Below are 71,552 nucleotides of genomic sequence, written 5' to 3'. Positions count from 1 at the left end.
AGAAGTAGGGGGGCTTCCCCTGAGCCTGGGAACCCTGCAAGAGATTTTCCATTGAATTTTTACGTTGACACCATTTTGGAAAAAAGGAAGATGCTTCCTTGAATTCTCTCAGATTCTAAGCTGTTGTGTATGTGTGTGTGTGTGTGTGTTCAGATACAGCTGTCTTGAGAAATAACTGAAGAGAGGTTGAGTGAGATTTTTAAGATGAGCCTATATGAGCATCCAGGGCATCGTAGAAAATTCTATTTTTAAGAAGCCCTCCCTTAAAGTATATGTTTTGTATCACACTCATCTTTGTTTCGAAGCAAAACATTTCTGTACTTTCCTAGTGGTCCTAAAGTGAAGGAAACAACATGGGGCAATGGAAAGAGAAGGGGCTGAGGGTCATGATCTGACATTAAGCAGCAGCTCTGTGACCTTGGAGAAATCCCATGTATCCTTTCAGCCTCATTTCCTGGTAAAAGGAGGAGGCTGGGCCAGGTTATTTCTGGTGTAGAATTCTCAGTCCATAAACTCAGTCCTCTGCAAAACCCCAACTGGCTGTGAACAAGATTTCTATCCAACGCACAGCTCCCCTCCCAACTCAACAGTCAAATGTTGCCTGAGGAAGTCTTCTAATTGTACTCAGTTCTGTTGTAGGCATTTCAGATGCATAGAAAATGGACTCAGAGAAAAAGACAGTGGCTTGTTGAAGACCACCCAAGTTCAGAACAGTTCTGTTTCTTCCCATATCAAGTCCTAGCCGACACTCCCTCTTGACGCCAGCTCAGTCCATGCATGTAAACGGGAGATGGACTTGGCCCAGACAGCCCTGCCTGGGGAGTGGCATGCAAAGCTTCTGGCTCCTGAGATCTTGACATGTGATGACCTGAGGAACAAGACTGTTGTGTGCCATGAGCTGATTCCAACTCATAGCGACCCCATATGACAGAGCAGAACCACCCCACAGGGTTTTTCTAGGCTGTAATCTTTACAGGAGCAGATTGCCAGGTCTTTTCATCCATGGAGCTGCTGGTGGATTTGAATCACCAACCTTTCTGTAAGCAGCCAAGGGCTTAACCACTGCGTCACCAGTAACAAGGCTACACGTCTACAAACCGTAGGTGCTGCCTGATGCTGCCTCCCTTCAGGGAAGACTAGAGGAGTGTCTGGCAACCTGAGAAAGCAGCTAAGAGGGGCAGGATGTAGCATCCAGCCCATTGCAGAGGCCCTTGACATTCCTCCCAGGCTGCCCACCCCTCTCTGCACTCTTTGAGGAGCCGGAAACACGAAGCCTCTTGAATCCTCTAGGAGAGCAAGGTGATTTAAGTCACATATTTCTGTGACATGAATGTCCAAACAGGAAGCCAAAGGGAATTGACTTTTCATTTTTTGTTTTTGTTTTTTTTTTAAGGGAGCATGTGGCTAGGAATAGACAAATCCAACCATCACTGATAGAATTCTAAACGTTTGCAGCCTAAGAAACCTACCATGCGTTGAGGTAACCTGATACAAAACACCCTTCACTGTTTAGAAATAAAGATTTCTGGACTGCTTGTGGAATGTAAGCCTGTGTTTAGAAGTCAATGCAGGGCCTTAGCTGACACTTCCATACCTGGCAAGAGCTGCTGATGTGAACCAGGTGGCCTGCTTCAAGCAGAATTCAATTACCCAGATGGCAACTGTTTCTTAATTCAAAACTTTAACAGCGCTTCCCCTCCTCCCCCCATTATGATAAATGAGAGGGGAAAGAGAATAGAATGAGTCTGAGCACTACTGGTTTATGAGATTAGAGACAGGAGAGGGAAATGAGCGCCTGGCCTCCGCCAGCACCCTGCAGCTCCAGCCCGCAGCCTGAGCCTGCAGCATACTGCTGGTCTGAGTGACTCGGTTGCTTATTCCCAGAACAGGAGGGAAGGTCCTGAAACTCAGCCTCCTTTTGGGTCTGTTCTTAGGAAGCTGCAATAACTCTCCCTAACTAATTAGCGATTACATTAGCAGACTGTATCTCTTTTTGTATATTGAAACAAAAAGGAAAAATAAGAAAAGGTTTGAAAGGTTGCAAATTACATTTGAAGATAATGCTTTCTTTCCCCTGGGGAAGTTGTGCTGCCTCAGCCCCTGCAGTCCAGATCACAGATATTCAGGCTTCTTATTCTGCAGGTGGAAATATCTAGGCTGGGCTGAAGTGCGATAATCTTAGTGGGCTTATTTCCCTGGTCCTCACCTGGGGTTTGTAGGTCCCTGGGTGGCTTAAATGGTTTGCACTTGAGTACTAACATAGACGTCGGCAGTTTGAACCCACCCGGTGATGTCACAGAAGAAAGGCCTGGAAGTCTGCTTCTGTCAAAATCGTTGTTGCTGTTAGGTGCCCTGAGTCGATTCCAACTCATAGAGACCCCATGCGACAGAGTAGAACTGCCCTATAGGGTTTTCTGGGCTCTAATCTTTTCAGGAGCAAATTGTCAGGACTGTCTCCCATGGAATCACTGGTAGGCTTGAACTGCCAACCTTTCATTTAGATTACAGCCAAGAAAACCCTATGGAGCAGCTCTGCTCTGAAACACATGGGGTTGCCATGAGTTGGAATTGACTTGATGGCAGTGGCTTTAGTTTTTCACCTGGGGTTTGGTAATAACCAGAGCAGCTTGGACAGGTAGAGTGTTGACTGGGCTTTCCTCACTCACCTCCATGCACTCAGCTAGCCCTGTGTCAGTAGATGAGACTTTGTTGGATAAAGGAGGTTGGTGGGGGAAGAGGAATGCCAGTAATAAAGCAGATTCTGTTCTCACTCCCTTCTCCTCTAGACAAATTTTGGTGGCTGCCTCGATCCCTCCTTGGGCCTTGTCTCTCTCCCAGGCTGAGCAAGAATTTCTCCTTACACTTTTTGGACAGTTACTTTGTGACAAGCAATATTCTGGCGCTTCAAAATACATTATGTTAATTGATCCTTATATATCCCCTTGATGCAATTACTAATAAAATATAGAAAATGCTTCCTGTGGGAAGTAAAAAATTGTTGCTTGAAGGAGTTATTTGTTTGGTACCCTGTTAACTGATCACTATCATCACTATCAGCCCTCACTACTACCTCCATACCACCACCACCCCCCACCCCCACCTCCAGCACCACCCCCACCCCCACCTTCTCCACCACCTCCTCCAACACCACCTCCATCATCACCTCCACCACCACCACCTCCCACCCCCACCTCCAGCACCACCACGTCCACCATCACCTCCACCACCACTGCCTCCACCATCAACTCCACCACCAGCGCCTCTACCACCTCCTCCACCACCACGACCTCTCCCACCACCTCTACAACCACCACCACCTCCGTCGTCACCTCCACCACCACCACCTCCACTACCACCACCACCTCCACCACCACCACCTCCACAGCCACCACCACCACCTCCATCATCACCTCCACCACTACCTCCATCATCACCTCCTCCACCACCACCACTACCACCTCCATCATCACCTCCACCACCACCTCCATCATCACCTCCACCACCACCTCCTCCACCACTACCACCTCCATTATCACCTCTACCACCACCACCTCCATCATCACCTCCTCCACCACCACTACCACCTCCATCATCACCTCCACCAAGACCTCCATCATCACCTCCACCACCACCTCCTCTACCACCACCACCTTCATCACTTCTACCACCAACACCACCACCACCTCCACCTCCACCACCACCACCATTCCACCACCACCACTTCCACCTCCACCACCACCACCATTCCACCACCACCACTTCCACCTCCACCACCACCACCATTCCACCACCACCTCCACCACCACTACCTCTACAACCTCCTCCACCACCACCACCTCCACCACCACCACTACCACCTCCATTATCACCTCCACCACCACCACCTCCATTATCACCTCCACCACCACCACCTCCTCCACTACCACCACCTCCTCCACTACCACCACCTCCATTATCACCTCCACCACCACCGCCTCCATCACCACCACCTCCACCACTACTAACTCTATCATCACCTCTGCCACCACCACTTCCACCACCATCACCTCTGCCATCATCACCTCTACCACCATCACTGCCAAAACCGAGAAAACCCATTGCCATCGAGTCAATTCTGGCTCAGAGTAACCCTTTAGAATGGTAGAACTTCCTCCATAGGGTTTCGAAGACTGTCTTCTTTATGGAAGCAGACTGCCACGTCTTTCTCCCATGGAGCAGCTGGTGGGTTTGAACTGCCAACCTTCTGGTTAACAGCCAAATGCTTAGCCACTGTGCCACCAGGGCTCCTACCACCTCCACTTTTTTTTTTTTTTCTAGTGCCATCGAGTCCAGGTGCCAAATGCCAAACTGACAAGTGCTTGTCAAAAAGCAAGGAGCTAAGATTTGTTGGTGCAGGGCCAACTTTTGTTTTCACTATCTGGACAATTGAAGCTAAACTATTCATTTAACTTGGCCTCTTCCTCCTTTATCTTATATAGTCTCAGTCTTTGTATGTGAGATTGGGAGACAGGTGGCTTAACATTTCTTTAGTCAGTGGAATTGCATCAAGAACTGGTCTCTAAGAGAAGTAGAGCCAAGAAAGTCTTTTGTCTATTAGAGATTTGATTCAGCAAAAAGCATGGGGAAAACTGAATAAAATATCCAAGCCTTCTCAGCAAACTGAACTACCTTTCAGGGCAGGGAGTTGTATGTCAACAAATTCTTAAAATTATGCCCAAATTCCAGTTCTTTTTAATCATATCCATCCATGTGAAATTCTCTTTTTGAGGTAAGCTGAGAATTAAGGCATGCTACATGTATTTGCATAAAAATGAAGAAAATTAGTATGCTATCTTAAGGACATACGGGGAACCACAGATGTTTTGGGGTTTTGAATTCAATAATATGATCAGAGGAGCTTTGATAAACGGACTGCCCGTGAAGGCTTATTTCAGGGCTCTGGCGCTGCCACCGAAATCTTTCCAAAGCACAAATCAGATCATGTCACTCCCTGGCTCCAAACCCTGCAGTGTGTCCCTATGGCCTACAGGATTAAGTCCAAGCCCTTAAAATGGCATCCAAGTCCGCCACAATCTGGACCCCGTTCACCAATTCAAGCTCTTCTCCTGCTGTTCTCCCTCTCACAACCCACACTCTGGCCCTTTTAAACCAGGACTTCAACCTTTTGTTTCCAGTTTGAACCCCTGCTGAGAATTTTCCTTTCCACCCCAGATATACTGAGTCAGAATCTACATTGTAACAAATCCCCAGGTGATTCTTACATCTAACTTCCTGGGAACTTGTTAGAAATGTAAATTCTCAGCAGGGGTTCAAACACAAAAGAAGGGTTACTCAAATCGGAAATGACAGGTTTCTGTGTTTTAAACTACTGGCCAGTCCTCCAACAGGCTGTTTGTTCTTGTTCTGAAGATTTTGCCCATGCTGATTCTTTTGTTTGTACCACCCCTCTGTACCCCCACACACATACTCACACAAACATGCCGCCCCACTTGATGAACTCACCCATCTTTCAAGATCCACCCAGGTAAGCCTCTCCAGGTCTACAGGCAGAGCTGCCCACTTCTTTATTCGTGCCCCCACGATGCTCTGCATAGAAGTAACATTTCTTACCGTTACTAATGTCTCTTTGCATATGTGTCTTTCACACCAGATAGTGAGCTTTTTCAGGGTAGAGAATGTGCCTTGTCATAAGTATATACTGGCACCAAGCACTGTGCTAGGCTCAGAGTAGAAGCCCAATAGTGGTTATTCTGCTTTTTGCATGAACTAAAAAGTGTATCAGAGTTAGGGGTTGGAGAGGGCTCTTTATGCGATGAGAAGAAAGACAGGGAACCTTTTTGAGGTCCTTATCTGTAAGAGCGCGCATGTGGAGGTCACCCATCAACCAAAATGGCAGCCTCCAGAGTAAAACCCAGCTGTTAAAAAATGAATTGAGTTGGTTACTATTTTTGTCCCTGACCTACTTTGGGGGTACTTTCTACTGCTACTACAAAAACATCCAGACTTTTGCAAATGAACCAAACCACTTTTTAATGGTTTTGTATTCTCTCCTCTTAACGTGACTGTTAACTCTACTGAAAGGAAAATCTCTCCGGTCCCTGAAGCTCAGTGCTAGTGCAGGGGCATCTGTATTCTTAACATGTATTGTTCTTAGTAAGACTGACTTCCACAGAGCTTTCTCAATTGTTTTTCCCTGGAAGATTTTAAGTCCAAGAATAGTAAATCTATCCATCCCAATGATGGCATTTATTTCCTTAGTGCTCAGGGCTGTACTCCCTGAGAACAGGAAGGGTTAGACAACAGTTACCTCCTGCAGCCTCTTCTCTGTGTTGTGCTGGCCCGCACTGGGTCATAAGCGCTCCTGAAGCCATGCCTGCTGTCTGGATGCAGGTAGGACTCTGGCATTATAATATTTTTCCATCCAAACCCCATCTTGCTTGCCACCTGATTTTTTGATTGTGATGGCCCAGTAGTTGTTGATTTGTAGAAAATAAACAGTAGAAATCATTTATTTAAGGGTTAAGCTGGCATATCCAAAATATTTTAGTGACTGATTGCAGAGATGGGAAGCCAATAATAACACAGTCATCCATTTGTTGACATTTATTTGATTCACATGATTTTCTAAAAGTTTGAAGTTAATTCAGATATCAATGACCAACGCAGAAGTTTATCAACAAAGATAAAATCTTCAATTTCTGATTGGGTGTGTTTTCCAAGGGTGAGTTCTTAAATGCCAGGATACTGTAACATTTATCAGTGTTTTGATTTGGGGTTGAGGGTAATAGAAGCTGGGGTGGGGAGAGAGCGCTAGAAGAGAAGACAGAACCCTGGTTCTTAATTTCAGGATTCAATGTGAAAATACATGGGAAACAACAAAAGAATCCTTTATTGTTGTCTTGTTTACAAAGATTGCTATTAAAAAGAGGAAATTATTTAAGTGGCAGTTGTGTTAGAGGGATGCTGAGTAAAAGGCCAAAGAGAAACTACTTGATTATGCTGTGGGTAATAACAGCCTATGACAGGCACCAAGTAAAATGCTGACTTTTTCAGATTTCCAGAGGCAAAATTTGCAGTCCCTGCCAGGCCTTTCTTCCGAGGCATCTCTGGGTGGACTCCAACCTCCAACTTTTTAGTCAGCATCTGAGTCTGTTAGCCATTTGTACCACCCAGGGATTCCTCAACAATTATTGTTGTTAGGTACAGTCGAGTTGATTTTTGACTCCCAGCAACCCCACGTGCCACAGAAAAACCACCTCGTAGGGTTTTCTAGGCTGTAATCTTTACCGATTGTCAGGTCTTTCTCCTGCAGAGCCGCTGGGTGGGTTTAAACCAACAACATTTTGGTTCGCAGCTCAGCGCTTAACCACTGCACAACGATCATTAACAAGACAAAATGGGCTTAGAAGAATATTACCTCAAACCAAACCAAACCTGTTGCCGTCAAGTCGATTCTGACTTACGACAACCCTACAGGGCACAGTAGAACTGCCCCACAGGGTTTATAAGGAGGGGCTGGTGGATGCGAACTGTCGACCTTTCGGTTAGCAGCAGAGCTCTTAACCACTACGCCCCCAGGGCTCCAGAAGAATATCAGAGAGCTTTAAAAGGAATTAAGAGATGAGTGGAAAATTGGGCTTGGGAGGAAAAGTTATCGGAGTCTGAATTAGTTAGCCCAAGAAAACAAAGACATGCTGTGTTCACACTTTCTTTATTCCAGTGTGATCTGGTAGAGGATTAAAGGGCTGGGAGGCAGAAGAACAAGGTTCGAGGCTGCATCTGACACTGCACAAATTTCATGCCCAGACCTCAGCTTTTCCATCTGTTTTTTTAAAAACATAATATTCAGGTATACTAGTTTTATTAAGAGTTGTTAGGAAATTCAAAAGAAACAAGGGGTACGAAAGTGTTTTAGAGCAAAACAAATTTTAATCCTGTTATCAGCTGACGGATTTCTGATGGTCAGTGATGTGTCTGGAACTGCGCTTTTTAAGCAGGAGGTAGTATATCTGCTGCTGGACAGGATTTAAAAAAAAAAAGGGCTTACCATGGCTGGACAGACATCAGCTAGGAAGAACTTCAGGGTGGTGAGCTGGCTTTCATTCAGAGAGAGCAGCAGCAAAGTACTTCCTGGGGAATAGATAACAGACAAAGATACACGCTTAATCAAGACCCAATTATTTTCTCCTTTCAATTTTTTGTTGCTATCATGCGTTTTCACTAATGGATGGCATGCTGATTAAAAGAACAATTCAGATTTTTATGGATTTTCATACTTATCTGGGATCACATATGTCCATGGGACCCTGGATGTCGAGTCAATGATAAAATCTTTTTTTTTAATAAGTATTTTATTTCTTGAAAATTGGTAAAACATGAAGGCACCTGGCAGTGACTGCACATACATTTTATTCTAGTCTCCTTCTTCTTAGCTTTTTTATTATTTTTCATCAAACTTTTCAAAACATGGTACGATGCATTCTTCCTTACTGCAAAAGCAGTACTTACAGCCCAAATAAATAAAGCCAAGGGATTTTTTTTTTTTTTTTTACCTGAGGAAGATTACTACTACACTGTATTCTTCATTACTGCAAAAGAAATACTGGTAGACCAAATAAATAAAACTAAAGGAATTTGTATCTGAAAATTCATTATAACAAAAGCAGTACTAAGAGCTAAGGAGCAGAATCAGCAGTCCTGAATACTGCCCAACTACTCACAGTGGTGCATTCCACCTGCTACACGTGGAGGCTATGACTGGGCCCTAAGATTGAATGCAGGGTAAGAATAACTTACAGGTATTCGAGTCTCTTGAAAAGTACCACTGCAATGCATTACGGCTTATTGCAAAAGGCATTATTTACTGTTCGGAAGCTAGAAAAACAGGGAGCCAGTGACACCTGGCAACAGCGAATGGCATAGGGAGAAAAGAGCTACTATGACTGAATGAAGACTGGGAATAGCTTATTCTTGCAATAAGTACGTTCTCACGAGAACATAGTAACTGGCAAACATAGTGAGGAGGCTTATCTCACAGAAATGAAGGCAAACCTGTCACAAGTTTAGAAAATTCACACATCCAAGAGACATCACCTAAGACAATGCTCAATCTACACGAAAATGAGCCTCCAATTTAGGGTTTTTGAGTTTCATACATTTCAAAAGGCTCCCGCCTTGAGGCTAAATGGGTTAAAATCCAGCTACCCCCTTCCCAAAGAACTCTATTATCCCAAAGAACTCTAGAGGCATCAAAAGTGGTTGGGATATCGTGTGTCCCAGGAGCCAAGAAAGAGTTAAAACTGTTTCCATGCTAACTCTAGTGCAAAAATAGGCCAAAAAAGTTTTCAGTCTTTCATATCCCTAAGCTCATTGATCTCTCAAAGGTTTGTTTCCTACGGAAAATGCTAACTTGGTGTAGGCTCCAACTCAGATTCTAAAGCTCTTAATTGCGATGGTGTGTTTATTCAACTCAGCAAGTACTTACTCCAAGTACTAGCATTCTTGGCTCAAAATACTGATTTGCATGATATTTTTCATACATCTGCTGACTGTTCACAATGACTGGGCCAACCCATAGTTCTGATCAAATCCTCCTAGAAGCCATCCACTCTTGGCAGCCTTAGGGGGTCTGTAAATGCTGAGTCTCTGGGCCAATCAGTTTAATTGTGCCCCAAGCTAGGAGCTTAAAAAAAGGGGTGATTTTTTTTTTTTTCTTTTTAAGAAAACAAGCAAATAGAATAGAGAGGAAAAACTTGTGCCATCCTCTTCTGGAAGCCCTGAAATCCCCTGCCAACCATTCCCTGGACCTCAGTTTATTCGTCATAAAATGAGGAGAGTGTTTGCTCTCTAAGGTTCCACTCAAACGTTTTTCCTTCGATGAGGGAAGAAATCTCTTCCAAGAAAAGGACTTTTTCCTCTTTGGTCACCTATGTTCCAAGGTGCCTCTCTTGCACTGGAGACTTCTGCATCTCAGTCCTGGCCATGCCTTCTCTTTTTCTTAATAATTCCACAGAATTATACAGAGGCTCCATCTTTCAAGCAGGCAGGGATTCTTTCCATTACTCTTTTTGCAACTCCTGCTTCTTTCTCATATTTTTACCCTTCACCTCACAAAATTAGTGCTCAACTCCTGGCAATAATCTCTACCCATGAAAACACTCCTGAAGACTTCCCAGAAGTGCCTAAGCCATGGTATTTGGGTGCAGTGTTTAGAGAAAGACCCAACTTCGGAGGAGCAATAGTGAGGCCCTTTCTGACATTCCAAAGTGTTTCTTTTGGTAGGGCTGAAATGGAAAATGGCATTATCAAGCACCCTGAAAATGGAATGGGATTCACCTCCACAGTGGGATCAGGTGGGTCAGAAGGGGCCACTGGAAGGGCACTTCTATAAGGTAGATGGCTCTCTACCTTAACACACTTCAGACTCATGAAGGGTGGGAATAAGGACAGGTCTTCTTGGTTATTAAAGAGGAGTGGCATGTGGAAACCTGTGTTTCGGAGGACGGCAACGTTGAAGACCATCATTATTCTCCCACCAGACCTTCCTTTATGCTCTTGTCAGAGACCACACTTTAGAAGTAGGAAGAAAGTTCCTGTTTTGAAATTGTGAGGCCAGTCTCCCCTGATCACTAGCTGAGTGGCTTTGTGAGAAGGTTGCTGATTGTTTCCCGCTTTGTAAAATGAAGTGCAAGCCCTTTACCTTGCAAACTTTGAGACGCCAAGGAGACTGCACATGTAAACATGCTCTGTGGAGACTAAGGTAAAACACAGATTTTAGTTAATGCTTCTTATATTAAAAAAAAAAAAATTTTTTTTTCTTATACTATTATGCCCTTTCCTCACCTTGGGACACGGCTAGAACTTCGGGGTCCTCCTGGAAGGAACGTCAGCAACTGTCAGCTGCCAAATAAACAGCTCCAGAGACAAAGAGAAATGCCTTGCTCTCTCAGGGTTATATCCTTGAACGAATTGAATTGACAATTTTACTTTGAAGGGAAAAAATGGAGATCAGTTGGCAGGAGAAATCCACATGGTTTAGACTTTTGCTTTATACTTTCATTGTTGCTATTGTTACTGTGGAAACCCTGGTGGCATAGTGGTTAAGTGCTATGGCTGCTAACCAAAAGGTCTGCAGTTAGAAGCCACCAGGTGCTTCCTGGAACCCCTATGGGGCAGTTCTACTCTGTCCTACAGGGTCGCTATGAATTGACTCGACAGCGACGGGATCGTTAGTGCAGTTTTCACATTCTGACCAGGGCCCAAGGAATAATTAATCCTAAGCAAGCGAACAGATCATTTAGCAATCAAGAATCTCTTCCTACAAGTCAGCAGTAACGGGGGCTGTGAAATAACAAAACCAAACAAACAAACCTGTTGTTGAGTCGATTTCAACTCGTGGTGACCCCGTGTGTTACAGAGTACAGCAGCTTCATAGGGTTGTCTTGGCTGTAATCTTCATGGAAGCAGATCACCAGGCCTTTCTTCTGTGGCACTTCTGGGTGTTTTGAACCACCAACCTTTAGGTTAGAAGCAGGGCTTCAAACAGGTTTATTTCAGTTCAACCCCCTGCTGAGAATTTGCTTTTCCACCCAGATATACTGAATCGGAATCTACATTTTAATAAGGTCCCCAGGTGATTCTTATAAAGTTCTTATGTATATGTAAGAATTACCTGGGGATCTTGTTGAAATGTAGATTCTGATTCAGTATAAACTGGGGTAAAATGCAAAGTATCTACAAGTGGGTTGAACTGGAATAAATCAGTTCAAAGCACTTTGTGCCACCCAGGGACCTTTAATGGGGGTTATAAAAAACCCACCCAGTGCCGTCTAGTCGATTCCGACTCATAGTCCCTACAGGACAGAGTAGAACTGCCCCATAGAGTTTCCAAGGAGCACCTGGTGGATTCGAACTGCTGACCCTTTAGTTAGTAGCCGTAGCACTTAACCACTATGCCACCAGGGTTTCCTATGGGTGGTATATAAAATAGGGCAGGTAAATGTTATATAAAATAGGGCAGGTAAATAAAGCATTTTCAGGAACTCTAAAGGCAGAGCCTTGATAACACTGGAAATACCTTCTGTTGAATGAACAGTGTTAGGACTCTGTTTTGAATTGGGGGCTCTTTTCCCTAGCAGTCATGATTTTGAATTCAATTCTGCTCTCCAAAGCCCGGACTGATTTAACCAAGCCTGTAGATTTTTTTTTTTTTTTTTGTAGATTACTGGAGGAGGTACCAGCCCTCAACAATGCATTCTTGGGCAAGAGGAAAAAGGTTCTTGTAAGAAAGAGTTTCTTCTAAAAAGGTTTGAGAATTACCCTAATGATCTAACTGATAATACAATTGCTAGTTTCTCCTCTTTTCCGTCCTTTCTTTCAAGTTTCACATCCTTCTTTGTTCATGTTAAATTATTACTTGAGGTTCATAGGGCTGACTTTAACTTGCTTAGGAAGTTAATATTTTCCTTGCTTCTCTTAGGAATTCTCAGAGACTTGGAGTGACTTTCTCCTGCGAATCTTGTGCTTTCCCAGAGTGTACTTCCTGAAAGCATTGTTATTAATAATAATTTTTCCTTAAATGTTGGAGAATTTTAGCCACTGCAGCCTCTGTTAAGAAGCAGAAGTTATAACGAAGAGAAGCCCTGCTGAGCAGCCGGCATGGGCTCTCTGAGCTATTCCTAGGCCCCTCAGGACACTCCAGCACAGGTCCTATCAGAGCACCCAACGCTGCGCTGGAGGAGGCGCTGCTGTGCCAGCTCGAGAGGCACCACGCAGGACCCCAAACATTTCCTTTTTGAGACAGCCTCTGTTGCTTTTTTCTGTTGCTTAAGAAACGCATTTCTTTGGGTTTCAAGCTTTCCACCCTAAAAATCCCCAAACTGTACTACCAGATTTCATTTGCACAGTAGCATGAACGGATTCATAGGGCACCCTTCAGATTGCCATGTGGAGACATGGATGGAAAGCAGGTGTGAGTGCGTGTGTGTGGAGGCGGTAGCAGGCAAGACGTGCTCGGGACCTCTGGTCAGGCCAGCGCAGACCACCTATTCGCCCTGGAACTGAGCGAGAGGTGGATAAAGGGGACCACGGGCCAGAGGAGGCAGCCAGGAGGGCACCAGGAGGCTGGGGAGGCCATGCGAAGGTGGGCGCCGGGGACCGAACTCCGGAGGCAGGCGGAGTCCTTCAGGCAGGCAGCGGCTGCAGTCACACCCTAGACCCCCGGTGTGTCCTTTAGGCCCTGAGGAGCTCCCCGACGCTCTGGAAAAGCCACTCCTCGCAAGGTTTCTGTCCTTGTCTCCAGAGATTCGGGGAGCCCAGTTCCAAGAACATCTTCGCACCACTGCGGACCTTGAGTATCCTGCAACGCAGGCTGGTCACGCAGGGCAGAGGGAGGAGGGGCGCGGGGGCGCCATGGCCTCCGAGTCCCGGCAGCCCAGTCAGTCTGCGCGCCCTGCACCCGCGCTACCGCGGCCTCCCGGGACGTGGCCACCTGCGCCCCGGGCCGGGCGCCCTGCTCCCAGGGGCCGGGACTGGCCGCAGCGGGCACGGCCCGGGCCGGGGACTGGGGCTTGGGGCGGGGGCGGAGCCAGGCCCGGGGCCGGTGTCAGGTTGCTCCGGTAACGGTGACGTGTCGCGGCGTGGGCGGGGCCAGCAAGCAGGTTCATATTTTAGGAAGTGGAGGCGGCGGCGCGGGCCGAGTTGCAGCGGGGTCTGGGGCGCAGCGCAGCGGCGGGAGGAGGCGGACACGTGGCAGTAGCCCCGGCAGAGCAGCAGCGGCGGCGGCGGCGGCGGCGGCGGCATCAGTCCGGGCCCCCGGCCGCTCTCCCTCCCTCCCCGCGGCAGCCCTAGCTCCCTCCTCTCCGCTCTCCAGGCCCCGCTCGCTTGGCCGGGAGCTGCTGCTTTCTTTTCTCTTTGATTCTCAAGCGACAGGACCCGGCGCCGGGCACAGACCACCGCCACCATGGGGAAGGGGGTGAGTGTCCGGGCGCCCGGGGAGGGGACGCGGGGAGCCCCGGAGGGGAGAAGGAGGAAGACGAGGAAGTCAGGAGGGCGCCCGCGGCCAGGACTTGGCGGGGGAGGAGGAAGCAGCGCGGCGCGGAATGGGTTGGCAGAGCAGGGAGGCTTAAAAGACGACGCACTTTGGAAATGGAGGGAGCGCAGTGAGGGGGGCAGGGCGGGGAGGGAGCGCAGAGGGGCCGTGTGTGGACCCCGACAGGGGCTCCGCGGCCCCGGAGAGGGGCTGCAGGCCACTGAGCTGGAGCGCATAGCGGGCCCGGGGCCCCGGCCGCTGGGCTTCCCGAGGAAGCCGCGGGGCCAGGAGGAGAGGAGCGAGCGGCAAACGGGCGGCCGGGGAAGGAGACTGCCGCCGGCGGCATCCCCGAGCCCTTATCCCCTCCCTCTGCCCGCCCTCACCTCCCATCTCTTCTCCTTCCTTTTTCCCTCCGCCCTCCCTGCCCAGAGGAAAGGCGCGCTCCTCCCCTTCCCCTGGGGCGCTCGGCCGCGCCGGTCGGGCCCCCTTCGGGGCTGCCGTTCCCGCCTCGGGCCGGGCGCCGGCGGGGCCCCCGAAGCGGGGGCAGCCGCGGGGTCGAGGTTCCTTCTCTTGGAGGCGCAGGGGTTTAGCCAGCCACCCGCAGAGGCATCCACCCTCCCCCAAAGAAAAAAACTGGCTTTCCCTTACTGCGGAGCCGGTCGAGCGGGCTGGTGCCAGAAAGGGTGTGTCTTCACCGCCCTAAAATGGCCTTTAAGGTATATTTTTGAGAGGTTTAATGAGGCACTTTCCATAAACACAGGATGCTTCCGGAACAACTGGAGTTGTCATCTGAAGCTTTGACAGTGGGGAGGGGCGTGTGGATTTTTTGGAGAGATGAGCCTCGGAGAACAGGCTGACCCACCATGGCCTCTGGGTACAATAAACCCAAAAGAGGACTGGAGGCTGCGGGAAGCCAGGGGCAGTTCCTCTGTACGTGATGGTGGGAATGCCCTTCTCCGTTTCCAGCGCCGACTAACCGAAGAGCCATCCCCAAAAGAAATGAGGGGTCTTGAGGGCAGGAGAGTGGCACGGAGCCCTGTGGGAATACCGTAACAACGCTTTCCTACAGTTGAATATCACGAGCCATGATATACCTGTAGCCACAGCAGAAGACTACTGGGGCACTAAAGGGGCCAACGTGTAGTTAAGAGAAAACTTACACACAAGATAACCCCCCCCCCCGAAGTATCAATTTATCAGATAAAGATGATCAGGTCATGAGAATACTGGTGGCACAGAATCCACGCTGTCATCTCTTGGGCTTAGTACAGTGCCTGGCACTCTATAGGTCTTATGAAGGTCGGTCCTTCAAGGTTCCTCTGTTGTAGATTGTGATGGAGGCAGAAAATGAGGGTGCATTCTTTGGGTGCTGTAATTGGATTTTGGAGGAGGCAGTGAAAAGGCTTGGACCTGATAGGGAGAAGCAGGAATGCACAACTTGTATTGCTTTTAAAAGCACAAGATGTTAAGGTCAGGTAGCTTTAGGGAAAAGACCTGAGTGTGGAGCCTCTCTGCTCCTCACAGTGGGAATCGGGTTAGTGGCCTGTGCCACACCATCAAGCCTTAGGTCAGTCCTGTAAACAGCTCTTTAAAGCTCTTCTCTCTCTCTCTCTCTCTCTCTCTTAACCTCTCAAAAAAAGCTTCATTTTTTACGAATCCGTAATTACTGATTGTGGGGGGACTGTAGAGATCATAGATACGTATGTGAGGCCTTGGAAGGTGAAGTGACTTGCTCAAGGTCAAATGACTGGTTAGTGACAGACCAGACATCCCTGATTGCTGAACAGCGGGTGTTCTCACAAACCTGAACATACATTTACTCCTTAACATTGCCTAATATGCGGGACTCTAAAGTTAGTCTTCAGATGAAAATGGGGTACTTGTGATATTGATTTAATGGGCCAGGGAGATGTTTGGGTAACTAAGTTGTGTCCATGTATCTGTCTCTTTCATAACCACACTCATGCACGGTACTGGTAAAGACAGCAAAACACCTGGGTCATAGTGGAGGTTCAACCCAGATTTAGTGGCTAGCAAACACTTAAAACTGAATTATGACTTGTTAACCTGCTATGTAGCTTGTCCAATGGGTTGTATTTAGTATTTGGGATACCTTTATACATTAAACAACTAAGTTGTGTTTGTGTGTGTGTCTGTCGGTCATGATTCTTTATGAAGTTGCCCCTTTTGTCCTCAGTGACTTATTGTGATAGTCCAAATGTTCAGAAGGATATTTTATGCTGAAATGTTGGGATTTTTCCACATGGGGATTAAAATGTGGGTGGAGTGGTGACTAAAGCTCTGCTGATAATTGGTTAACCAGGAAGCCTGTCCCAGCAGCTAATTTTTAAGGTCATTGTTAATGTTTTTTTCTCTTCCCACCTCAGTTTGGGGCCTAGATTTTGATGATATCTCAAATGATTTTTGTATCTCCTTAAAAATCTAGTCCCTAAGCTTTTGATAAGAAAATGAAAGAACAGCTCTTGCTGAATCATTCCTGGATGAAATAGGATTTTGTTGCCCCCCCCCTTTTTTTATTGGGTGTTTTTGCCAATGATTTGGCCTAAATCCTCAGTGAGGCCTACCACCCACAACTGTTTAGCTCACCAAAGGTACACACTATAACTGTTTAGAAATGCAAGAAACTTTCCGTTTTCTCAAGTTTACAAAAGGTGGGGGAGGGAGAAGTCACCAGATCTTTCATTGCAGGTCTTGATTCAGTGTGAACATTAACTGAGTTACCTAGAAAATAAATCTTAGCCTGTAGGTAGTGATGGGGGGAGGGAGCGGTGGCGTAAATGAGTTGATGACTCCAGGCAATAGGGTTGGGGGAGAAAAGCTTCAGGTGAAGGTTGTGCCAGGGATACACATGTCAGCAGAAATCGTGGTTGTATGGCAACATTATCAGCTGCCGTTTTGGAGCTCAACTTGAAAGTGTGACTAAATATCCCCTGGCTGCTGTAAAGCTAGTACTTTAGACTCAAGGCATTGTAAGGCAGAGTCCTAGGGTGGGTGGTTGCCCGGGGACTGGCCAAGAGCAAGTCGAATCTGACCCGGAAGAACTAGTGACTAGCACAGAGGGGTAAAGAATAGAGTTGGAGGTTACAACACACCCTTTGGCTGTTAATTGTTCAGTGTGTTAAAAGTGTAACAGTTCCCTGCCTCTCAGGTTCTTTTCGTGTTTTTTTTTTTTTTAGGAGGGTGTATCCCCTTTTGGTAACTTACTTTTGGTTAATTTATAGTGTTCTGTGCCAGTAAGTTTGTAACACTAGAGTGACTCACCTTTTGGTGGGAGGGTAGGAAAGGGGGAGGCCTGCATCATAAATATGAGTAAGATTGAGGGAGAGAGCTAAACTCAACAGGGGGAAAAAAAATTCCAGGGCTTTCAAAAATCCAGTAAACCGTTTATCCAGACTCCCGGAGTGTTATTCCTAAAATAAAAGGTGAGATTCAACATTATAAAGCATAATAGACTTGGCAACTATCCACACCCCACCCCAGAACTTTTGTAAATCATTCTTTTAGAATCCTGTTTTCCGATTATTTTAGCAACACATTAACAAGTAAGTAACTTTCCGTTAAACTAAGACTCTGTTTTTGAAGATACATTCAGATTCAAGGATGAGAGAGAAGCTTTAACTAAAGTAGTTTTTGAAGGCTTTTGAATGGAAAATAAAAATTTGTTTCTTCATTCAAAAACAAAAAGGAAACAAAACAAAAACCCCAAAGCTTCAGGTTCTCATCTAGCCCATGGATAGAATATTCACCCCGAAGATGAAATGCAGTAACTTATGTTCAGTTTAGACTGAGTACAACAGAAATACGAGTTGTTGCTATTGTGGGTGGGGCTTAGAAAGTAATTGGAACTAAAGAAAAGATGAGTCTTTATAAACCGTGAGTTTGCTGTTTCTCAGTTAGTCTTAAGCTCTTCCAAAACTAGACAGGTTTTTTTTTTTCCACCTGAAAACATATTAGGGACTGAAAATAATGAGAAATACTATTATTCTCCAAAGAAAAGCCATGTGAAAGTGTCAGTTGACATGGATGAGAGCTGTAATTTTTACTCAGCACACAGATTTGTTTGATTGCATCGTAGAGCTCATCTCCTTTCACTTTTCAAGTAGAGGACTTTATAATGATTGTTTTTACATTTTTGAAGTCTTTGCAAAAATCTTAAAAAAAATAAACGGGGTTTTTCAGCCTTACGTGATGGGAGGAGGCCTGGACAGTCAGGCTGTGGTGCCTCCTAGCTCCCCAGGGTTCTCTGCCAGCCAACAGGCCAGAAGAAGAAACATGAGTGTCAGATCAGATGGGCTCACAGTAATCAGAGTGGCTGTATTTGGACAGCAAAACACTGGGCAGAATGTTTCCCCGTCCCTGCCAGAGCTGTCCAGTTTTAGATGATGCTAAAAATATACGTCCACTAAATGATAATGGGAGGGAAAGAGAACTTCAGAATCCACTAACACCATTTTTATATGCTCTCCTTCATTTATGACTTCAGAATCCACTAACACCATTTTTATATGCTCTCCTTCATTTATGTATTTTTGGAAAAGGAGACGTAACCAAGCTGGGTTTGAACTTTCTCACGTTGCTATGAATTGAGTGGATGAGAGGAAGTGTGTTCTTTGGCTGAAGTCAGAGAGAGAATGTTCTTTGCATATGACTCACCTCATTAGCTGTGCTGAAATCTGTTGCCAGGAATCCACAAGAAATTCTTCACATTGATTTGAGTGATGTTTGGGATAGCAAATTCTGTCGGTGAGAAAAGAGGCCCACTACTGCCACTCCTGTTGGTGCAGTGGTTAAGTGCCGGGCTACTGACCCAGAGATTGGTGGTTTGAGCCTATCAACTGCTCCGCAGGAGAAAGATGTGGCATCCTGCTTCCATAAAGATTACAGCCTCGGAAACTATGGAGCAGTTCTACTCTGTCCTATAGAGTCACTATGAGTCGGAATCAACTCAACCCAATGGGTTTGGTTTTTTGTTTTACCATTTGGTTTCATTTGGATCCTGAGCCAATGTTTTTGGCCTATAGACCTCATTCCCTAGTTCCATTGTGCCTTTATATGAAATGGATCTGAACACTGTCTGCATCTTGTTCTTTTCCAACCCTGTTTAGTAACAACTCTTGAATATTTTCTGTTGTTGGTCCCAGAAAGTTGAATTTTGGTGGGCTGACTGTGCTTTATCTTTGTAACTTGTATTTTTTGGGGTCCCTATAAGCAATTTTAACTTGTGTGACTCAGCAGGCCTTGATGTTCATCTTTCCAGTTCGTTAACCATGGTGAAGGCGGGGCCCTGGTACGTCATTCGTCTTTCTTGTGTTTTCTCTTTTACCTTCCACATGATACTTCCATGGCATCATTTTGTTTTATTGTTTTTATTTGGTTTTGTTGGTTGGCTTTGTCTTTAGATCACATCCCATTTCTTTAGGGCCTTGTGCAGCCTGGCAGTTTCACTTCCCCACTCCAGGCTCCATTCAGAGCACCAATTGAGGAGTGATGAGACTTTTTGATTCATTTCCTCTGTAAGGGAGCCTATGCCAGTTATTACCCTGTTGTCTCTCAAGCTGACATGCTCTTTTAAGTAGTGCTAGTCAAGGAGCGGTCAGGCAAAATGAAAACGGGCTAGGGGACAGCAAGTGTTAAGAGCAATAGGCAGAAATTTTTACTTCTTCATAACTCAGGTATCTAATGTAAAGGTTGAGTTACCCCATTGAAAAAACTAAGTCCCCCCCTCCCCCCATAACTGGGAAAACAAACCACATTCTTAAGATGTCGTAAATCTAAAGTATATATTTTAGACGTCTTTGGATGATCCTGGGTGTGTACTAACTAGCTGGTGGGGTGGGCTGGCTGGCCCCTTGAGATGAGAAAGGGAGGTTAATTAAGCCTTGTTCGTTTTGAGATGAGGGAAACCTGCTGGCTAGAGCCGAGGCTGTTTTCTTTGTCCCCTGCTGGCTGATGGGCTGCAGCCCAAGTTTGGAGATACTGAACTGGGCTGACAAAGGGACCTACTGCTTGACCTTGCTAGATTATGTTCTCCAGCATGCTGCGTGTTTGGGTGAGGGAAGGCAGATGAAGGCATCGCGGTCCCTGGGCCACTTCTCTGCAGAGGAAAGCTCTTCCTTCACTGTCCCCAAATGCTGTTCCTATAGTGAAGGTCTCACTGCTAGGGGGGCTGGAGAGCAGCTGCAGTATTATGACAGTGTGTCCCCCTTCAACCTGGCCATCTTTTAGCCTCAGATCTCTGACTTAGTAATTTAGGAGCAAATGGAGGTGTAATGAACCTGGGCATCATCAATTCTTGACTTATATTTTCTTTGTCTTAATTCATGAGATAAAATAAATACCCAAAAGGAGGTGGGTTTTTTTTTTTTTTTAAAGTTTAAATTGTTCAGAGTAAGGTATGGCAGTAATTAGTGTTTGTTAAAACCAAGTTATAACAATAACCTTTGTAACATTTTGCAGAGTACCTCTATATACATAATTGTTTTTGATAATTATTTATTAGATGATTCAGGAAAATTGGAAAGCACTCCCACCTCCGTTTTTTTTTTTTTTGAAGGAAATAAGAATAATGGACCCATGTTGCACAGACTAGGCAGTGCCCTAGGCAACCAACAAGTTCAGAGGACATCCCCCATCCTCCCTGCTAAGGCCAAATTGAGTTCAGAAGTGACATTTCTACAACTCTCTTGGGAAACTTTGAAATGGGCTACATTCAAGGCCACTTTTACCTTTATTCTAGCTCTTGTTCCTAGTCAAAGGGTTTTGTTCGTTCGTAGGTTTTGAAGCAGTGTAGTTTGGTTTTCATATTTGGTGGCATTCTATCAGAATTCCTTCTCTAGGTTCTTTAACAGTTGTACCAAGCATAATTCTCATTTTATGAATGAGGAGGCTGAGGTAACTTGTTCAAGGTCATGTAGCTGGCATGCAGCACAGCTAGAATGACTTGGGGCTGACGTAAAAGCAGTGTCAACAGCCCCAGTCTAAAGAGAGTGGGAGTCTCAGCAGAGGTCTTATGGGCTTTTAGGTGCAGTGGGAATTTGAGACGGCGAAGAACTGAGCTTTCTGCTGGCCACGGAAAACGTTGTGCCGATGTGTGGGAACCTGCCAGAAAACCCATAATGTACAATTTAGAAAGCCCTCTGAGCTGCCCTCGTGGACATGAAGGCCGAAGTGGTGTTATTGGTGGTGGGGGTGGTTTGTGCAGATATGAGGTGGCATACTTCTGGATGGAAACTTCTCTCCTAAGACTTTATCCCACGTGTGTGTGTGTGTGTGTGTGTGTGTGTGTGTTTTAACTGCTTATTTTGAGATAATTTTCCATACCTGTCCTGTCCCTGTCCCGTCCTCCCTTTAAAACTGTTTAGTTACTGAAGAAGAAGGAGCATCTTGGCCCTAATAGGTCTTGGGGATGCCTCACCCATCGTGAGGACTTAGTATATATTTATGAGTGCGTGAACCTTGTTACATGTTTTGATCTTGGCACCTTTTGTCAAGGGTTTTCCTATCTCCTGGGCACCGTTTTGTCTACTGCCCAAATCACATGGTAGCAAAACTCATGCATCTTTGAGGGGATGGAGTCCTTGGGAGGTTGTGTCACACTGGGCAAGCTCCTGCCCCTTACTGTGACTTCTCTGTTTCTAAATTAGAATGGGAAGGAAAAAAAAAACCAACTTCATTTTTACAAGTGGCCCTTTTGAGAAGGGCATAACAGTACTTTGGACTTTGATAGTACCTTTTTCCAGTAGAGCACCATGGGAATTAATCATTCCCAGTCCTCTGTAGGAGCCCTGGGGGTGCAGTGGTTAAGAGCTCAGCTGCTCACCAAAAGGTCTAATCAAAATGTCAGTGGTTTGAATCCACCAGCTGCTCCTTGGAAACCCTATGGGAGTTTTGCTGTGTCCTCTAGGGTCACTAGGAGCCAGAATCGACTTGACAGCAACAAGGTTTGTTTTGCTTCTTAATCCTCTGTAGGGGCGGCAGACATGATGGGAAACTTCAAATTGAGAAAGTAGGAATGGAGCACTCCATCATGGCATGGTCACTTCAGTCATTGAGGAAATGCCCTTTTCCCTTGCGGTGACTTACTGTTTCTCCTAAATGCTTTTAAAAGAAATAATAGAAGAAAATGTTCTTAACCTGCTTTTATGTCTTACCTCTTTTTATCATTGTTCCCCTGTCCCACCTTCCAACCCTCCCAAACACACTCATTGATTGGTACTTCAGGACCTGATAATTGGTTCCTACCAGGATAAACTAGTACTATTCCTTTCTTGTGGGGAAAGGACTGAATTATATAAGCTGCCTGGTTGTTCTTCTAAACAGGTGTTGCCTAGTAAAAAATAAACAACTTTGAAGAAAAAGAAATTTCATGTGTTAATACTTCCCGGGTGTCTTTCACAAATGGCCTCGCTTGAAACTATGCCTTATATAGCAGGAATTGATGAAGAAGGCGAAGAGTTATTAGTAAATCTAGATCCCCAGATAACTTTGCTGTTGATAAGTGTGAAACTGTAGGCAAGGCATTTATTTTGTAGATGGGGATAAAACTTTGGAAGTTGTCCCGAGGCTGAACTGCTTCAGTAATTCTCTCTCTACTGAAGTGGAAAATATTGGAAGTAGGAGAATAATCAGAGCATACAGATGATGAGGCAGAGCGAGTTTAACTCTGATTTTCATATATTTAAATATATTTTCATGATAACTTGCTTAAGGGTTATTTATGAACAATATTTTAAAAATCAGTACCAACTGGCCACATAAGTGTTTTAGCGACCCTTAACCAATGTCTTTAAAATGATTTTTGAGTATTGTGTTTTCCTATTAAATATCTGAGGGAAATACCACCTTGTAGGAGCCCTGTCTTTTTCTTTTGCCTGTTTCTTTCAGTGTGTGTGGTTATTTTCCACCTTCAGTCTGGCACCAAGCACCCTATGCAAAGAGGCACTTATGAATGTGGTTGCTCCATAGTGGAGAGAATGTGAAGAATGCTGACTATCTTTAGACCTGCTTCATTCTTCACAGATAAGATAGAAACTAAAGAACTTCTGTCTTTGTCAGGGGAAGTTAGTCAAGTAACACTGCAAACATGACCACAGAAGTTGAACAATGTGAATAATAGAACTGTCTCTACTTGTGGGCAATACCAACTGATTTAGAACAAGATTTTTCTTTGGAATCTTGAAGGTGTTTTCAAATTCAAATGGGTATTGTATTTACTTGACAACCATATCAGCTATGACTGAAAACACACCTACTCTTTGCTTTAATTTTATTTTCATTTCAGCGCAATAGGATTTTAACTTGGACACAAGAATTCCTTATTTTTGCTTTAGTAGCTGGTAATATACTTCTGACTGAAAGTTGGACGTGGGTAAGGGTGAGCCAAGAGATGATGCATCCCAAGAGATACACAAAATAACAGTAATAGTGTCATATGGGTCACCCATTTTAAGAAAGTCACTAATATTTACTTTTTTTGCCATTCTTAAGTTGTCATTGTTGTGAGAGGCATCTCATTGGTGCAGTGGGGGTAGTCTGCTGAGGGGCCTCTCTGTGTCACCGAGCTTTGGAGCACCAAGTTCAGGCTTTGTGTCGATTGGCTCAGGCATTTTAAATGGGATGGGGGAGCGGGATGATCTAAATTTGAACTATAGAATCAACATTTTCTTTAAAAATTGTTCCAGTTTTCAAGAAGCGTAGGTGGACCCTGTGAATCGTGTGATAATGCAGATGCTGTTCCTACATCCTGCTTATGTCAAAACATTTTCAGTGACTTTCATTTTGGGAGTTTTATTTTTCAGGCTGCGGATTGGAGTGGAGGCTCTTTTTTGTCTTATTTAAGAAATTTTTAAATAACCATTTTAAATGGTTCCTTTTTTTTTTTTTTTTAAGCAGATGAAAAGGTCAGTGTTCTTCGATGTGCACTAAAGATGTTTAGCTTTGATACTTCCTGACTTTTTTGCAAACAAAATATAAATATTAGTACCATACTGTCCCCTAAGTTAATAACATAAAGATAGTTTCATTTTTCCCCGTGGAGGGGTTTGGACAGCACAACTCAGCTAGCCCAATGGAAGCGGCTCTGGCAGGGCCCATTCTGAGGCCTGTCATGACTTTCCCGCTGGTCCTAACGCCTTTGGGTAGAGATAATAGTATTCTTAGTAGATTGCTTTGTTTACTATGCAGTATAGGCACATACATTTCCGTGAATTATCCCAATGACTGTTCCAAAGGGTGGTTATCTGAAAAACTACCAAAATCCCTTGCTCCAAAATCTTTGGTTTTGAGATGCTGTTCATAATTTACAATCAAACCTTTCCCACATTCACCCGTAGGTTGGACGTGATAAATATGAACCCGCAGCCGTTTCAGAGCATGGCGACAAAAAGAAGGCCAAGAAAGAGAGGGACATGGATGAGCTGAAGAAAGAAGTTACTATGGTAAGTACTAGGTGGAAGGCAGCTTTTTGTTCTCCTCAAAAAATTTTGTTTTTTAAATTACATCTTCGAGGACAAGATATTTCCCCCTCTGTCCTTTAGTCAGGGACTTGCTTTATTTTAAAAGTAAAGAAATGATAGCAAGTAAGAGATGAAGATGTCGAGGTTGAAAATTTTCACCTTAAATTAGCTGCTAAGGGGTTGGAAAAATTATTCAGCAACTCTGGCCAGAACCAAAACCCACGGAAGGAACTGTGGTCAATATCATGGACTTTTGGTTTTCCCACTGTGTGGATTATGCTGAATATTGAGAACTTCTGACCTCTCCAGGCTGTGGAGGCTTCCACAGGCTTAACCTCTCTAGAATCTGTTTGATGTTCAAAGATGGCATATGAGGTTTTACTAGATTTCAGAGAGTGCCTGGGTTTCTCTGTAGTGATGAGACAGGTAATGATGGACTTCTGTCACATGGGTCAGCCATCCACAGGGTAAGACTCAATGGTGAAAAGTATACCAGCTTCTGCATGAAGAAAAACTTTCTGAGATTAATGCTGGTATTAATAGTATTAACGAGAGTATTGAATGATGTTGATACTTTCCTATCGTTTTTTATGCTGTACTGTTTAATTCTTCTCTTGTTTTTGTTTTCACTTAGGATGACCATAAACTTAGCCTTGATGAACTTCATCGCAAATATGGAACAGACTTGAGCCGAGTATGTTCTAAGTTGAAACTTCTTTTATAGACTCCTAACGTTCCCCTGCTTTCCCTATCACAGGAGGGCTCTAGGAAGGGGTGATGACAGGCACCATCTGAGTACCTACTGTGTGACAGGCACAGAGCTTCTGCTTTTACATGCTGCCATTTAATTTTCCCTGAACCTGATCGAAGTAGACATTGTTCTCCCCATTTTATAATAGGCCAGAGTGCATAAGTGCAGTTGCCAGAGTTTGAATTTGAATGGCTCCATGACCTTTTGTTTACAGTTCTCTTTATTTTTCTACATCTGTTAAATTGAGTTGAATATTTCAGTTAGTTGAATCATTTGAAGCATTCACATTTTTGCACTTTCCCTAGCTAGATCACTACAGTATGTCAGACGTTGATTATTCTGTCCTTTTTTTTTTTTTGAAGCTTGTTTTATACAAAACTCAGAGAACTTTTGATAAGGTAATGTGTGTCATATACACTTATATGAGGAATTTTGGTATTGAATCTGCTACAAACAATATAAAGGTCAGCAGTGGGAAGGGTTCGTTATTTCTACACACTCAGTAAAGCTTGAACACCAAGCTAATACCTAACTGTCGCGTAAGGCATCAAGGGGCTCTGAGAAGGCGGGCTGGCACGAGTACCCTGCAGTCCGAGAGGAGGCTCTGACTCTGCTAAGAACAAGCTAACAGTTGCTCACCGAGTGCCAGGCAGCCGCTGAGCACCTAGTGTGCACCACCTCCCTGGGCTTTCATTAGAATCCTGTGAAGTAGGTTCTCTGTGACCCTAAGCCAGTTATTCAAACGCTATGAGTCTTTTTCCTTACTTGTAATAAAATGGAGTTAAAATACCCAAAAAGAATTGTCATGAGAACTAAACAAGTTAAAGCTCCTAATGCAGTGTCTGGCATGTAGATTGTGCTCAAATGTTTCATGGGTGGTTTTTATTTTACCTGGGGATACCAATGAGAACTTGAAGCGGCAGAGGGCCCTAAATAATTCCTTCCCAAAAAACCCATTTGCCATTGAGTTGATTCCGACTCTTAGTAATCCTATAGGACAGAATAAAAAACTGCCCCATAAGGTTTCAAAGGAGCGGCTGGTGGATTCAAACTGCCGACCTCTTGGTTAGCAGCCAAACTCTTAACTACTACGCCACTCTCTTACTGCTTGATTTTTCTTCTCTCTTACCCTATACTCCATAGTTCACTCCAATGTTAAAAATTACACAAACAAAATACCTAGAAGCAAACCTTTTAAGTAAAAAATAAGTCAGGTTTTTGCCCCCCTAGACTTGGTATTTTAGTAGTACGAAAATAAGCATATTTTCACCTTTTAATAGGAGCCGTATTTTCTTCAACTGTCTGCTGTCAGTGACTTTTTTAATTTTATTTTTTGTTGTTGAGAATATACACAGCAAAAGCAAATCATAAACCAATTCAACAGTTCCTGCATGTACAGTTCAGTGACACTGATTACATTCTTCGAGTTGTGCAACCATTCTCACCCTCCTTTTCTGAGTTGTTCCTTCCCTGTTAACGTAAACTCACTGCCCCAAAGGTTCCTATCTAATCTTTCAAGTTCCTGTTGTCAGTTTGATCCCATATAAATAGATCTTAAAACACTGTCTGCGACTCTTGATTTTAAGGCTCATTAGCAAACAGCAAATAGCAGGGCATTAGTCCAGTGGACTTTTCTGGTGACTCCTTTTCACACTTGACAGGTTTACTGGGGGTTAGCTAAAACATGTACATCTGTGAGCCGTTCCTTACCAGATAAGTGTTCTAATTGCCATCTAAAGTATAAAGCTCTATACTTAAAACTTGGCTGTTAACCCAATAAGAGGTTGGATTCCTGCAGAGATTTTTTTTTTCTCCTTTGATGTTTGTAGATTTTTCCCCCCTCCCTGCCGGATTTGATACACGGAAAACTCAAAGGTCTTAATTTGAAATACTGAATCAGTGAGTTAAAATATATATCTTTTTGGTAACAATGCAATTTGGTATGGGTTGAAACGAAATTGGAACCAAATTTTTCTGTGTATTGACTTAAAAAAAAATTGATCTGTGTGGGTTCCTCAGAAAACTTGGCGTATCGTTTGCTTCAGCTATGTGGAGGGAATCACGAGAATTGTTCATGAGGAATTTGCCAGGTTTTTACCTTGGCTGTCTAGCCTGGGAAATTTTGTTTCCTCCCTGAATCACCATATTGCAGGTTTCTAGCTATCGGGTACATATATTAGATTGTAAGTGCTGGTGTGCGATGTGTCCTGTTAATATTTGTCTACTTCTCAGGGCTTAACAACTGCCCGAGCTGCAGAGATCCTGGCCCGAGACGGTCCCAATGCCCTCACACCCCCTCCCACTACTCCTGAATGGGTCAAGTTCTGTCGGCAGCTGTTTGGAGGATTCTCTATGTTACTGTGGATTGGAGCGATTCTTTGTTTCCTGGCTTATGGCATCCTAGCTGCCACGGAAGAGGAACTCGAAAACGATAATGTGAGTTATGTAATTCCTAACTTGGACTCTCAGGTACCCATGAGGCAGCCTCTCAGTCTTTGCCTCCCACTGGTTTTCGACGACCAGTAGTTACTTGATGGATATAGACACTGGGAAAGTGTCAGCAACTGTTGTCTTCAAGACATCTTATGTGTCTGCTTCTCCCTGTGGATGCTTTTCCAAGCTGGGTCTCTGCAAGTAGCTCTGCTCAGCTCCTGGCCCAAGTCCTGGTGCCACTCACTGGATGGCAGAGCACAGCTTTTAATGCTGGCATGTTGCTCTGTCCAGAGACATTTGGTAGCTATTCCAAAGTCACACATTGGTTGGAAAATATCTTTGTTTTAATAAAGCAGGAAAAATGGGTCTATCTAGAACATTTCCAAAATCAAATCAAATTAGTGACCAAGTGTCTGTGTTACCGACTCTATCTGTGACCCTCCTGTGTATGGTCTCTAGAAAGAGAAATGTGAAGACATGAGTTCTTTATTTCTGAAGACTCAATCGCTGTTAGAAATCTGCCTTTTATTCAGTTAAAATGAACTGCATGTCTCCCAGATCCTCACTAAGACCCACCCAGTCCTAACATGTCTGTTCCCTTCCAGCTTTATCTTGGTGTGGTGCTATCAGCTGTTGTCATCATAACTGGTTGTTTCTCTTACTATCAAGAAGCTAAAAGCTCCAAGATCATGGAGTCCTTCAAAAACATGGTTCCTCAGGTATTGGATGCTTTGTCCTTGCCCTGTGTGTTCACTTGACTGCCCCAAGAACATGAGTTAGTGTGGTGTTAAGGTTTTCCAAGTATGGAATGACTTTGACAGAGAGATGGGCGGGTGCCCCCCCCCCTTTTTTTTAACCCACCTCCAATTCAGACCTGTATTTCTTATAGCCCAGAAAATGAGAGCCTTCATTTTGAGTAAAAACTCTGAAAAGAGGGAGTACAAAATGAGAGGACTTGTCTGTTAGACCACCGGAGCGCCCGTTACACATGCTTTGTAAACTTGGATAGCTCAAAAGATGAACAGTGTCTTTGCTGTGGTACTTAGGGTGATAGATCAGTTTGTAGTTTGAGTTTCTGGTTTTGACACTACCTTCTCCCTGTTGGACTGTGTTTATCCTGTTTAATGGTGAAAATGGTTTTCCCCTTCCAAAGCAAGCCCTTGTGGTTCGAAACGGTGAGAAAATGAGCATCAATGCCGAAGACGTTGTCGTCGGGGATCTGGTGGAAGTGAAAGGAGGAGACCGAATCCCTGCTGATTTGAGAATCATATCTGCAAATGGCTGCAAAGTAGGTGATTGTAAACAGAACCTCTCATAGCTAGCTCTGCCAGTGGAGCTGAGCAGTGCAGTACTCCATGACGAGTCTGATGTATTCACACACTTCTCTCGTGGACAGGTGGATAACTCCTCACTCACTGGAGAGTCAGAACCCCAGACCAGGTCTCCGGATTTCACAAATGAAAACCCCCTGGAGACAAGGAACATTGCCTTTTTTTCAACCAACTGCGTGGAAGGTAGACCATTTTAAGGCAGAATTTAGCATGGTATGGTGTTAGCACTAAAAAAAAAAAAAAGGAGGAAAACCATAGACGTGATTTTTTTGTTTTATTGACTCCAATTCTGACAACTGCAGTGAAGCCCAGAGAGGTGGCGGTTTGCTTGCTGGCAGGAAAAACCCAGGAAGCCTGGTGGCTGGTTTTCCTCTTTCTCCACCTCCAGTGTGCCTCTGCTGTGGACAGTGCCAGTCTAGTTTGGGTATTGGAGCTGCTGTCCTCTGGTGGTGGATAGAAATCACTTTGCCAAAGCCTGAAGCTTGAAACAACAGTATATTCAACCAAAGAGCGAGCCCTAAAAAACGTGTATCTTTTTTTAAACCACGCCATGTAATTATGCATATTGTATGGCTTTTTTACAGTTAAATTTGTATTATTCTCCCTCATTTTTCAAAGGCACTGCACGTGGCATTGTTATATACACTGGGGACCGCACCGTGATGGGGCGTATTGCCACACTTGCTTCTGGACTAGAAGGAGGTCAGACTCCGATTGCTGCAGAAATTGAGCATTTTATCCACATCATCACGGGGGTGGCTGTGTTCCTGGGTGTGTCGTTCTTCATCCTGTCTCTCATCTTGGAATACACCTGGCTTGAGGCTGTCATTTTCCTCATCGGTATCATCGTAGCCAATGTGCCAGAAGGTTTGCTGGCCACTGTCACGGTAAGAGGCTTGGGGAAGGGTGATGGTCACCCTTACTCATACCAGCTTCTGTTAGTGTAGGACTCATCCACTACCCTCTTCTAAAGGGCTGCTGAGTTATGTTTTATTCCATATGTTTGTATATGATTTTTCTACGGAGCAACATGGTAACCATTGACACTCCCTGGGCAGTGAGAAATCCATAACATAATTTTATAGAGAGTGGTAACTCAGAAGTATATATTTTGTTTTTAAATTTGCAGAGTTAATTCATGATTCAGACCATTGTAATGGAGAAAGGAGAAGAGCTTGGGGGTGCAGTGGTGATAGGGAAACAGAATGTGGTAAATCCTGGCTATTTTTCTTAATATATTGCTTTTGGGGGGAAGAGTAAAGCCCCATGTACATATTACCATTATTATTTCCTCAGACTTTGGAGGAAAGTTGGAGAGAATTTAGACAGATTTCTTCCATAGGAGAGTATAGTGGGGGTTTGTATAGAATTCCAGTCTAGTTGAGTTTGAAGTAACATTGACCCTGACGTTTTTAGGTGTGTCTGACGCTTACTGCCAAACGCATGGCAAGGAAAAACTGCCTAGTGAAGAACTTAGAAGCAGTGGAGACCTTGGGGTCTACATCCACCATTTGTTCTGATAAAACTGGAACTCTCACTCAGAACCGGATGACAGTTGCCCACATGTGGTTTGACAATCAAATCCATGAAGCTGATACCACAGAGAATCAGAGTGGTAAGACCAGGGGCTGCCTCACACCTGAGCCTCACCTGCTCATTTGCCTTTTTTTGTTTGTTTGATTGATTTTTAAAGAAATGATAAATGATCATTTAAGCTTATGGCAATTTTTTTTGTTTTTTGATTTTTTAAAACTTGTATCATTTGGTAAGAAGTAAAGGGTATTTGTTTTAGATTTTTTTGTATGTCAGTAGAAAATTAATTTATCCTGTTAAAAGTGATTGAAAATTTCCCTAAATTTGAGTAGTTTTCAGTAATCTAAAAATGAGATATTTCAGATTTTTTTTTATGATTTATTTTTTTGTCATTGAGAATATACCTGGCAAAACATACACCAATTCAATAGTTTCTACATGTACAATTTGGTGACATTTATCATACATTCTTCAAGTTGTGCAGCCATTCTCACCGTCCTTTTTCTGAGTTGTTCCTCCCTCATTAACATAAATCACTGCCCCTTAAGGTTTCCTGTAATCCATTGAGTTGCTGTTGTCAGTTTGATCTCGTATGGATAGTTCTTCAAAAGAGTATAATGTACAAGGCAAACATTCCTTCCTAGTTAAGCTAAACTCTATTGTTTGGTTTTAAGAAGCCTTCAGGGGATGTTCTTGGTTTAAAGTTTAAAGATTATCTGAGGGCAGTAGTTCAAGGTCTTTTCAGATTTTTTATGGAACTTTAATAGGAGAACTGAGAGCATAGCATTCAAAGTGGAATACTGGCATTTAAAGTTTCATGGTTATTTTCCTATCTCTCTTTGTCTCCTCCCTCAGGTGTCTCATTTGACAAGTCTTCAATCACCTGGCTTGCCCTGTCCAGAATTGCAGGCCTTTGTAACCGGGCAGTGTTTCAGGCTAACCAGGAAAACATACCTATCCTTAAGGTATGCTCAGGAGTTCCTGTTAACTCTCAGGTTGCCTTTGGGAATGTGTAGATGTTGCACAAGAAGGGCCACCTGAGTGTTCTTTTTGAATAGCACATTACTTTTGTAATCTGTAAAACAACTGTTTGTTGTAGAAGGTTGGAACGGTCTTGTGTGATGCTTTACCTACGTTTCACTTAAGTTTGTTTTGTCTGTAGGTCCTAAAGTGCTTAACACCTTGGGGCCTGTATAGGTTGGATAAAAGAGGAGATACAGTAAAAACTGGCCAAAGTGGGAGAAGGGAGTGGGAGGCAGTCTTTACTGGTGAAAACCTAATTAAATAAAATCTGTAAGACAGCCAGCACTCCGGGGTGGTGCAAATGATTTACCACTCAACTACTAACTGAAAAGTTGGAGGTTTGAGTCCACCCAGAGGCACCTGGGAGAAAGGCCTGGTGATCTATTTCAGAAAAATCAGCCACCTAACCTTATAGAACACAGTTCCACTCTGACTCATATGGGATCACCATAAAGGGAATTGACAGCAACTAGGTTTTTTTGTTGTTTTTTTTAGTTGAACTTTAGGTGAAGGTTTACAGAGCAAACTAGTTTCTCATCAGTTAGTACACACATTGTTTTATGACATTGGTTAACAACCCTACGACATGTTAGCACTCCCCTCTCTCAACCCTGGGTTCCTTATTATCAGCTTTCCTGTTCTCTCCTTCCTCCTAGACCCTGCCCCAGGGCTGGTGCATCCCTTTAGTCTTGTTTTGTTCCATAGGCCTGTTCAATCTTTGGCTGAAGGGTGAACCTCAGGAGTGACCTAATTACTGAGCTGAAGGGGTGTCCGGGGGCCATACTCTAAGGGTTTCTCCAGTCTTTGTCAGGCCAGCAAGTCTGATCTTTCTTTTTCAATTAGAATTTTGTTCTACATTTTTCTCCACCTCTGTCCAGGACCCTCTATTGTGATCCCTGTCAGAGCAGTCAGTGGTGGTAACCAGGCACCATCTAGTTGTATTGGACTCAGTCTGATGGAGGCTGTGGTAGATGTGGTCCATTAGTCCTCTGGACTAGTCTTTCCCTTGTGTCTTTAGTTTTCTTCATTATTTCTTGCTCCCAAAGGGTTGAGACCAGTGGAGTATTCTAGATGGCCTCTCAAAGGCTTTTAAAACTCCAGATGCTGCTCACCGAAGTGGAATGTAGAACATTTTTTTTATAAACTGTGTTGTGCCAATTGAGCTAGATGTTCCTCGAGACCATGGTGCCCACACCTCTCAGCCCAATAATTCAGTCTCACAGGGAGTCTGAATGTGTCTTTGGAGCTACCATGACCTTACCTTGTGCAGGTTGTGCTGGCTTCCCCAGTATTGTATACTTCCCTACCCTTCACCAAAGTTACCACTTACCTATCATCTACTAAGTGTTTTTCCATCCCTACCCCTCCTTTGTAACCATCAAAGATTGTTTCTTTTTGTACATAAACCTTTTCATGAGCTTATACAGTAGCGGACTCATACAATATTTGCCCTTTTGTGATTGACTTATTTCACTCAGCATAATGCCCTCCAGATTCATTCGTGTTATGAGATGCTTCACAGATTCATTGTTGTTCTTTATCATTGTGTAGTACACCATTGTGTGTATGTACCACAGTTTGTTTATGCATTCATTTGTTGATGGGCATCTAGGTTGTTTCCATGTTTTTGCTCTTATGAACAATGCTGCGGCGAACATGGGTATGCTTATGTCTATTCGCGTGATGCCTCTTATTTCTCTAGGATGTATTCCTAGGGGTGGGATTGCTGGATCATATGGTATTTCTATTTCTAGCTTTCTAAGGAAGCACCATATCATTTTCCAAAATGCTTATATCATTTTGCATTCCTAACAGCAGTGCACAAGAGTTCTGATCTCCCCGCAGCCTCTCCAACATTTATTATTTTCTGTTTTATTGATTCATGCCAGTGATGCCAGGGTGAGATGGTATCTCTTTGTGGTTTTGATTGGCGTTACTCTGGCTAGAGATCAGGAGCATTTCCTCATGTATCTGTTGGCTGCTTGAATGTCTTCTTTGGTGCAGTGTCTGTTTATTTCCTTTGCCCATTTTTTAACAAGATTATTTGTCTTTTTTTTTTTTTTTTTGTAGAAATGTTGAATTTTCTTATAGATTTTAGAGGTTAGACCTTTGTCTGATTTGTAATAGCCAAAAATTTTTTCCCAGTCTGTAGGTTCTCTTTTTACTCTTTGGGTGAAGTCTTTTGATGAGCAGCAACCGGTTTTAGAAGAGAGCTGGTATTATTACCTAGCTGATAGAGAGCTACTTTAGTGGCTTGATAATTGCATTTGCACATTAGGATACAGTAGATTCCAGTAAATCCCTTAAGCCATTTATTTTCTTAAAATAGCTCAGCTGTTTCTCTTATTTGTCCTTAGCTTGCTTACTAATGATGCAAAAATAAACTCAAGGCAAAAATAAGCTGAGCCTCATAGAAATCTTGTGAATTTTGAAACGGCAGAGGTTTTACCCCGTTGCTCAAGTGAAGACACAGTCAGAAGGGTCATGAGGTGTACAAAGTCCTTTAGAAGGAGGAAGAGCCACGTGAGGCTCTGGGCTCCCTTGTTCTGAGTGAAGCTGCGTGCAGTAGTTTGGGTATAGACTGAGTTATCAAGGAAAATCTGACTTCGATGTACCGAGCTGGCTTTTACTGTGAAGATAGGGTTCTTCTTTAAAGGAAATTTTCTTGTCATTGAATTGCTGTTGATTTGAGGATGATGTTTATCTTGATATAAAACTTGAGATGCCTGCTGCGTGTTTTTCCTTACCTCAGTGGAAATTTCCTAAGCTTTGAGAATAGGGACCCACAAGATGTTAGTATCACATTTTTTTTTCTGATTTAGAAGCCCCAGAAAGGTAGCAGAATGCTGTATTCTAAGTGTCTCGGGTTGGGCCATATCAGTGGCATTATTACAAATAAAATAGCCTGCAGCTCTGTTCTGCTTGAATAACTGGCTTTTATTAAAAAGTGATCTTACTTATTTCATGGTTCTTATCTAATCTTTTCACCTTTCTTATTTTACAGGGCTACTATATTTGTAAGTGAGCGCCTGTTTATGCAGCCTTGTAGGTCAAAGTTCTAAAATGGTTATCTGCACCAAAATTGTTTACAACTGGGGAGGTTTTTAGAATATGTGTGTCATAAAATATCATGCAGAATGTGTATACAGCCTGAGATTTGGGCTTTAACTGAAATGCTGCCTGTTATATTATTGTTGGGAACTGATAATAGCTTTCAGTTCTCGTCCTTGGGCCCAGATAATTTTACACAATTGAATTATGTTGGGAATATAAAGTCCCTTTACTTTGCCCGTGACACAGACAGTATGCCTCCAGTCCTGAGAATTTAAGGCATTTTCTTTTAAGTTTCAGGGCAGTGAAAGGCACCACAAATGTTTACTTTCTCACTTGGTATTTTCAAGTTCATAACCTGAAATACGGGGTTGGGAATAGCATTGGCTTTGAGAGACTTTGCAACAGGCCTAGGGGAAGAGAAAAAATAGGCTGAAGTAGGTTAGAAGGGTGTGTTATGATTCTGCCAGGGTAGGTGACCCCTTCACCCGCCCTTTTACGAGGAGCTGACTTGGGCTAGGGGAAGAGGGCTGGCAAAAAGATTGAAGTTGGAGTTGGGCATGCTGTGACCAGCAGTGACTCTGGGCTAGTGACTGCTGTCACCCCCAACGCTGCTTCCTCCTCCCCTATCCTTTCTCTTGCCTCTGACAAGACTGGAATACAGTCTGAGTTGCCTTTCTTGTTTTTTCAGCAGTGCCTGCTCAGTGAAGCTTTTTCAGGTTAATTAACAGATGATGTCTGTGTTCACAGCGGGCAGTTGCAGGAGATGCCTCTGAGTCAGCTCTCTTAAAATGCATTGAGTTGTGCTGTGGCTCTGTGAAGGAGATGAGGGAGCAGTACACCAAGATTGTGGAGATACCCTTCAACTCCACCAACAAGTACCAGGTCTGAAGGTTTGGGGGGGATTGTGAGGCGGGGAACAAAACGGGAAGGAATATAAGCTGTAAGAAAAAGAAATAGCCTCCCCTTTTGAATTTTACAAGCTTAAATGCTTTTAAAAAAATAAGACTATTCAAACTTTTATATAAGCTTTAACATATTTAACCCTTGACCTATGTATAAAAAAATCCTAATGTGTTTGAATGTCAGCAGGATAAATGTAACCTCTTCAGAAATATTGTTGGGGCCTTTCAAATGCTCGTTTGTGGTTCAGGTTGTGGGTGAGTGGGCACAAATGTGCGTGCCAGACCCTTTGTTCCCAGATTTTCTTCAGGAGAATTTAATATGTGACAAGTGTCATAAATTTATAAGTACATCATTATGATCATGATGCTTGTATCTTTTTTTTTTTATGTAGCATTCAAAGTATGTTACAAAGTATAAGACACTTCAAAGTTCATAAATAAGGAAGCTTGTTTTTCCTGTAACAAATCCTAGATATTAAGTCATGGTTTGTGTTCCTCCATGGCCTGCCACATCCAGCCATCGGTGTTTACATCTGCCCGATTCCTTACAGCTGTCTATCCATAAGAACCCGAACACGTCTGAACCCCGGCACCTGTTGGTGATGAAGGGAGCTCCAGAGAGGATCCTGGACCGCTGCAGCTCTATCCTTCTCCACGGGAAGGAGCAGCCACTGGATGAGGAGCTAAAAGATGCCTTTCAGAATGCCTACCTGGAGCTGGGGGGCCTTGGAGAACGAGTGCTAGGTACAGATGATGGGGTGACAGCACCCAGGGCATGCCCCATTTTTAAGTCATCTAGTCTGTTAGACAGTTACAAGTTAATCACATTAATCTCCATGTCCTGCTTACCTTCCTTCACATTAACGTCCATGTCCTGCTTACCTTTCTGTGAGTGCTTCTGGAAGGAGCCGTGGTGGCGCAGTGGTTAGGCACTCGGCTGCTAACTGCAAGGTCGGTGGTTCGAACCCACCAGCAGCTCTGCAGAAGAAAGATGTGGCAGGCCACATCTGTAAAGATTATAGCCTGAGAAGCCCGATGGGGCAGTTCTGCTCTGTCCTGTAGGGTCATTATGAGTTGGAATTGATTGGATGGCGACAGATTTTAAGCTTTTCTGGGGCAGGCTTCCTCCTCCTTTATCTGCCTCCTAGTGGTTTGAAAACAAGTATTGGAGAAATCTGTTAAGTCCTTGTGGTTTACTTCTGAGCTGTACTTAGACTTGGCCTCATGCTGGTCAGTTCTGTTTAAAAAGCACATGTGTGGGAGAAGGGGAGTTTTATTATCTAACGTCTGTTGCTGTGGCCATGATCTGTAAACTTACTTATAGTAAACTTATTTAATAAAAAGTTTTAAATGTTTTTCTTAGTATATCTAGAATTAAATCGTTTACTGGCTGCCATAGAAAGTTGTGAATTTACAGGGGAACTTTTGCAGTCAGCTCATAAATTAAAGACTAGCTTTCAGTCTAGGATACTGTTTTTTCTATCCCGCAAACCACTGAGGTTTTTAGAAATTCTACCCATTTTATAACATAATTGGGAAAGTAGCATTGATTTTATTTTGTAGAAAACTGATATAAATTCATTGTTTATGTAAATCTTCCTATTTTGCCTTAGTTTGTTTGACACAGAACTGATTGTCTGGTCCCTAACTCAGTTCACAACCCTTCCCTCTAACTCCAGGTGTTTTTCTTAGGTATCTAGGCACTTAAAGATGATGCCTGTCTTCATAAATGTTCTTGTTTCTCCCTTCTCCACCACCCTAAAGTAGAAGTGGTCTCTCTTCTTTGAACTTATAGGTACCTTATTCCACCTTTTTAGGGCCATTAGACTTGAAAAGGAGTGTCTTGAGTGTCTTGAATTAACTGCAGCGCTAGATGATAAGCTCCTCTGACAGACATGTCTGATTCCCATCTATCTTTGAAGTACTAACACATGCTGCACGTGAGAGCTCAGTGATTAGATTTTGGTTAAAATGAACCAATGAGCAGAGATACTGGCCTTGATTTTCCAGATAGGGATGCTGAGACACATGATGACATGACTGGCTCACTCTAAGTAACTTACTGTCAGTGGATAGGTCTAGAGCCCTGATGTGATACCTCAAAATTATCATTCAGTCTTCACATTAAACAATTTCTATTTCTTTGAGATTGGTGATGGGCTCTGTCTCCCCCCACCCCTTTTTCAGTGACTATCATTTATAAACATTAAAGCCTTAGCTGTGTTGTAAAACTAGACTTTAAAAAATTACTCCAGACAAACCATGCAGTGAAAAGTACACAGAAGGGACAGGCTTCCACCGCATACCCTGCCTACAGTACTGGAACCTCACAGACTCCCTGGCCTTCTTGCAGGTTTTTGCCACCTTTCTCTGCCAGATGAACAGTTTCCTGAAGGGTTTCAGTTTGACACCGATGATGTGAATTTCCCTGTCGATAACCTCTGCTTTGTCGGGCTCATCTCCATGATTGACCCTCCACGTGCTGCTGTTCCCGATGCCGTGGGCAAATGCCGAAGTGCTGGAATTAAGGTAGTGCCCTGTCCGCCGCTGCCTTGGTTTCAGCGCTCACTGTGTGGGGCCCTCTCACTAGCAAACATGGCCACCAACTGGAGCTCCAGAGACGCAGCTGCTGCTCTCACCTGGAATATTAACTTCTCATCTCCCAAGTCTTAGTTGTCACCAGAGAAGACCAGATAGTATTAAAATGTTGGTGTAAATAGTGGGTCAGGAATGTAAAACAAGACATAAGGAATGTAAAGCACATTTAAAAGCAGGAAAGCCTTGGTGCATTTTTAAGTTTTGAAACAGAGCATTCTACATTACTGTACTTCATGCAATGAATAGCATGTGTTTTGTTTTCAGGTAACATTTGTTGTGAAGTGTTTGGCATACTCCATGTACCTGTCTTTTAAGTAGCTGATTCTTACTCAGGTGGACTAGTACAATGTGGTTTGTTTAGTCTCACCTTTTGGTGGGGGTTTTATTTGGCTTCACTTTTCCATTCTCCTAAATAATACTGCCCTGAAAAGCTATGTACAAATTATTCCCCCGCTACTTTGGTTGTTTCTTTTTAGAGTGTATTATTCCAAGTAGACCAATGGTTCAAAAAGAGCAGTAACAGTTTTATAATTTTGTGTAACATAATAGCTCTCCCCAAAACTTGGGCCACTTTGATAGTGTTAACCAGCTGTTTAGGGCACCTGGACTCCCCAGTCCCACCAGCATCAGATTTTTTAAGTCATAGTAAATAGTGTTTTTATATGACTATATAAAAGGAAAAATAGATAGTGGTGGGTGTTGACTTTGTTTTCTTTTCACGAACATACAAGTGTATGTTTTGGCTAGTTAGTGTTTATCAGTTATATAGTTGTATCCATTTCAAGTGTTAAGACTTAGCTAAGTTCATTTTGCTTGGCACTTGCACATAGTAAATTGACCCGTATCTTGTTAACAGGTCATCATGGTCACAGGAGACCACCCAATCACAGCTAAAGCCATTGCCAAAGGTGTGGGCATCATCTCAGAGGGCAACGAGACAGTGGAAGACATCGCTGCTCGTCTCAACATCCCCGTGAGCCAGGTGAACCCCAGGTACAGCAGGAAGCCCAATACAGACTGCCTTGAGTGTGCCAAATACTGGTAGTTTGAAATCTTTAGCTTGGTTTTATCATCGGTTTGCTTCCTGGCTTGCTCTGAGCAGGGAACACAACTGTATTTCCAGAAAGCAACCGTGTAGCAATTAGGGAGGGTTTTAAGTGAGAATAAATTATATTAACCCACACTTAGATGGTCCTTGTTGTTCTAGCACTCAATAAATTGATTTGCTAAGGTAGATATTCTCCCTTTCCAGAGGGAGGGGCAGCTGAGGCTTAGAGAAGTTCGGAGTATTTTAGAAGTGGTGGGCTCATGTAATGGCTTCCAATTCACGCTGTTGATGACTGAACTATGCTGCCTAGCATGTAGCACCTTGTCAATTTCCAGGTCCAAAGAAAATGAGGAAACAACAGTTGCCCAGGTAGTTCAGGCTGTAATAGGAACCCTCCTTACCCTGCTTTGGTGAGAGAGGGAAGGTTTGGTCCTTCATCAGCTCTGCTATTTTCTGAAGCTTGCTGTATTATTTCAATGTGTTCTTTTATGAAGATGAAGATGGAAGATGACTGACAGGCCAGCCTTGAATGAGATAATATACCTAGAAAACTGCTTTAAACATGAACAATGCTACTCAGATAATAGCTTTGACATGAAGGGAAAATTCCTTCTGATTTTGTTTACAAAGTGTTGTGCAGCAAGTGACTCGCATCCCCTCTGGCAGTGATGAGCATCATGCTGAGAAGGTCACAGATGGCTCTTTTTTGTGTGTGTGTCCTCATTCTAGAGATGCCAAGGCCTGTGTGGTCCATGGAAGTGACCTGAAAGACATGACCCCTGAGCAGCTGGATGACATCCTGAAGTACCACACTGAGATTGTGTTTGCCAGAACCTCCCCTCAGCAGAAGCTCATCATTGTGGAAGGCTGCCAGAGACAGGTCAGGGACTGCCAGAGGGATGGGAGTTCCAGTGAAAACAGTAGCAGCAAGAGAAACAGCACCCAGCTTTTCTCAGGCTCAGTGAACATACGCCAATAAAAGCTAATTTCCTCCCTGGCGGGGTAGGTAGTGAGGATGACTTGTCGTGGTTTAGTAGAGAACAGAACACTTTACAATACAGGTCTCCACTGTAGCCCAGAGTTTGAACCCTCAAGACAATTGTCTGGAATAGCAATATGGGTTCCTAAATTCTACACTGGAGATGTGAACGGCCAGTGGAGACTCTTGTCCCCCACCATGAAAATACAAGGGAGTGTACATAAAGCAGTGAGGTTTTTCCAGAGGTCTCTTCACCAAATCAGTCATTACTTTGAGCAGTCCTTACGAATGATGGGAGAAAATGATTGGTGTCACTTCTCAATTCTTTTATTTATAGCAGCTCTGCAGGTTCTGAGACCACATATAGGCTCAGTGGGAAAGTGGCAGCGTCTGTGATGAGGAGACCAGTGCCCTCACTTCCGTCCCTGGACTAAGCGACTTACTAGCCCGCCTCCCTTTCTCTGGTAGGGTGCAATTGTGGCCGTAACTGGTGATGGCGTAAATGACTCTCCAGCTTTGAAGAAAGCAGACATCGGGGTTGCTATGGGGATTGCTGGCTCAGATGTGTCTAAGCAAGCTGCTGACATGATCCTTTTGGATGACAACTTTGCCTCAATTGTGACTGGAGTAGAGGAAGGTGAGAGCCGTGCATTTAAGGTGTTCACTAAAAACCCTCCCAGATACTGTTCCTCAGTACCTATTTGTGTTTACTCACTGGGTATGTTATTTGTGTTTACTTACTGGATATGTTAAGTTTCTAGACTGCCTATCTGTTTAGCTATACAGTAAGAAAAATCTTGCCTTCATAGGTCGTCTAATCTTTGATAACTTGAAGAAATCCATTGCTTACACCCTAACCAGTAACATTCCAGAGATCACCCCCTTCCTGATATTTATTATTGCAAACATTCCACTACCACTGGGGACCGTCACCATCCTCTGCATTGACTTGGGCACTGACATGGTAAGTGAACCTGTGAACTTCCACACCACAAAGATTGTGAAGGTATAGGCCCTGGTCCCAGCAGCTGGCGTTGGTGCTCACTGCTGTGTTACTGGGATATGTGTGGTCCACATTATGAAAAGAAATTCCCAGTGACAGTATCCGATATGTGTCCCGAATCCATCAAGGAGTTGATACTATTCTTCAAGGCATCAGTCAAAACCTATTTATCAGATGGGAATCTTCCCCCTTTTGTATAGTTTTGATTTTCTTTTTAAGGACTTGTAATACTGTTTTACGATATGAAAAAGATAGAGGTTTTTTAAAAAGGGAGGGCAAGGCATTTTATCACAGAAGTTCACTATATCAGCTTCCATGTTTTTGGTCACTTTTAAATCCCTTCTTGCTCCCCTCCCTCAGGTTCCCGCCATTTCTCTGGCTTATGAGCAAGCTGAGAGTGACATCATGAAGAGGCAGCCTAGAAACCCCCAGACAGACAAACTAGTTAATGAGCGGCTGATCAGTATGGCATACGGACAGATAGGTAAGCTGCAGCAGCTCCTGGCCTCGAGCAGAAAGCTGGCAGATGGCAGTGATCTGAGGTGATGGCGTCTGCTCAGACCGTCTGAGGTCGATCTGAGACTTCAGATCTAGAGTGAGCCAGAACGTCGGGTGAGGCTGGGCTTTTTATGCATCTCTTCCATGTGAGGAGAAATGTTCTGCTGTCTGTCCAGTTAAACTTTTGATAGAAATTGTAGTTCTTTAGACTCTGTACCCTGAGACTGGGCCCCTCCTCATGGAGCCTTCAGAACCACCTTTATGGAGCCTGTTCTCGTGAATTGCATGTATTAACTCAAAGTTGACGTTGCCCTGGTGGGGGATACGTAATATCTCACTAGTTTGGATAGAGAGTTCAGCTTTAAAGAAATTAATACAGCCTTGAAGGTTCGGCTAGTAGGTCACACCTACAAATGGTGACCCTGTAGCCCACCCCCCTGCTCAGTGCTTGATTCCTGCTCCACCAGTTGAGCATGAGGTCTAGGTGTGGGCAGTCAAGTCACACAACATGTTTTGTTCTGAGTCCGTGTCTCATCTGCTTTGAGAGAGCCTTGCGATCCCACCACAAGGAACTCGTTCTTCCAGATCGAGTGTTTGCATGGCTTCGAACCTTTGGGTAAAATGGAGCAATTTTTAACACATGGCGGTTACACTAAAGATTGATTTGATGTTGGCAGTCAACAAAGGAATTAACCAATTAGCCCACCCTGACCTCTGCCCAGGAAACCTAATTTTGAGAGGAAGACTCAGGTCCAGAGCATAGGATGAAATTTCTGCCCTGAGGAACGTAGGGTAGTGTGATTGGATTCGACTCCAGGGGAAAGAATTCCGAAAGTGAGGAAGGGTTGGGCTGGGAGGTGCCACACTTGTCATTTCCGTGAAGTCATCCCTTCCACTGATATCATCCCTAAAGTAATCAAGATTTCCACGATGGCTGGCAAAATGGCAATGTGTAAAAAAATTGAAAGATAGAAAGAAGTCATGCTTTTTCAGAGATTAAAAGTGGGGAAGCCGACCCCCACCCCCGCCAAGGCTATGCCCTGATAGCAGATGATCAAGGAGTAGAGGTGGGTGTTAAAGGGCAAGGCCAATACGTCTTCTCTTTTCCTGCTACAAAAACTAGAGAGGGTGCTGAGCTCTGAGCTGTCCCTGGGGGCTAGCTAAGTGACTGGGCAACTCTCTCCTGTGCCTTATCAATCAGGGATAAAGACCTCCTCCTTACCTACCCACAGGCCTGCTGGGGTGATCAGATAAAGTTGCTTCTCCAACTTCTTAGGTATGATCCAGGCACTGGGAGGCTTCTTCACTTACTTTGTGATTATGGCTGAGAATGGCTTCCTCCCTATTGACCTGCTGGGCCTCCGAGTGGACTGGGATGACCGTTGGATCAATGATGTAGAAGACAGCTACGGGCAGCAGTGGGTGAGTGAGGGCCTCTTGCCTGCCCGATGCTGGAGGTCCGAGAGCCCTGGAGGACTGTGGCCTTGCTGCCACCAGCCACATGGGCAGAGCCAAGGCTCATCTGTGTGCCTTTTGGCTTTCAGACCTATGAGCAGAGGAAAATCGTGGAGTTCACCTGCCACACTGCCTTCTTTGTCAGCATTGTGGTGGTGCAGTGGGCTGACTTGGTCATCTGCAAGACCAGGAGGAATTCAGTATTCCAGCAGGGGATGAAGTGAGTAACGGGGCACGTCACAAGTTCTGGCTCAACGAGGGGACCTGGTGGTTAAACCCTTTGCAGAAAACCTAGCACCTGACACAGACTACAAAGTGTTTGGAACCTCTAGTTTGGGAGCAATTTAGGAAGGAAAATGTAATTTTTTAGGTTTTCTCATCAGACCCCTAAGCACCTAAGTACAACTAACATATAAAGACATCGGCCTGCCATTTAATGTTCAGTATTTTTTTATTAGAAGATAAGCTTAGGATCTTGGGTGTCGCTGCTGTATTTGCATCTTGTAAGCTTTTTTTCCCCTCCCCCTCTTAATTGTAGGAACAAGATCTTAATTTTTGGCCTCTTTGAAGAGACAGCCCTTGCTGCTTTCCTTTCCTACTGCCCTGGCATGGGTGTGGCCCTGAGGATGTATCCCCTCAAGTAAGTCGATCTTATGGCTCCAAAAAGTGTGAAGTGCTCTATGGCTTTTCCCTCATGACATGCATTAGTAGTTATTAGTTTCAGAACTTTGGCTGGTGATGATGTACAAGAATTGCTTTGGATGGAAAAATTTACTGACAAGTTTGACTTGTCAGTAAATCAGACTAGCACATCCAGAGATGGCTATGATTCCAGCCTGTGCTTAGGATTTGGTCTAAGATGGGGCCAGACAGACTCTGGGGAGAGGGAGTTGCTCAGCTGCTTTAAGCCACCCAGGTCTCCACAGCCATAGCCAGGTTGTCACCATAGGTCCACCCAGGGATATCCTGGGGTTGGGGGACGACCTGGCTTCAATACTTGATTTGTTTAACTAATCACTGTGTGTCCTATGTCAAGCCTTTCTACTTTTCGGGGGCCTCTCAACTCTCTGTTCAAAGGAAGAATGTTGGAGAAGCACATCTGAGGTTAAAGGAAGCAGACCACTAATCTTTTGGTTAGAACCAGACTGGGCTTAAACACAGTGACTGGCTTTGCCATCTCAGCAGCCTGATGCCATCACCTCCTTCCACTGATGTCACCCCTAAAGTCATTTAAACCCATCGGCCTCTCATTGACGCCCTAGTGGATATGTGCAGAGGTAGCCTGATATCAGGGTCTTGCCCAGTGTTGTCCTGTCTTTATTGCTTTCTCTTGTACCCATCTAATTCAGTATTCTCTTCCTCTGCCAGTTTGGTTAGGATGCTTCCACCCACCAGCCCTGATAGCCTTTAAGCTGGTTTTCCTGGAGCTTGTCCCCATGTGTTCTTGCCCTCCCAGACCTGTGCAGCTACACCTCTTATTTGGCATGGCTTGTTGTCATTTCTGCTCCCCACAAGATTCTAATCTTTAAGTCTTTCTTTTTTTTTTTGGTCTTTGTAGCCCCAATACGCTGCAGAGAGCTGGCATGCAGCAGGGGCAGCCCAAGTCCAGGTTAAACTATATCAGCTTGGGCCATTGTTTATCAGGAGGAGGCCAGGATTGGTCACAGGCTTTCCAAAGGGCCGAAATGGAAAAATCACACTAAAATAGGGTAGTGCCTCAGATATTTCTGTTTCTGGGTCCTTTAATTTCTTGCTGTGACTAGGAAATTTGTTCCTGACAGGTTCCTCCCAACTTGAAAGGTGGTCTAATTACTCTGGTGGCTGAGTCAACTGAGGCCATCTTCTAGCTATTGCGCGTATACTGGTTATATGTAGGACAGGAAGAGGAGGAGGGGACTGCCACAGTCCACCCAGGGACAGCCTTCCTAGCGAGTTTACTGCAGGAAACTGGTCGTCAAGAAAGCACCCGTCCCTACAAGGAGGTTGCCCAGAGTCCCCAGGCCAGGGACTCTGAGGCAGCAGCCTCTGGGCTCCTGAAGGCCTTTGTGATCTCTGGGACTCAGCTTTTTTCATTTCCCAGCTCTAAAACTCCAAACACACAGCTGACTGTCCCAAATCCCACTGTCAGAGACCGAATTTCAGGATGAATAAACTGGTTTTGGCTCACACTGGTTGTTCTTTATCTTCAAATGCCAGGACATTAGACAAACGCACTCAAGAGCTTAAAAACTTTTAAAAAGGGAAGAAAATGTTCAGTCGCTCTGGGACTGTCAACAGAGAATGTACTCATGTCACCCTACAAACTGATTCTTAGGAAAACCAAGCTGAAGATGGGTAGGGATTACTTGATAAAGTCTGCTGTCTGATTTTCCTCTGCTTCTGTAGGCCCTGGGCACTCGAAGCAGCAGTCAGTTTCAGGGGCAGTTTACTTGCTGTAGTGAATGACTCTGGCGCAGTGGCTAAGCTTGTCTGCTAACTAAAAGGTTGGCAGTTCAAATCCACCAGCCACTCCTTGGAAGCCCTCTGGGTCAGTTCTGCTGTATCCTGTAGGGTTGCTATGAGTTGGAATTGACTCGACGGCAGTGGGTTTGGGTTTTTTTTTTTAGTGAATGACTCCGTAGTTAGCCATGACTGTACCTGGCTTCTTGCAGGCCGGTTATTTGTCACTGTGGTGATGTGCAGTTTCTCTTTTTTCCTTTGAATGGCATTCATGTGTACAATAAACTGGTACCTGATTCCATTTCCAGACCTACCTGGTGGTTCTGTGCCTTCCCCTACTCCCTTCTCATCTTTGTATATGACGAAGTCCGAAAACTCATCATCAGACGACGCCCCGGCGGTAAGTGTGGGCATTTTAACTTTGTGGGGGGACAGGCACTAGAGAATGGTGCTTTGGCTTTAGTCGTGTTTCCCTTAAGTGCCTGGCTCCCTCAGTGATCAGTCTGATCACCTAAGGCCACTGAACCAGTGGGCTGTAGACTAACTACAGTCACAGTCACATCTGAATGTAGGTCCCAGTTAAGGCTGAGGAGTCCATCGTATTTGTGACTTGTAAAATAAAAGCTAAATATGTAGTGAAAATGTCAGAAGTCTAAACCATCTTTCCAAATGATAACAGTATTCTTGAAAACATTTAAATAAATAAAAGTGAGGCCCCAAATTGAATTTGAGTATAAGCTCCCTCCCTCCCCCCTCAAGTTGTTGTTCTCCTCTGTCTTGCTGGAGTGGGGCAGCGGGGGGCCTCACGCCAGGGTGTCTTTGTCTCCTCAGGCTGGGTGGAGAAGGAAACCTACTACTAGCCGACCCCCGTCCTGCACGCCTTGGAGAGCCTCATGCCACACTCTGTGTCTATCACCCCCCACCCCCCTCGTGTACTTCAGTCTTGGAATTCGGAACTCTACCCCGGTAGGAAAGTGCCGAAGCATGTGGGGGAAGCGAGACATCCCGGAATGAAGCATGTAGCCATATGGGGGGAGGGGGGAGGGCTGCCTGAAAAACATCCACCTGTGGGAATGACAGCGGGGAAGGTTTTCATGTGCCTTTTTGTTTTTGTAAAAAAAAAAAAAGAAAAAGAAAAGGAAAACCCGGAAAGACTGAAAGAGAATACATTTTATATCTGGATTTTTACAAATAAAGATGGCTATTATAACGGAATTGTTCTTGTGCTCCCGTCACTTCTTCGGGACAGATGTCTGTGTGGGATTTAGAGCTGTGGTTCTCAGCATGTTGAGTCTCCAGACCAGCAGCAGCAGCAGCACCTGGGGACTTGTTAGGATGGCAACTCTCTGGCCCACCCTAGACCTACTGAATCAGAACTAATCAGCGGTCTGTTTTTCTGACTAAACTCTTCAGGTGGTTCTGATTCACCTTCAATTGTGAGACCCACAATTAAGGGGAAACGTTGTGAGTAGATGAGCTTACCTGACGATTTTCCTATGTGATGCCTCAGGGTGTGCAGCTGCTGCCTTAACATCTCAGCTTCTTGAAGGGAAAACAACTTACCACCTCACCTGAAGGACTTCCAGACCGCTGGAGTTTGGGGACATAGTAAACTCTAGATGGGGCTCTTCTCTTCTAACCACAGGCCCTCAGGCCTTCTCCTTTAGAAGATTACCACCGCGATACCCCGAAGTGGCTCCAGACCAGGGTTTGTCTGGGAAGCAGAAATATCTATAACGTACAGTCTGTGAGGACATGTTTGTGCAGCTGAAAGTGGTTCACCTTCCATGTAACTTGTTCCTAATTTAGCATCAGATAGCACCATTTCAGAAAGTGGCTGTGTGGCATAAGGCACTTAAGAAAAAGGTCAAAGAGATCTGTTTACTTAAGGGTCAAGCCTGAGAACACCTCCTGCTTTCACAGAGTTGATTTAAAAGGCTCCTCTCGGTCTCGGTGGTTCACTAATGCAGTGCTGAGTGTTCTTAACTCACCATGCTTCTCAGAGGCTGTTAACTGCCAAACGGCAGCTTCCAGCAAATAAAATACAAGGGGTTCTTACCTCTGGCACTAAACACTAACCATGATCTGGCAGATGGTTAGAGATGGGGTTCAGTTTTTTCTTTTTTCCTGGAAAGCTTTTTATTCCTCATGCCTCTTAAGGGTTGTTCCTTTCCAAGCTGTGCAGGTGGGAGGAGGAAAGCAAGAGCTAAAGAATCCACACGGTTCCACTACTGCCCCGACCCGACCCCTCCAGGGCAGGCTGGAGGACCCCTCCAGGGCAGGCTGGAGGACCCCTCCAGGGCAGGCTGGAGGATCTTGGATCGGCAGGGTGGCCTGCGACTTCTTAGTCTAACCTGCCAGTTCCTCCCTCCTGTCTTGGGACACTTTTCACTGGGGTGATCTCTGCACTCATAGGCAAGTCATCTTTAAAGAGAGCCATTTGTTCAGACCAGCATTCTAGGAAACCAGGGTGAAGTGAAGCTAACAGAATTAACAAAGATCTCAGGATTAAAGAGTTGTGAGACAGGTGGTAATACGGTTCTCCTCGTCTTGCATTTAACTGACTCAGCTGTGCCGACACAATGTGACCACCGACACAGTGTGGCCACCGTCATGTGCTTAGACTGCACAGCCTCCCCAAAGATTTGTCGAAAATGTTTTTGCTGTCCCCACCACGTCGTGTCTGCTTTCTGGTTACCCTGGAGAGTTGAATACTGAACGTGCTATTGTGATATACAGGTTATGGGTATTCCCTGACCCTGGACTCTAAAGGGGACCCCCAGATAGCTTCTAAGCCAAGGCTTCTCCAAAACATTGCTCTGTGAAGCCCTAGACTTGTGGGGAATGCCCCAGGAGGAGTTGGGGAGGAGGAGGAAAACAAAAGGGATGCTCTGAACCTCCCACACCCATTTCTGCCTTGTTTCTGACAGTCATTCGAATAAAAAATTTTACAGCCGAACATTTGATCTAGACAAAGCAAGTGAATGACCTGCTAGTAAGGGGAAAAGCTGGTACCAAGAGCAGTTCCCCTAATGGGCTGGAGCTGTCCAAACTTTTTAAAAAAGAAGCAAGTGTGTGTTAGGGTTCTCATTTATACCTCTTCTCAAAGATTGCCCCTTTAGCCCTGTCAGCTAAAAATCACTGCAGAACAATGACAGCTTCTGAATGACAATTCCCTCAGGTTCTGTGTCCTGCAAATCCCTGCATCTGAACCCGTCCTGATCACCCTTTTTAATACTCTTCTGAGGCCTTTGACTCCCTCAGTATCTGAGCTCTTACTGGTTCCTTGTTAACATTTAGTCTCATCCATCTCTGAAATGCCTTGCCCTCACCTCTTTCTCTAGCTTTGATCATCCTTCATTCCCCTCATGGATGAGCTTCTAAGAGGAGTTACTTCTTCCCTCTTCTTGCTCACCTCCCAAGTCATCCCTCAGCTTCCTTTAGTCTGGCTCCTATTAACACCATTCCACCAAAGTTACCCAGGCTGAGGTCTCCCCTGACCACCTGATGGTTAAATTCAGTGGACACTTCTTGTCCTTCTTCAGCCTCAGCAGCACTTATGCCATTGATCACACTCTGAAACCAGCCTCCTCCTTTCTGGCCCCTTATCTTTCAGTCTCCTCCACTTGCTGCTTGGCTGTCAGTTTCCCCGGGGAAGTCCTTACCCTCTTCTCTCCGCACCCACCATCATACATTACTTGAGGTTTCACAACGTAACATTCTTCAATCTTGTCCACTCTGCTTGTCCCAGACCTATAAATCCAGCTGTCTACTGGACATCTCTGTTCAGAAAGAACATAAAACTCATAAGAAGAATCAACAGTAATGATAAACTTAAGCGTGAGGTCCCTAAAATGAGCATACCCTAGACAATAGCATCTGTTGCCCTGTTGCCCAAGCCAGAAACCTGGAATTCAGGTGAGACTTCCCTCTGCCTTACCTGGCTGTGGCCCCCAGCACCACCCGGGCAACCACCAGTCACTGTTAATTCCAGTATGACGATGGCTGAGAACATGGGCTTTGTGTCTTTACCAGCCTAGAGGCAGATGTTAGCCCTGTCACTCTTAACCCATCACTCTTTGCACTTCATTTACTCAAGAGCAAGGATGATGCTTCAGAGTGGTTAAAAGGATTAAGTGAGATTATGTGTATGGAAATTAGCACAGTGGCTGGTGTTCAAGAAATCATTTTCTCTACCTCCACTGCCCTGACACTACCCTTCTCTTTAATTTGGATGTCTATAACAACCTCCTGGCTAGTCTCCTTTTTCCCTTCATCTAATCCAGTGGTTTTCAGTGGGATCCCTGGACCAGCAGCGTCAGCATCAACTAGGAGCATGTTAAAAATGCGAATTCTCAGGCACCACCCCAGGCCTACTGAATCAGAAACTCCGGGGTGGGATCCAGCAATTGGTTTTAATAAACCTTCCAGGTAATTCTTATGGAGCCAGAATTTGAGTGCCACTCCTTAAACCATTGTCCCAGCTCCACTTGGCTCCCTCTCTCCACCATCCATGTTGTTTTCCACCCTCTAACCCAGCACAGAACCCATCTCTGCTCTGCCATACCAGCTCCTGTGCAGCCTCCTAATGTGGGTACACCCTTTCCTCTGCCAGCCTGCATGTGCCCTTGGCATTCCCCATCCAACCCACCTACCTTGCCCACTTCCATTCACCTGGCTGATTGACTCCTTTCTAGGTACTATTCAAGCTTTTCCTCCTTGGGAAATACTCAGCGGGTCCTCATTTTTGCAGCCTTTACTGTAGTACTTATACCTCTATTTATGTGTGTTTGTTCCCTGATACACTATGAGTCTATCTCCCTAACATCTAACACAATGATTGTTGAATGAATGCATGTTTGTCAACAGACTTTTTTTTCCTGCTGCCCAAGCAACTGTATTTTGAATATTTCACCCTCACCTTGAGGCACTGTTTCTCGGATCTGGGCTGAGCACTTCCCTCAAAGGAACCCCTGCCCAGGCTTGCCAGCTATCTACGAGTAAGGCAATCTTTCTCACTTCCCCCGTCCTCAGACTTTGGAGCTGGGGATTAGGATGTTTAAGAGTGAGCCATGCATCGGTTTGGGTTGTCATGAAGTTGACTGGGACCTGGCAAGCAAATGTAGAGAGGGGTAAAGAAAATGGTCTACAGAGAGGGAAGAACAGAAGAGGTCTCAGAGGGGGGCAGAGATACCAAGGGGGAGACAGGTTCCCAGACCTGCCTGAGTCCCAGAGCATGTCAACCCATGTCCTGGACCTCAGATTACCTCACAAGAAACCCTCCCCACTCTGCCCCACCCCCACCAGGTTGAAATCCCTCATTAGATAGTCAGTTGTTACTCTTCACAGAACACAGTTCTAATGAATTGTATTAATTCTAATGAATCCTAATTCACAATTCTAATAAAGTAACTATATTAATTATGTAGTTATTTAAAATCCTTTTTTTTTTTTCCTGCTGACCTGTAAGCTTCTTAAGGGCAAGGAACCTGTCTTTTTTTTTTTTTTTTTTTACCCCTAGTGCCTAACTCAGTGCTTTACCAAGAGGATTTAGCATGTAGCATGGGATTCAATGCCCCCTGTTTAAAGGTGCAAGAGGCAAAGGGACTTCTCCATGAAGTCGTGTAGTTGAGAAGGCAGAGCTCATGGGTCCTCTGTTTCTAACAAGTTATCCTGTCTGCCGCCCTCTTCGCTGCAAACCCCTGCAATCTCCAGAGGTTCTCAGGATGCAGGTGCCTTCTGGTTGGGCTCAGGGTTGGTTGTGGGGCTGCATCGGCCCATAGAAAAGGTGCTGAGTTTCTTTTTCACTCCCCATCCTTCCTCTCACCTTTTATGCCTGGGGGTGGGGGGTGGCAGGCTGGGCACTGCTTTGTGAATCTGGTTACCTCAGCTTCTTAAGTGGGAAATTTGGGCAAGTTACTTCCTTCAAGCCTTTCTCTTTATGTTTGTAGAATGGAGGCAATTGCCATGCCTACCCCAGGAGGCAGTTGTGAAGATCAAATGAAGTAAAATACAGAAAGTGCCTGGCACGGGGGCTGCCCCTTGTAAGGTTCACTGAAAGGTACCTCATCTATACCTGCATACGTGCGCATCCCACCCTAGTTGGGTCCTAGGTGCCTGCCGAAGATAAACCTATGGGGGAATACTTGGTGTTCCCGTGTAATGGAAATAGCTACTTACTGTACAGCAATTGCCAATGCCAGGCAATGTCCTAAATGACAACCGTTTTACAAACGAGAACACCGGGGCCCAGAGAAGTGAAGTGGCTTGCCCAAAATCACACAGCTAATAAGTGGCAGAGGCAAGTGAGTTGGCCTCGAACCCAGACGTGTGGACTCAGAGCCCAGGCACATAAAAGCTCCGGGAAATGTTGGCTGTTGTGGTAGAAAGCTAGTGCAGGGGCCAAGACCAGGAGAAGGGCAATGTTTTTATGGAAAAACAAAGAGCAAGGCAAGTTAGAGTTGGTGTTAAAACATAAGATCATGGAAAGTTTCTTGAAAATTAAGCACATGCTGTTGAACAGTTACTCAAATGGATTTGCCCCCAGGAGCTGTTTGGTGATCAAGCTGCAGCTTGCATAACTGGGAAGCATGAAGGCAGGCCGCTCTAATCCTAGGCATGCTCTGGGCTGCCTCTCCCGTTAGGCTAATGGGCAGATCTGCTTCTCAAACTGTGGCCACCTGTGGACAGGGCTGCAGGTCCCGAGGGCTCTGGGAGCTGAAAGGTGGTGGGTCCCTCACCACTTGCAGGTCACAGACATGCCCTCTGCGTTAATGACGGCTCTTCAGGAGTCAGGTTTTAACGCTATCCTTCTCGGCCGTTCTCTGTAAAAACCAGGATCCTTCCCCTCCCACATTTAGGACTCTGACTCACAGTAGTTAATTTGTGTTTAGAAAGCAGAACTGTTTAAAGGTTGTTCAGTAATGTGAAGAATCTTTGTGGTATGAATAATTGTTCCATTTAAAACTGGTGGCAAGTTTTTACGTTTCTCTTAAAATGACAGACACATGCAGACGTTATTGCCAACTAAATATTGTCCCAGAAATGTCATTCCGTCCTTTACTACAGTGAGAGTCCTTGTGTGGGTTCTCTCCCAAAGAGCCGGAACAACACTCTCAGCCAGCTCTTCATCCATCACACATGCGTGTGTCAGGGGAGAGGCCCAGAGTCCTTGCAGATCACCCACACCAGTTCCAGCTCCCTTTCCTAGGGTGCCAACAGGGCAATGCTTCTAAAGGGAAAGGGCTGGCAGTCATCAAGCATGTACTGTGTGCCTACAGCACTGTCTTTGGGGCTTCATATTTGTTTCATCTAGTCATATGGGGTAGATATTATTCCCACTTTTCAGAGAGGGGAAACTGAGGCTCAGAGAGGTTAGAAACATATAAAAAGTGGTGAGTGACTGAGCAAGAGTTTGAACACATGTCTGCAAACTGTGGGTCTTTCCACCACATCAAGCTGCCTCCCTCCAAGGACATAAAAGCACCCCATGAAGTTATTGGTAGTTTTTACCACAACATACCTGTTCCAAAACCAGAGACCCACACACACTAACACAGGCATCCAGACAGCTGTGGGCCCACACACCTGGGATCAGTCAAGGTATATTCTTCCAACATAGCAGTAAGGCCCTGAGCAGTGGTCCTCACCTTGGCTGCATGTTGAAACTGGCTGGGAGCTTTAAAAAACCTCCATGCCCAGGCTACATTCTAGACCAATTAGATCAGAATCTCTGGAAGTGGAACCCAGGCATCAGAATTTGTTAAAGCTTCCCAGTTGATTTCAATGTGCAGTAAAAGTTAAGAACTTTTGCTCCAGAGCCAAACCAAAATATCAAACCCATTGCTGTCAAGTCAATTCCAACTCATAGTCCTATAGGACAGAGTAGAACTGCCCCATAGGGTTTCCAAGGAGTGGCTGGTGGACTTAATCTGTCGACTGGTTAGCAGCTGAGCTTTTAACCACTGCACCACCAGGGCTCCATTGCTTTAGAGCGGTGGTTCTAAAAATGTGTCCCCATCCAACAGCACCTAGGAACTTATTAGAGATACAAATTCTCAGGCCCCACCTAAGACCTACTGAATCAGGAACTCTGGGGAATCTTGTTTTAACAAGCTCTCCAAGTGACTGATGCACCCTGAGTAAGGGGAGCCACAAGACAAAGGAGCCTGGATCCTGAGCTACTGCTTGGAACAGGGCCATGTAGGAGAGTTGCTGTACCAGGAACATCCATGTTGAACTGTTGAATGTGCAAGAAAAAAATTTTATTGTGTTAAGCCATTGATTCAATAGGTAAGCATCTGTAATGGCTTAGGAAAGAATATGGAAGACTTGAATAGAAGCTGGGAACTAAGCAGTGGTGTGTGGGAGCTGGCTCGTACCAGCTCAAGAGAGCTGATAGTTATTTTCAGGAATTCTGCCAGCCAGTTGACGTCATGTTGATAGCTTGAAATTGGCCAAGGTGGGAATATTTACACCATGAAAATCGTCAAATGCTACAAACCAGGGCTTGTTTTCCCAGAGAGCCAGTTGTTAAATATTAACCAACTACCAGGACTAAGCATCAGGGAGTGGGGAGGCAGCAAGGGGCAATGTCCCTGGACTGTAATGAACATCAAACGAAATGCCACCTTGTGAGGCCATCTAAGCCCAGCCAGCGCCCAGGGTTCTCTTGACAATACCTTGTTCTTGCCAAGTCCTTGTCTTATGAGCTTCCAGAAGCTGAGGGAGGAGAGAGTGGGAAGCAGAGGGAGGGGAGTAGTCAGGAAGACTATCTTGCAGGCTAAAAATGGTTGATAGGTTTAGATCAGGGCTTCTCAACACTGGCACTACTGACATTTTGGGCCAGATGATTCTTAGTTGTGGGGGGCTGTCCAGGGCATTGTGGAATGTTTAGCCATATCCCTGGCTCTATTCACTAAAAGACAGTAACCCTCCCTGGCGGGTAGTGACAACCAAAAATGTCTGTTGTCGTTGGGTGCCACTGATTCAATTCTGACTCATAATGACCCTATATGACAAAGTAACACTGCTTCATAGGGTTTTCTTGGCTGTAATCTTTACTGAAGCAGATTACTGAGTCTTTTTCCCACAGAGCTGCTGGGTGGGTTTAAACCACCAACCTTTTGGTTAGCACACAAGCGCTTATCTGTTGTGCCACCAAACAAAAAAAAAAAACCAAGCCCAGTGCCATCAAGTCAATTCTGACTCATAGCGACCCTGTAGGACAGAGCAGAACTGCCCCGTAGAGTTTCCAAGGAGCGCCTGGCGGATCCAAACTGCTGACCCTTTGGTTAGCAGCCGTAGCACTTAACTGCTACGCCTCCAGGGTTTCCGTTGTGCCACCAGGGTTCCTTAAAATGTCTTAAAAAAAAAACAGAAAAACCTGTTGCCGATGAGTCGATTCTGACTCATAGCAACCCTATAGGACAGAGTAGAACTGCCCCATAGGCTTCCAAGGAGCGCCCGGTGGATTCCAACTGTCCACCTTTTGGTTAGCAGCCGTAGCTCTTAACCACTATGCCACATTGCCAAATGTCCCCTGGGGGACAAAATCACCCCAGTTGAAAACCACTGATTGAAAACTACCTAGAAGGGAAGACATCCCTATGAGGGAGGGCTAGGCCTCAGCCTGCCATGCTGGCCTCCTGCAGCTGTTTCTATCAGTCTCTTTTCCATGGTTCCCCATCTCCCTGATGACTCCATTCCCTTCTCAACCACACAGCCCCCAGAACCCGTGGCACCACATTTAGCTGTTGGGTTGGGCATGCCTGATGGTATTCCCAAAGTGTTTCAGGTGTGTTAGCTTCTCCCCTCAACCCCAATGGCCTCGATCCATTCCTCAAGGCACTATGGCACAGTGATTGAGTACTGATTCCAGTGGCAGATGACCTGACTGCATCCTGGCCTCGCCAACACTTCGGTTGTGTGACTTCAGGATAGTTAGTTATTTGACCTCTGGGCCTCTGCTTCCTTGTCAATCAACTGGGGAAAGTACTACTTCCTACTCCCTAGACTTATCGTGAGGATGAAATTAGATAATGCTCAGGAACCATTGGCTATTGTTTCTCATTAGATAGATTTAGAGAGTGTGCAGACCCTGCACCAAGTACTGGGGATACAGTACTGAGATGAATACAACACACAGCCCCAGTCCCCATGTCTCACAGTTGTGGGGTGTGGGGAGGTTGGGAACAGTCCAGTAAGCAGGTCATTAAGATGGCTGTGTGGAAAAAGCTCTGGGTGCTGTGGAAACTCATGGAGGGCACCATCCAAGCCTGGGGGCTGGGAGGAGGCTCCTGGGGATAATGAAGGTGGGGCACAATGGAGATCCAGCTGATTGACTGCCAAGCGTATGTGCCCCCACCCCATCCTTACCCACTCTGTGCTCCAGTGGGGGGTATCCTGATTCTTCTGGGCCTTCCTGATAGAACACTAAATCTTTTTCTATTTTCTTTTCGTTTTTTTTCATCATACCTTACTCCTTTTCCTGTCTTCCATCCACCTTATGGGCAGCCATTTTAAAGTGTTAATATGTGTCTTTTTTTTTTTTTTTAATTGTACTTCAAGTGAAAGTTTACAATTCAAGTCAATTTCTCATACAAAAACTTACACACACATTGTTATATGACCCTAGTGGCTCTCCCCCAAATGTGACAACACACTCCCCCTCTCTACCCTATATTTCCCATGTCTATTTTATTCAATAGCTCCTGTCCCCTTTTGCCTTCTTATCTTGCCTGTGGACAGGAGCTGCCCATTTAGTCTCATGTATCTACTTGAGCCAAGAAGCATGCTCTTTACCAGTATCATTTTTTGTCTTATAGTCCATCTAATCTTTGTCTGAAGAGTTGGCTTCAGGAATGGTTTTAGTTCTGGGCTAACAGAGAGTCCAGGGGCAATGTCTTCGGGGGGTCCCTCAAGTCTCAGTCAGACCATTAAGTCTGGTCTTTTTACTAGAATTTGAGTCTTGCACCCCATTTTTCTCCCGCTCCATCAGGGCCTCTCTGTTGTGTTCCCTGTCAAGGCAGTCATTGGTGGTAGCTGGGCACCATCTAGTTCTTCTGGTCTCAGGCTGATGGAGTCTCTGGTTTATGTGGCCCTTTCTGTATCTTTTTATTATGTATTCTTGTAAAATGTGTATTATTTTTTGTGCCTGTATTTTTAAAACTTTACTATGAAAAATTTCTAAGGTACACAAAAATAGAGATGATAATATAATGTACCTCCTTTTATGTACCCATCACCTAGTTTCAACAATTACCAATATTTTGTCACTTTTGTTTCATCTATCCCCCTGCCCCATTTCCCACATTTTTCCTTCAGTAGTGTTTTAAGATAAATCCCAGACATCACATCATTTCCACCATAAATACTTCAGTATGTATCTCCAACAGAAAAGGACCTTCTAAAAAAATCACAAGCACTGAGTGGATTCTTCTTTCTTCCTCCTTCCATTTTTACAAAACACTTTGCTTTTAAGATCCCACCGACCATGTGGCTATGCGAATATCTAACCCTTCGCTTCTAACTGCTGCCAAGCGCCTTGCTATGTGCCTCCATCACATTCTGACATCTCTCTCAGTGAGGGACCCCCAGGTTGTTGCCAACTCTCCTCCATCACAAGTAAAGCTGCAGCGAACATTGTCCCACATGCCTCCTCATGGCCTTTGTGAGGATGTCCCTGGGACCAGAATTGCTGGGCCACATGGTGTGCATTTACATAACTAGACCAAGAAGGCCAGGATGCCCTCCAGAATGGTGGCGCCAGTCCACGCTCCCACCACAGTTCCCCCCATCCTGACGACAACGGGCATTATCCAGCTTCCAACTGTTGCCAGTCTAATGGGTACAAAGCTGTGTCTTGTTCAAATTCACGGTTCTCTGGTGATTACCAGTGATTCTGAGTGTCTGGTCGTAAGTTGGCTTTTAGGGTTCACTATTTTGTAAATTGCATGTTTGAATCTTTGGCCCATTTTTTTATTGGGGCACTGTCTTTTTCTTGATCTGTGAGAAATTCCTTGTATATTCTATTAGTCCCTTGTCAATTGTAGACGTAAGCATCTTCTATTCTGTCATGCTGTCCATGGTCAGAACCCTACTTGTGATCAGGTATCTACCCTTCCCTCCCACTCAAAGCTCCAGGGGGATATCCTGCTCAGCCTAATCTATTCATGGAACTCATATTCCCCTTGCCAGTAACAGGTTTTTGAATGGGGTTTTGACCCAATTCTGGCTTTGGAGTTGGAGAGGTCAGCTGGTGGACTTCCAGGAAAATGTCCTCCCTCTTAAAAAAGAGGTACGAGAGGAGCCAGTCTCTTGTCCCTGTGAATGTTCTCTGCATGTGGCATGGAGTATGTGTAGCCATCTTGCTACCAGCCCAAGGACAAAGCCACCATGAAGTTTCAGCATCCTTAGTGGCATGATTGAGCCACCATCGACCCTGGGCCTCTCCTGCCTCTAGACTTCCTTTTGAGTGAGATAATTAAATGTCCTTCTTGTGTAAACTAGATGGAACTGTGGTTTCTGATGCTTACAGTGAGAAGGATATGGACAGATGTAGCCTCTAAGCCAGTGGCTTTCATAGTTTTTTGACCATAGTCACCAGTAGGAATTACTTTTGATATCATGATCCAACATACACATAACTAAAACAACACTTGGGATTGCAGCCAATGTCACAGAACAATTCATGTAAGAATCATTGATTGGAAAACTAATTTGCTATGTAAACTTTCACCTAAGCACGATAAAATGGTCAAAAAAAAAAAAAGAAAGAAAGAAAAAGGAGGAAGCATCTTTTCAACATAAAAAAATAACCTGATAAGAGTTGTTTGCATATTCAGTTGTCTATACAGCTATGACTCAATGATACTAATTGTCTCAAAAAATAAAAATAAAAACAACACCTTTACTACATCTGATGCACTCAGATAGTCTCTATACTATTTCTTTTTTTTTTTAATGTTGGGTGTGACCCACGAAATTGATTATACAAACTACTAACGGATCATGCATGACCTGCAGTTTGAAAACGAGGCCTGAAAAAATGATGGGGCATTAGTCCAGTGAGGTGGGGGAGAGGGATGTAAGGGTGGTGAGGAGAGTGTTTTCTCCCAGAGAACACTGTGCAGAGGCCCCCAACAGGTGTGTCCTGGGGAGGAGAGAGGGGGCATCTGATACCTCCCTCCCCCAAGAATGACCACACAGTGAGCCCCTGATAAGCCTTTCCTGATTGCTGGGTGCCCTCCCAGGCACATCTCCTCCTCCCAGGATGCCTTTCTTCAGCCTTGTTCTGTGAATCGAGCAGGCTAGAGCTCTTATCTCACCTCTGCCTGGCCTGCAGGACACTGTGGTCCCTGCAGCCTGCTAATTACAGATGGCTGGGAGGATTACTAGGGCCCTTGTCTGGCAGCAACTCGATGGCAATGGGTTTGTCTGGCAGCAACTCGATGGCAATGGGTTTGTCTGGCAGCTGGGCCCCAGCTCTAAATTCAATATCCAGTGCCCCACAGCATAAGGGCTCACCTTGATAAACCCCCGAGACAAAGCAGGGAGACAGAAACGGTTTGTTCTCAGCACAGCACTCACCCTCTGAATACAGTTTTTGTTTAAGCCCAAGGCTGGGAACATTCCATAGCCAGGCACACTTGCTGTCTCCTCAAGGTCAGTTTTTCCTCAGCACTCCTCTTTGGAAACCATCTCCCACAGCTGCCCCTACTCCTGCCCCCTGGCTTTGGGAGCAGTTATATAACTCTTAGAAAGACCTGGAAATGCAAGCGTATGGTGTCCTCAATTCCCAGCACAGACTGGCTGCTTCACATTCTTAGCTGGCGCTGAGAGACTGGCTTTCAAACACAAATGCACATACACGTACGCATCCCTGACTCATAACCACGTATCTGCTGCAGTGTTGCAGAAATGTCTTTTTTTTTTTTTAATTTAGCATCTGGAGCCACACAAAGGTGACAGCATAGGACATTTTGTCCCGGTAACTTCTGGGGAAGGGGAAATGCATTCGTTAGACCGGGTGGATGGAAAAGTTTCCAAGGGACGGAACCCAAGGAGGCCATAGCATAGTGCCAATCTAGAGCCAGAGGTCCCTGCAGCCCTGGCTTTGACTCTGAGGGTTTGGCAGGGCAGAGGGTAGCTCGCCTCTGAATTCCCTAACCAAAGCTTGCTAAGCATGGTGTCACGCTCACAAACTCAGCACCCATTTATGTGGTTGCAGTGAATAAAAGGTTAGAGAAGGATGCGTGATCTGGGGTGGGGATGGGCGGAGACCTAGAAGATGTGTACTGCAAAATGCTTTATTAGAAGGTCCTATAATTAAGATGCAAGAAGCACTGTATTTAAAGAAGAAAATATGGGTAAACGATAACAGGGGAGTGTAGTTGTGAAGAACACACTGTTTACAGTCAAGATCAACCCAGATCCACATTCTGGATTTGCTGCTTACTAGCTGTAATCTTTGGAAAGTTACTCTTAATCTCTGAGTCTTAGCTTCCCAATCATTAAAATGGATAAAACATTGTGAGGGTGATGGTGAGGGTTAAATTAGATTGCAGAGAATTTAGCACAATACCTGTAGAGAGAAAGGGCTCTATAAATTTAGCGGTATAGTACTACAATTCACTTTACATTCAAGTGAAACACCTTTCATTTGGACAATGGAATAAAGCCTTATGTGGATTTTCCTTTCTCTCTCACACTTTTTATAAAGTCTAATTGACTTCAGAGAATGGGGAGGGATTAACCTGGGCAGGTCTCTGAATTTGCTATTTTCAAGGCGCTAACTTCAAAAGGACCAGTCACCTTGGAGGCTGCAGGACATCCCTTGCCAGCAGGCTGGCTTTTGGGGATGCTGCTATTGGTGTGTGCTGCACTTGTTTGCTCAATCAGGACAAGCCATACTTGTGATCTTGGCTTCAGAGACCAGGTGTGGAAACTGATGGGTGAAGCAAATACAAGCAGCCAGCAGTGCAGGTCAGAAAGTAGTCATTGGTGAGAGCCCTGGAACAGTATCATCCTGGACCTGCTGCCTGCCTGGGCTTGGTTGGCCTTCTCTCTGCTCACCTGTACTCATAATAACCAGGTGCTAAGGGTGTGTGTCTCCAACCATGCAGCATTATTGCTGCCATTTCCCAAATCCTAACTATATGCCAGGGTCTCTACCTGTATTTTCTCACTTAGTCTTTGCCACAGTCCTAGCCCTGGTGCCATAGTGGTTAAGAGCTACAGCTGCTAACCGAGAAGGTTGGCAGTTCGAATCCACGAGGCCCTCCTTGGAAACCCTATGGGGCAGTTCCACTCTGTCCTATAGGGTCACTATGAGTCAGAATCAACTCGACGACAACGGTGTTGGGTTTTTTTGTTTACAGTCCTATAAGTTAAGTATTATTAACTCCAGTTTATAAATAAGGAGATCCACCAGAAGGCTGTTGCGGATAGATACCCAGTTGTGAAGGGCAATAGAAGTAGGGAAAATTATTTATTGAGCACCAGCCGGCATGCTAATCCCTTTACCTATTCCCAAAACCCAGTGCCTCATTTAATCCTTTTAGCGACTCTGAAGCCTCATCCTTCTACTAAAGTAAATGGACTTTGGATCTCTTTGTGGAGTCCACACTGTCCCTTGCCCAGTGCCAGGAATGCTGACTTCAAATATTCCTTGGACATAGTCTCCCAGACCGGGATTCATGTGGAAAGCCCTCTTTGGGTTGGAAAGGACACCTGAATTTGTGGGTTGGCTGCTCATATTGGAATTGGGCACTCGCAGACTGCCGGGAACTGTGATAAGCACTTTATTATCGCATATGCATTATTTCCTTTAATTCTCACACAAGCCCATGATGTAGGGACTGCTATACTCCCACTTCACAGGTGGTGAGGAAGCCAAGGTCATAAGACACTGAAGCTGCCTGCCAGTGCGCTCAGGCTGGTTCCAGGGCGCAGCCCGCGTAACCCTAGGAGACCTGGAGCTTAGTCCCCGCGCTACGGCGGCCGCCGAGAATCAGCCCGCACGGTGCCGAGCACTCGGCGCTGCTTTGGGCTGTGGTTGCCTGGAGCTGACCTTGACCTCCAAACCCGCCCTGGCCTCGGGCAGCCTCGGGCCAGCGGGCAGAGCATAGGCTCCTCCAGGCTGTGATCTCCGTCCCCGCGCGGGATGCTTGGGTCACCTCAGCAGCCGCCTGACCGTGGTCGCCTCTGAATTTCCCACCCGCGTCGGGAGTCGTCCTGTGAACGGGCTCATCTGGAGAGCTCTGTGCTCTTCACAACAGCATGCTTAAAACTATAACATGGTTCATTTCAGAAATACTACGGAATCATCACATGGCATTTAGAAAAAATTAAGAGAATAAAAAAATGATTTTAAGAGCACCTCTGATTCTATCACCAAGCAAACCGTTGTTAACATACGCATATTTTTCACTACTTTCTATTCTGTGTATGTACGTATGTTATTAGGTGGCGTTCAGTCAATTTCCAACTCATAGTGATCGCATGTGACAGAGGAAAACTGCCCCATAGGGTTTTCTAGGCTATAATCTTAAGGGAGCACATCACCAGGTCTTTCTACCACAGGGGCCCTGGGTGCGTTAAAACGCAACCTTTCATTAGCAGCTGTGTGCCTAAAGTAATTGTGCCTTACCGTGGCTATTATAAAATGCACATACTATGTGACTCCAGGGTTATTTCCACTTACCTTTTTAACATAAACATTTTCACCATATTATTAAAAAAAAAAATGTTATTGCAAACTCGGAAACCCTGGTGGCCTAGTGGTTAAGTGCTACGACTGTTAATCAAGAGGTAAAAAGCACTTCCAATCAGTCAGGCGCTCCTTAGAAACTATGGAGCAGTTCTACTCTGTCCAGTAGGGTCGCTATGAGTCGGAATTGACTCTACGGCAGCGAGTTTGGTTTTTTTTGGATGACAAACTCTTTCTAACTGTAATTTTTAATCACAGCATATTATTTTATTGAGTGGATGTGCTATCATTTACCTGAGCATTTTCCAAATGTTTAACATTCAAGTGGTCTCGAAAGTTTCACCATTAAAAATTATTCTGTGATAACATTCTTGTGTATAAAGTCCTCTTGGTATTTAGGCCAATTTCCGTAGGTTAATATCCACAGGAGTAAACTACTTGGTCAAAGGGCCTGAACTTTTAAAGATATTTGATGTTATTGCTGAATGGCTTTCCGGGAGAGCTCGTGATGAGTGATAATACTTAGAATACTGCCACTTATATTGTAGAATTTTCTTTCAGGAAAACATCTAAAATGTAGTTGCATTGACATGTAGTATGCCTTTCTGGGAGTGTCTGCATTTAAATCAGAATTAGAGCTTGAAAGTGAAATCTTTGTGTGCTGATGGTGGGCTTTCAGAGATGAGAATGCAGGTTAGGGAGCTTCTTTTGGGCTAGGAGGGTCTTTCTGGTGATCCTGAGTCCCTGCATAGAGCTCTGCCGGAGGCCAAGGATCAAAAATTGTGTGAGAGAGGGTTCACCTTGGGAGAAACGAAATAATCCACAAATTATTGATGATCATACTCTTTCTCTTCCAGATGAGAAGGTAACAAAGAGTAATGTGATATGATCATGAGATAACACCCCCAAACAGTGAACATGTCTGAAGGCACATCAATATTGCTGAATTGATTCAGCTGTCAGTGTATGGACTTCTGGGGTGAGAGACCAATCCAAAGCCCTGAACTGCTTCTTGCTTACTTTGTGTAAATCTACTCACTGTCCGGAATCTTCAGACCAATGTCATCACCACTTGCTCTCTGTGATTACCACTGATGAGCTGGAGGTGACCAGTAGTCTATCCTCCGATGGCCAAGGAGCCCAAGAGCCCTGCACGGAATAGAAATGAGAAACATACCTTCTGAATCAAGTCTCTGCCTGGCTGAGCAAATCCCTCCATCTCTTCTTAAACACACTTGCCCTGCTCTACAACCATCCCCTCTATCCAGTCTTGGAGAGTCCCTTCAGTTCACTGACAACCACCTCACACTAGACTTCTTAGTCCGATTATAGTGGGCTGTGGCTGGCAGACAGCTACATGTGCTGAAGAGAGTTGTCTCATTCAAGGTCACACCCCCTTCCTGGGACAGTCCACATCAGTGACTGATCGACATGAGAGGATGGAGCATGGAGTGTAAAGGCCTAGCACCCCTGACCCAGGTTCAGAGCTCTGCAGGAAGCCTTTTTTGAGACTGCATTGCAGTCCAAATTCTCTCACTGCCCAAACCTTCTTTCTCACCTCTTTTCCTTTCTAAAGGTGTTGACCCAAGAGTACTCCCTATTAAATGTCCGGCATGCAAATCTTCATCTCTGTGTATGCTTCCTGGGAAATCCAACCTGTGACACCAATCTCACAAGAAATACTTGCCTGCTAATCTCTGGGACCCTTGTTTAATAAATTGTTGTTGTTGTTAGGTGTCATTGAGTTGGCTCCCATTTAGAGTGACCCTATGTACAACAGAACAAAACATTGCCCAGTCCTGGACCATCCTCACAATCATTACTATGTTTGAACCCATTGTTGTGGCCACTCTATCAATCCATCTCATTGAGGATCTTCCTTTTTTTCTCTGACCCTCTACTTTACCAAGCATGATGTCCTTCTCCAGGGACTGGTCCCTCCTGATAACACATCCAAAGTACATGAGATGAAGTCTTGCCATTCTTGCTTCTAAGGAGCATTCTGGCTGTACTTTTTCCAAAAAAATTTCTTCATTCTTCTGGCAGTCCATGGTGTAATCAATATTCCTCACCAAGACCATAATTCAAAGGTATCAATTCTTCTCCAGTTTTCCTTATTCATTGTCCAGCTTTCCTGTGCGTATGAGGCTATTGAAAATACCATGGTTTGGGTCAGGCACAACTTACTCCTCAAAGTGACATCTTTGCTATTTAACACTTTAAAGAGGTCTTTTGCAACAGATTTTCCCAGCGCAATACATCTTTTGATTTCTTGATTACTGCTTCCAGGGCCATTGATTGTGGATCGAAGTAAAATGGAATCCTTGACAACTTCAGCCTTTTCTCTGTTTATCATGATGTTGCTGATTGGTCTAGCTGTGAAGATTTTTATTTTCTTCATATTGAAGTGCAATCCATACTGAAGGCTGTAGTCTTTGAACTTCATCATTAAGTGCTTCAAGTCATCTTCATTTTCAGCAAGCAAGGTTGTGTCGTCTGCATATTGCAGGTTGTTAAAGAGTCTTCCACCAATCCTGATGCCAAGTTCTTCTTCATATAGTCCAGCTTCTTGGGTTATTTGCTCAGCAAACAGAATGAATAAGTATGGTAAAAGAATACAACCCTGTTGCACACTTTTCTGACTAAACCAAGCAATATCCCCTTGTTCTGTTCTAACAACCGACTCTTGGTCTATGTACAGGTTCCTCATGAGCACAATTAAGTGATCTGAAGTCCATTCTTCACAACGTTATCCATAATTTGTTATGGTCCGCACAATCAAATGCTTTTGCATATGGTCAATAAAATACAGGTAAACATCTTTCTGATATTCTCTGCTTTCAGCCAAGATCCACCTGACATCAGCGATGATTTCCTTCCTTCCTTGTCCTCTTCTGAATCTGGCTTGAACTTCTGGCAGTTCCTTTTTGATGTACTGCTCCAACTGTTTTTGAATGATCTTCAGTAAAATTTTACTTGTGTGTGATATTAATGATATTGTTTGATAATTTCCACATTCTGTTGGGTCACCTTTCTTTGGAATGGGTGCATATGGATCTCTTATGCTCAGTAGGCCAGGAAACTGTCTTCTAAATTTCTTGGCATAGAAGAATGAGCACCTCCAGTGGTGAATCTGTTTGTTGAAACATCTCAATTTGTATTCTGTCAATTCCTGGAGCTTTGTTTATTACCATTCCCTTCAGTGCAGCTTGGACTTCTTTCAGTACCATCAGTTCTTGACCATATGCTACCTCCTGAAATGGTCGAACGGCGACCAGTTCATTTTGGTACAATTACTCTGTGTATTCTTTTCATGCTTTCTGCATCAGTCAAAATTTTTCCCATACAATCCTTCAATACTGCAACTCGGGTCATGAATTTTTTCTTCTATCCTTTCAGCTTGGGAAATGCTGAGTGGGTTCTTTGCTTTTGGTTTCCTAACTTCAGGTCTTTGCACATGTCATCATAATACTTTACGTCTTCTTGAGCCGCCCTTTGAAATCTTCTGTTCAGCTCTTTTACTTCATCATTTCTTTCTTTTACTTTAGCTACTCTATGTTCAGGAGCAAATTTCAGAGTCTCTTCTGACATCCATTTTGGTCTTTTCTTTCTTTCCTGTCTTTTTACTGATCTCTTGATTTCCTTGTCCTTGATGTCATTCCATAACTTGTCTGGTCATCAGTCATTAGTGTTCGATGCTTCAAATCTATTTTTGAGATAGTCTCCAAATTCAGGTGGGATATACTCAAGGTCATATTTTGGTTCTTGTGGACTTGCTCTAATTTTCTTCAGCTTCAACATGAACTTGATGTGAGCAATTGATGGTCTGTTACACAGTCCACCCCGGCCTTGTTCTGACTGATGATATTGAGCTTTTCCATCATCTCTTTCTACAGACATAGTTGATTTGATTACTGTGTATTCCATCTGGCAAGATCCACGTGTATAGTTGCCATTTATGTTGTTGAAAAAGGTTTTTGCAATGAAAAAGTTGTTGGTCTTGCAAAATTCTTTTATGTGATCTCCTACATCATTTCTATCACCAAAGCCATGTTTTCCAACTACCAATCCTTTTTCTTTGTTTCCAACTTTCACATTCTAATCATCAGAAATTATCAGTGCATCTTGATTGCATGTTTGATCAATTTCAGGCTGCAGAAGTTGGTAAAAACTTTGATTTCCTCATTTTTGGCATTAGTGGCTGGTGCATAACTTTGAATAATAGTCGTATTAACTGGTCTTCCTTGTAGGCATATAGATATTTTTCTATCACTGAGAGCGATATACTTCAAGATAGATCTTAATGTTCTTTCTGACAATGAATGTGACACCGCTCCTCTCATTACAGTTTTGATTTGCATCTCTAATGGCTAATGATCGTGAGCACCTCTTCATGTATTTGTTGGTTGCTTTTTGATGTCTTCCTTGGTGAGGTGTCTGCTCATGTCCTTTGCCCATTTTTTAGCTGGGTTGTTTGTCTTTTTGGTCTTGGATTATTGGAGTTTTCTATAAATTTTATAGGTGAGATCCTGGTCAGATATGCCATAGCCAAAAATTTTCCAAGTGTGTGGGTTGTCTTTTTACTCTTTTGTAAAAGTCTTTTGATGAGCAAAAGTATTTGATTTTCAGGAGGTCCCAATCATCTATTTTATTTTCTGCTGTTTGTGCTTGTTTAACTATGTTTGATACTATATCTATGTCATAAATTAGGGCTCCTAGGTTTACCCCTATTTTTTCTTCTATCATCTTTAAATTTTACATTTAGGTCTTTGATCCTTCTGAGTTAGTTTTTGTGTATTGATCCTGTTTCTTTTTTCAGCGAATGGATACCCATTTTTGCTAGCACCATTTGTTAAGGAGACTGTCTCTTTGCCATTTAATGGATTTTGACACTTCGACAAAGATTAACTGTCCATAGGTGGACAGATTTATTTCTGGGTTCTCAATTCTGTTCCACTGGTCTGCATGTCTGTTATTGTCTCAGTACCCGGCTGTTTTGACTGCCATGGCTGTATAGTAGGTTCTGAGATTCAATGAAATGTTCATTCATTTAACCAGAGCCCTCTGCCCTAATCAAAGCTAACAACCCAAAGGTACTTGCCAATCTTGGGATGACATTTAAGATTTTAAAAATGAAAATATACTTTTGAAATACAGGCATACTTTCGTTAGCTAATAATTATGATCAAGAAAGAGTTAGTTATTTAAACAATTTTGTTTGGAAACAGAAGGAGAAACCAAAATTGCAGTTTGGAGATTTGTTATTTAATTTTCCATCCTGCAAAAATTAGCTGTAACTTGGTCTCTGGCCAAGGCCGTGAAGCCCTGCTTTGCTTGCCTTTCATTATAAATTTGGAGATGTGCTCCTCTGGAAAATAAATTGGCACCAAGATAATAAAATTCTGTCCAAAAGGACAACAGACCTTTAAAAATCACACACAGGAAAAACAACAGTTTTCTGTTAAAGATCCATCATGTAACTCTTTGTAATTCACCGGTACGAATACAAATGGTTGGAATATGTTCACATATGGCAGAAAAGCATAAAGGTCTAGAGAAAAAATATCATCAATGGCTTAACTGAACAGAACATAATGAACTGAAAATCTTGGAGCTTTAGCAGCATCCTTTCCAGTCCATACAATACTGCCAATGGTGGCTCAAACCCTGTTCCCAGGGCGCTCTGCAGAAGCTCCTGGCATTTAGCAGTGTGCTAGCTGATCAGAGAAAAGGTACAGCAAGACACAGTGACGCAGAAGTGGCCATTCCACACAGCCTCCAATGAACAAATGGGCTGAAGGAGTTAAAATTTAGCAAACAGGTACTCTCTATGAGATCGGTTGCCTGACCTTCAAACTCTTTAATGGTGAATTCCTGCATGCTGAATTTCTGCAGAATGCAGCCCAGCCAGTTCGAAAAGTGTCCATACCACAATTCAGCAGACATTTCCTGCGGGCATACTATGTGCAAGGCATTTGGTAGGTATCAAAGAGAATATAAATTTGCATCACATAAGATCCCTGCCCTCAAGGAGCTCACTATCTAGAGAGGGACAGAAATGTCCACAGTAGGCTGTTGGGTTGGTGCTGTCACCCAGCTGCAAATGACAATGGGGGTAGAGGTGGGGTCACAGGAGAAGGAGACACTTGCTCTGACACTGGACCGTAGGAGGAAAGGTCAATATATGTTGAAAGAATGATGAAGAAGAAGCAGGAATGAATGTGTATGGGAGGTAATCTATGAGTCAAGCACTGTGTGAGTCACGTATACCTCAATCACCTTCACAGCAATTCTGTGAATTAGGAATGATCACTCCTGTTCCTATTCAAGGTGAGGAAACTGAGCCAGCTTGCCAAAGAACCAACCCAGACTCAAACTGTGAGTTGGAACTACTTAACGATTGATAAAAGCTCAATCTGTGAATTTGTGGCTTAAAATATGAGTTCATCTTGAACCTCGTTGCCATCAAGTCTACTCCAACTCACGGAGACCTCATGTGTTGCAGAGTAGAACTGAGCTCCACAGGGTTTCCAAGGCTGTGACCTTTCAGAAGCAGATCACCAGGCCTTTCTTTCAAGGCACCTCTGGGTGGGTCTGGTCCACCAACCTTTCGGTTAGTAGTACCAAAAATAGCAACAAGTTCGTAAGTGTTTTAAAATTTAAAAACAAAACAAAAACAAGTGGTGGGGATGATGGGTTTTAGCTTGATTATTATCCTAACCTACAGGAAGCTCTCTTGAGACTGTCAGGTTTTGCCCTGAGCTAACCAATGTCTTAAGTGAAGATTTAGCGTATATGTTATAGACTGGGTGGATTATCCAACAGGCAAGGTAAGCTCAGTGCTCACTTGCTTGCCAGATCATCTGTAGTGAACAATTTCAACACAGATTAGTAAGTAAGCACAAGTAAGCTTACTGGGTCATCTGTCCCTGTCAGGGGTTTTAAATTTGGAAAGAGGCTTTAGTTCTGTAGGAAGGTACTGTGGGGTTGAGAGAGAGACAGACGCCAGCCATATCTAGAAGCAGAAACTTTGAAGTTGTGAAAAAATGTGAAATTGTTTGCTACAGATAATCTGGTAAGCAAGGTAAGCACCATGCTTACCTTACTTGTTGGATAATCCACCCCTGGTTATGGGATTTGAGAGGGCTACTTTGTTAGCTAAATGAAAGGATTAGGGTCCAATAGATCTTGAACTCTTAAACAAGTAAACACATTGTCATCGAGTTGATACTGACTCATAGCGACTCTATAGGACAGAGTAGAACTGCCCCACAGGGTTTCCAAGGAGCTGCTGGTGGATTTGAACTGCCGACCTTTTGGGTAGCAGCTGTAGCTCTTAACCACTACGCCACCAAGGTAATCCTCACAGCCAACATTTTTTCAATTAAAAAAATTAAGCCAATTCATTAAAATCCTGTCAGACTCAAAAAAACAACTTTATAAGGAGGGAGGAGAACTTGTTCAGAAGTGGTTCTTTTAATTAATTGACTATGTTATAGCAGTTACTCAACTGTATTCCCATGGCTGGAGGGAAGGGAGGGGCAGAAAATGGTTCTGTTCAAGGTTAAGGGAACTAACCTAGTTGTAGGACCATGCCCAGGGCCAGCAGCCCACACTACAGAATACCTCCCACTTACTATATGGGAGGAAATTACAAAAGTCATACAGAGGTAATCCCAGTTCTGATCAGATAATAGTTGTTCCTGTCTCGTAGAGATGTGGTGAGGATTTTATGAAATAATACATATAATGGTGCCTGTACATCTTAAAAAAAAAACCTAATAAATAATAATCATAGTTATTATTTCCAATTTTCCACATTACAAATTTCTGTACATTTCCATCATATGAATTATTTTCCTTTTCGAATTTATTTTCTTTAGCTGAATTCCCAAAAACGAGGTGCCTGAATCAAAGAGTATAAACACCCTTACATCTCTTCATATTTCATTCATATTGCCAAATTACTTTCTTAAAGAGCTATAACAATAAACACCACAGCCAGCCACATGTGGACCAATTTTCAGCACCAATACCAGTACAGGGCATACTGGTGATTGGGTGATTTTGAGATCTTTCTAAAATTCCCATCCAGAGAAAGAGTAGGCAGGTTTAGATGGGTACAGGGCCAAGCACCCAGCTGGAATAAATCAGAGGCAGAAAAGTGCCTCTTGGCTGAAAGTAGAGTATCTTAGGCTGGGTTCTCTAGAGAAGTAAAACCAGTGAAGCATATAAATATATATAGAGAGAGAGATTTCTATCAAGGAAATGGCTCAAGCAGTTGTAGAGGCTGTAACGTCCCAAGTCCATGGGTCAGGAACGAGGCTTCTCCTGATTCATGTAGCCACAGGGGCTGGTGAACCCAAGATCAGCAGGCTAGAGGGCAAGGCTGTTGCTCACAGACTGTGAAGATCGTCAAATCCCAAGATCGGCAGGTGAGACCACATGTAAACTGCTAGCTGAAATCTCAAGAGCCAGAGGTCAGAGGAACAGGAGCCAGCTGCAGGATCCAGAGTGAGCAAGAGCACTCCCTGAACCCTGCCTGAACATCCCCCCACACTCGATGCAGACCACACGCCCAAGGAAACTGCCATTCAACTGATTGGCTATTCACAGCAGATCTTATCATGGAAGAGATATGTATCAAATCTCAATGGGGAAGTGATCACCACATTATACAACTGCCAAAACACTGAGGATCATGGCCCAGCCAAGCTGATACACAGTCTTAACCGTCACACAGAGAACACCGAAAAGATGTTTACTTGTGTTTTATTGGCTATGAGAAGACATTCAACTGGATAACATTGCACTGAATAGGAATTCCAGAAAACTTAGTAATTGTGCTCATATGGAACCTGTACATAGACCAGGAAGCAGCATTCCAAAAGAACAAGGGAATACTGTGTGGTTTAAAATCAGGAAAGGTGTGTGTCAGGGTTGTATCCTTTCACCATACTTAATCCAATCTGTATGCTGAGCAAATAATCCCAGAAGCTGGACTATATGAAGAACGGGGCATCAGGATTGGAGGAAGACTCATTAACAACCTGTATTATGCAGATGACAACCTTGCTTGCTGAAAGTGAAGAGGACTTGAAGCACTTACTGATGAAGATCAAAGACTACAGCCTTCAGTATGGATTACAACTCAGCATAAAGAAAACAAAAATCCTTACAACTGGACCAATAAGCAACATCATGATAAACGGAGAAAAAACTGAAGCTGTCAAGGATTTCATTTTACTTGGATCCACAATCAACAGCCATGGAAGCAGCAGTCAAGAAAT

At 44.3% G+C, this 71,552-nt stretch overlaps 1 protein-coding gene across 2 annotated transcripts; it reads left to right on the top strand.

The window, feature by feature from the left end:
• The first annotated feature begins 13,769 nt into the window (after positions 1–13,769).
• On the top strand, positions 13,770–46,766 carry ATP1A1 (ATPase Na+/K+ transporting subunit alpha 1). 2 transcript variants are annotated; one of them, XM_064282374.1, is made up of 23 exons: positions 13,770–13,972; positions 24,382–24,486; positions 25,139–25,198; positions 27,488–27,691; positions 28,294–28,407; positions 28,842–28,976; positions 29,085–29,202; positions 29,638–29,906; positions 30,436–30,634; positions 31,408–31,517; positions 35,377–35,511; positions 36,083–36,275; positions 37,885–38,060; positions 38,986–39,122; positions 39,907–40,057; positions 40,625–40,793; positions 40,966–41,120; positions 41,520–41,643; positions 42,934–43,079; positions 43,202–43,332; positions 43,651–43,752; positions 45,860–45,951; positions 46,383–46,766. In XM_064282374.1, exons 1-23 carry the CDS (start codon positions 13,961–13,963, stop codon positions 46,409–46,411), a joined length of 3,066 nt encoding a protein of 1,021 aa, XP_064138444.1. In that variant the 5' UTR covers positions 13,770–13,960; the 3' UTR covers positions 46,412–46,766. The 2 variants fall into 2 exon arrangements, with proteins under 2 accessions (XP_064138444.1, XP_064138445.1); XM_064282375.1 differs by lacking the exons at positions 13,770–13,972; positions 24,382–24,486; positions 25,139–25,198; ... (12 more) ...; positions 40,625–40,793; positions 41,520–41,643 and having other exon boundaries at positions 41,018–41,120.
• Positions 46,767–71,552: the final 24,786 nt, after the last annotated feature.

The sequence above is a fragment of the Loxodonta africana genome, chromosome 3 (assembly GCF_030014295.1).
Source record: "Loxodonta africana isolate mLoxAfr1 chromosome 3, mLoxAfr1.hap2, whole genome shotgun sequence".
Lineage (NCBI taxonomy): Eukaryota > Metazoa > Chordata > Mammalia > Proboscidea > Elephantidae > Loxodonta > Loxodonta africana.
The sequence above is the reverse complement of the archived record's forward strand: the minus strand, read 5'-3'. Positions and strand labels throughout refer to the sequence as shown.

Coding starts and splice junctions, on each gene's coding strand:
- ATP1A1 (XM_064282374.1), top strand. Junction 24,487..25,138: donor TGAAGAAAGAAGTTACTATG/GTAAGTACTAGG, acceptor GTTTTCACTTAG/GATGACCATAAACTTAGCCT. Junction 43,333..43,650: donor GTATTCCAGCAGGGGATGAA/GTGAGTAACGGG, acceptor TCTTAATTGTAG/GAACAAGATCTTAATTTTTG.